Below are 72,089 nucleotides of genomic sequence, written 5' to 3'. Positions count from 1 at the left end.
ATAAGCAAGGTAGATGAAGGTGGTACCCCAGTATTAGTGGTACTAACATATATAGGCATGGTACATGAAGGTGGTACCCCAGTATTAGTGGTGTACCCCAGGTACTCACACATAGACATGGTGGTACCCCAGTATTAGGGCTACTTACACCTTGGCATGGTAGATGAAGGTGGTACCCCTGTATTAGCACTCACAAATAGGCATGGTAGATGAAGGTGGTATCCCTGTATTAGGAGTACCCCCAGGTATGGCAGACGGTGGTACCCCAGTATTTTTAGTGGTACCCCAGTATTAGCAGTACTCACACATAGGCATGGAAGATAAAGGTGGTACCCCAGTATTAGCACGGTATATGAAGGTGGTACCCCAGTATTAGTGCTAGTACCCCAGTATTTGTAGTGCTCAAACAAAGGCATGGTAGATAAAGGTGGTACCCCAGTATTAGGGGAGTACTCCAGGATTAGCGGTACTCACGCATTAGCATGGTAAATGAAGGTGGTATCCCAGTATTTGAAGTACTTATTCACGCAAAGGCATGGTAGATGAAGGTGGTACCCCAGTATTAGGAGCACCCCCAGGTATGGTAGATGAAGGTGGTACCCCAGTATTAGGAGCACCCCCAGGTATGGTAGATGAAGGTGGTACCCCAGTATTAGGAGCACCCCCAGGTATGTAGATGAAGGTGGTACCCCAGTATGAGTACTCACAAATAGGCATGGTAGATGAAGGTGGTACCCCAGTATTCAGTGCACCCCCAGGTATGGTAGATGATGATGGTACCCCAGTGTTAGGGGTGTACCTTAGCATTAGCGGTACTTACACATAGGCATGGTAGATGAGGGTGGTAACCCAGTATTAGTGGTACTTACACAGGCATGGTAGATGGTGGTGGTACCCCGGTATTAGGAGTACCCCAAGGTATGGTAGATGAAGGTGGTAGCCCAGTATTAGTAGTGTACCCTTGGTACTCACACATAGGCATGGTAGATGAAGGTGGTAACCTAGTATTAAGACGTACCCCAGGTACTCACACGTAGTTCACTTACGCACGGTAGATGAAGGTGGTACCCCAATATTAGGGGGAGTTTCCCCCAGGTGTGGTAGATGAAGGTGGTACCCCAGTATTAGCAGTATTAGGGGGTGTACCCTGGGTATGGTAGATGAAGGTGGTACCTAAGTATTAGGGGTGTACCCCTGGTATGGTAGATGACGGTGGTACCCCAGAATTAGGTGGTAGCCCAGTATTAGTAGTGTACCCTAGGTACTCAAACATGGGCATGGTAGATGAAGGTGGTAACTTAGTATTAAGACTTACCCCAGGTACTCACACATAGTACACTCACGCACGGTAGATGAATGTGGTACCCCAATATTAGGGGGAGTGTACCCCAGGTGTGGTAGATGAAGGTGTTATCCCAGTATTAGGGGGTGTACCCCGGTTATGGTAGATGAAAGGTGGTACCCAAGTATTAGGGGTGTACCCCTGGTATGGTAGATGAAGGTGGTACCCCAGTATTAGGAGTGTACCCCAGGTATGGTAGATGGTGGTACCCCAGTATTAGGGGTGTACCCCAGGTATGGTAGATGGTGGTACCCCAGTATTAGGGGTGTACCCCAGGTATGGTAAAGGTGGTACCCCAATACTAGGGGTGTACCCCAGGTACTCACACATAGGCATGGTAGATGAAGGTGGTACCCTAAAACTAGGGGTGTACCCCAGATACTCACACATAGGCATGGTAGATGAAGGTAGTACCCCAATATTAGGGGTGTACCCCAGGTATGGTAGATGAAGGTGGTACCCCAATATTAGGGGTGTACCCCAGGTACTCACACATAGGCATGGTAGATGAAGGTGCTACCCTAATACTAGGGGTGTACCCCAGGTACGCACACATAGGCATGGTAGATGAAGGTAGTACCCCAATATTAGGGGTGTACCCCAGGTATGGTAGATGAAGGTGGTACCCCAATATTAGGGGGAGTGTACCCCAGGTGTGGTAGATGAAGGTGGTATCCCAGTATTAGGGGGTGTACCCTGGTTATGGTAGATGAAAGGTGGTACCCAAGTATTAGGGGTGTACCCCTGGTATGGTAGATGAAGGTGGTATTCCAGAAATAGGGGTGTACCCCAGTTATGGTAGATGAAGGTGGTACCTAGTATTAGGGGTGTACCCGAGGTATGGTAGATGAAGGTGGTACCCCAGTATTAGGGGTGTACCCCAGATATGGTAGATGAAGGTGGTACCCCAGTATTAGGGGTGTACCCCAGGTATGGTAGATGGTGGTACCCCAGTATTAGGGTTTTACCCCAGGTATGGTAGATAAAAGGTGTTACCCCAATACTAGAGGTGTACCCCAGGTACTCACACAAAGGCATGGTAGATGAAGGTGGTACCCCAATACTACGGGTGTACCCCAGGTACTCACACAAAGGCATGGTAGATGAAGGTGGTACCCCAATACTAGGGGTGTACCCCGGGTACTCACACATAGGCATGGTAGATGAAGGTGGTACCCCAGTATTAGGGGTGTACCCCAGGTATAGTAGATGAAGGTGGTACCCCAATACTAGGGGGGTACCCCGGGTACTCACACATAGGCATGGTAGATGAAGGTGGTACCCCAATATTAGAGGTGTACCCCAGGTATAGTAGATGAAGGTGGTACCCCAATATTAAGGTTGTACCCCAGGTATAGTAGATGAAGGTGGTACCCCAGTATTAGGGGTGTACCCCAGGTATAGTAGATGAAGGTAGTACCCCAGTATTAAGGGGTGTACCCTAGGTATAGTAGATGAAGGTGGTACCCCAATATTAAGGTTGTACCCAGGTATAGTAGATGAAGGTGGTACCCCAGTATTAGGGGTGTACCCCAGGTATAGTAGATGAAGGTGGTACCCCAATACTAGGGGGGTACCCCGGGTACTCACACATAGGCATGGTAGATGAAGGTCCATCCTCGGGGTCTCTCCAGCACATTGTAGAGGAAATTCTGCAGTTTGCGGTAGAAGGCGTTCCTCTTGGGGGGTTTCCCGGTTCCATGGACGGTAGATCGGGGTTTGCTGCTGAGGATGCCGCTCCTCTTGCCGGTGTGATCGGATCCGTCGATGAGCAGAGCCCCGTCCCGGCTACATTCCGGGGGCCCCCCCGGGTCCAGCCCTACAAAGCCCACCTTCAGCTTCTTCTCCCCGGGGGGGCCGGGGTACACCCCCCCATTGCGGGATTTCTGCACCATCACCGGAGATCCGCCCGCTGGGGTGTCCGGACACACGATGAGAGGGCTCCGGGGGGGCTCATGGCACCGACTATGGGGGGCGATCAATGCAGCGGCTCAATGATCGCCGAATCTCTGCATTCCCTCCCAGGCTCCGCCCACGTACAGACACAGGACACGCCCACCGTCCCTTTAACTCTTCGCTGCTCCCCGATTGGCTGCTCATACAATGTATCCTGTCAGCTTCCTCCGGAGGATACAATGTATGTGTGTCACAATCCCATCGTACGATCATCTCATCCACCCAATCCATTTATAATCCATGCTACACCCATCGCAGGCCATATTCGCAACAGATTGTAAAATCTATTGATCGAGTGAAGGATTTTTCAATCGATAATGATCAATTTTGTGAAAATGATATTCACAATATTTGCACCAATCAAAAGATCGATGGCGTTTACCGCCACGCCAGAATTCCCGATTTTCCCATATATTTCCAGAACAATCGATTGGGTGTGATCAGTCGTTGCGTCTCGCGATATTAACCAGTTCCATTACGCCATTGGGATTGGTAAATCGTAAACCGATTGGATCTGAGCCTACGCGTTACAATCTGACCGTACAATCAACTTTACGATGGCCGCTTCATTTCATTTTTTTTTTATCTGATCGAATCTGAATCCGCAAATAGCCCTTCCAGCAGATTTAGACCCACTTTTGATCAAACTGAGACAAACGGCCAGGGCGAAAAGCGATCAATCGATCGGCAGCACTAAGATGATCCTGTCACGAATACGATCGTATTTTGTTCGATTGGATTTTTGGATGAATTGGTGGAAACAGAAATGCGATCAATAACTCATATCTTGGCTATCAATCAAAATCCACTTCCCCGTGTGTGGCATATTGAAAAAAAAAATAGTTTGCCGACTACCGATCGATTATGCCTGTCGGGAAGGGATCAATCAGAAAAGAAAGGGATCATTTATCAAAGTGTGTATGGCCACCATGAGGCTTACCAGTATTATGTATTATGAGGACGAACCCGATCTATCCAATCATTTGTATCCAATCAGGCAGGCCCTTGCACTGCATAATTGTTAGTAGATCTAAGGCTCACCATACATGTTACAATCTGACCATACAATCTCCATACAACCTACTTTAGATGTACCCGAACTATGGAATTATGCGGACCTACCTAATCTATCCAATCAATTTATATCCAGTAAGGCAGACCATTGCACTTCATAGGTGTTGGCAGATCTAAAGGTGATTGTTCATAATCATAACATGTGCATTGACCTTTAAAGAGATTGTACAACAAGATTGTAAAGTGTGTGCGATGAGCTTTAAGGTGGCCATATACTAAACAATCTGATGGTACAATCTCCTATCGATCTTCCGTTAACTATGTAGTGCATAAGCCCGTCTGATTGAATACAAACTGAATCGATTGTTTAAGCGTGTCCTCCAATTCCATAGTTTCGGTAAATGTAAAGAGATTGTACAATCGGATTGTATAGTGCATGGCTCAGTTAAACCCCTGGGGCGCACCCAGGCCCTTTACGAGGTTTAGGATGGCGGGAGATGGGGTTGGGTTTAGGATCATGTGACTGTGGTCACATGTTCGGAAAGCTCCCGAACGCAAGCAGCGATCACAAGCTTTCCAGTAACCAGGAGCGCGCAGGGCTGTATTCCAACAAAATCTCGCAAATATGCGGCCGCTAGGCGCCAAGGCCCACCCACCGAGAGGCGGCATATTAGCGTGAGGCCGGCGCCAATGGGTTAAGGGATCCAGACACATTACAACCTAATTGCAAGTTTTTGATCATTTTTATTTATTCGATGATTTGACAGATGTGATGCTCAATCAGATGCACCAGTTCATGCTGAAAGGAGGAGAGAGCAGAGTGACAAATTGGGGGCTTGTCCGGGATGGACAGGAAGTGAGCTGAATGATGTTGACTAGCAGACTGAGGCCATCTTGTGGCAGACATGAAGTACTGCAGGGTGGAGCTCTAGATTGAAAGTGGATATTACAATAAAATATGATTTATTTTTTTCTTGTATATTTCAATATTTTTTTTCTTGTTCTTTTTGGCTGAGTTTCTGCTTTTTTGGTTGATCGTGTGCAGGCAAGTCCGTTCATTCGGAAAGTCAGTCGAAAAGTTCGCCAGACGTAGTCCGTCAAAAAGTCCGCCCCTGTGTATGCGGCAGAATACAGTTATCAGTGCTAAAAAAATATGCACTGTCACTGTACTAATGACACTGACTTGGATAAGAGGTTAACATCAGGGGCAATCTAAGGGTTAACTGTGTGCCTAGCCAGTGTTTTAGTGTAGTGGGGGAGGTGCTTTTACTAGGGGAAGGCATAGATCTGTGTCCCTGCTTTGCAGGAACACAGGATTCATGCCTTCCTACTGAGAAAACAATGATCTGCCTTGTTTACATAGACAGACCGCTATTCTGTCTCTGTACCGAACAATCGGAAGGTGCTGGGAGGCATCAAGTCCGCGGTACCCACTGCTGAGCTCCCGCTGTGTGTGATCACAGTAAAACTGCGACGGGGCGGACCTGAACTGGTTAAAGGAGTAAAATAAGCAACGCTGCAATGATCACCTTTATTCCAGAGTTTCCCATGCAGTACTTTTTATTTCTGCCACTAGATGTCCCCCTCATGGCCAGCATCCTTCAACTAGCTTCCTCTAAGCCAGGGGTCTCCAAACATTCTAAACAAAGGGCCAGTTTATTGTTCCTCAGACTCTAGGAGGGCTGGACTTGGGCAAGTGGGAGTGAAAATTTTCCTGGCATCAGTGGGAGTAAACATGTGGTATTAGGGGAAGAAATAGTGCCCCATCGTTGGTGTCATACGGAGGAATAGTGCCCCATTAGTGGTGTCAGTGGGAGGAATAGTGCCCCATTAGTGGTGTCAGTGGGAGGAGTAGTGCCCCATTAGTGGTGTCAGTGGAGGAATAGTGCCCCATCATTGGTGTCAGTGGGCGAAATGGTGCTCCATTGTTGGAGTCAGATGGCAGAATAGTGTCTTGTATCAGTGGTAGGGAATAGTGCCCCAAGGGCCGGATAAAGGCAAGCAAAGGGCCGCAGTTTGGAGACCACTGCTCTAAGTCAAGGCCATCCTGGATCCTGCCTCCAGCTTGTGAATGGACAGTGAAAGGAGAAGCAGCAAAGTGAGGAGCTCCTCTCTCCGCCACTCTGCTCTCTCCTCCTATCGGCATGCTCCCTGGCTTTTTATACTGCTTCTTCCTCTCACACTCCAGCCCTGCTGTACACAAGCTAATACTAGGTCCAGGGCCCTGCTTGCATTTAAAAATAAAAATGAATTAATGATTCCAGATCTGCAATAATTTGTGTCTTTCATATCTGCCTGGAGATTAGCATTACCAATTTTCTTCTCTATCCCCGACCCAATAAAAGGTTTTGGTGTCCCATACAGTGATATCTGCAGGGCAGGAGTTGTCCGGGGGAAATAGTGGAGTTTGCAGTGTTCACATTGGCCGCTGTCCATTCAGCACCACGTCATTTCCATCTACATCTGGGCTGGAGTCCTATTAGAACATAGGAGAGACTGATGACTGCGCAGTGACCTCCTCCCCCCAGCGCTGACATGGGGCTGACCTCCAGGGGTCACTGTGCTGGGGACAATTTAGTGCCGTCATCAGTCTTGTGTTGTCATCTGAACACTTAGTAAAGCTCTTTTTGCAATTTGCAGCCATTTTTAAAGACATTCCATTTTGTAATGGGGCTCCCAGAGCATAGGGCCCTAAATGCTGATAGGACTCCACCGCTTCCATTTATGGGCTACCACTGTGTATCATAGGTAGTTACACCTTTAAAAATGGAGAGAGAGAGAGAGAGAGAGAGAGAGAGAGAGAGAGAGAGAGAGAGAGAGAGAGAGAGAGAGAGAGAGAGAGAGAGAGAGAGAGAGAGAGAGAGAGAGAGAGAGAGAGAGAGAGAGAGAGAGAGAGAGAGAGAGAGAGAGAGAGAGAGAGAGAGAGAGAGAGAGAGAGAGAGACACTATACTGTAGATATATATATATATGTACAATATAATGCCAAAAGTATTGGGGAACTTTAATGTCCTCCCAGTCTTAGTCCGTAGGGTTCAATATTGAGTTGGCCCACCCTTTGCAGCTATAACAGCTTCAACTCTTCTGGGAAGGCCGTCCACAAGGTTTAGGAGTGTGTCTATGGGAATGTTTGACCATTCTTCCAGAAGTGCATTTGTGAGGTCAGGCACTGATGTTGGATGAGAAGGTCTGGCTCACAGTCTCTGCTCTAATTCATCCCAAAGGTGTTCTATCGGGTTAAGGTGTTCCTCCACCCCAAACTCGCTCATCCATGTCTTTATGGACCTTGCTTTGTGCACTGGTGTGCAGTCATGTTGGAACAGGAAGGGGCCATCCCCAAACTGTTCCCACAAAGTTGGGAGCATGAAATTGTCCAAAATGTCTTGGTATGCTGACGCCTTAAGAGTTCCCTTCACTGGAACTAAGGGGCCAAGCCCAACCCCTGAAGAACAACCCCCACATCATAATCCCCCCTCCACCAAATGATTTGGACCAGTGCACAAAGCAAGGTCCATAAAGACATGGAAGAGTAAGTTTGGGGTGGAGGAACCTGACTGGCCTGCACATTTGGTGGAGGGGGGATTATGGTGGGGGGTTGTTTTTCAGGGGTTGGGCTTGGCCCCTTAGTTCCAGTATAGGGAACTCTTCAAGTGGTTGTATACCCTTTTTAATATTGTTCCCTACAGATAAGCCTATAATTAAGCCTATAATAAGACTTACCCGTAGGCAAAATGAATATCTCCTAAACTTGTACAGTTTAGGAGATATTCACTTAGCATGCAGTCGCTGACGTCAGTGGCGCATGCGCTATGAAGGTCCGGCTGAAGGTCCAGAAGACGCTGCTGGACCTTGCTGGAAAAAAGTTCGGGAGTGACGACATCGCAGCACCGGCCACTCGCAGTGCTGGAGCTGCGAACCTGGTAGAGACACGCCGAGGGGAAATGTCAGCTCCCTCGGCGGAGACCGGGATCAGCTGCCGACGCCTCGTTCTATGGTAAGTATTTCATAATGAGCTAGTATGCAGTGCATACTAGCTCATTATGTCTTTTGCCTTACAGGTTTTTTAAAAAAAAATTAATTTGTGCGGGTATACAACCGCTTTAAGGCGTCAGCATACCAAGACATTTTGGACAATTTCATGCTCCCAACTTTGTGGACAGTGCACAAAGCAAGGTCCATAAAGACATGGATGAGCAAGTTTGGGGTGGAGGAACTTGACTGGCCTGCACAGAGTCCTGACCTCAACCTGATAGATCACCATTGGGATGAATTAGAGCGGAGACTGTGAGCCAGACCTTCTGGTCCAACATCAGTGCCTGACCTCACAAATGTGCTTCTGGAAGAATGGTCAAACATTGCCATAGACACACTCCTAAACCTTGTGGACAACCTTCCCAGAAGAGATGAAGCTGTTATAGCTGCAAAGGGTGGGCCAACTCAATATTGAACCCTATGGACTAAGACTGGGATGCCATTAATACCAATACTTTTGTCAATATAGTGTATATATATTTATTTTTTTATTTTTTTAAGTCCTTTCTTGCGTGATGAGTGATCTTGATCTCCTGCAGCCTCTTTGTAACCACTTTATGTCAACATGTACTCCAGTGATGGTTGCACGGATATCTTCAAGGTGGGTTGAGTTTTGAAGGAGCTCTTTGCTGCCTCTATTAAGGTGACAACGCAGGAACACAATTGGGAGACAGTGACAGAGCGTTGTCACCCTATAGCAGGAAGTACCTGTACAGCAGGATCACCAGGCACTGCTTTATTGAAAGCGGCAGATTTTCCCAGAAATTAGAGACTTTGCTGTGACAGGTAATAGCCCTCCCTATGGGTCCCCTTCAATCCCCTTTTTGCTGGATGTGTTAAATATCAGACAGAACAGTGAAGTCACATCACCATTTATCAGCTGCACACATATGGGTTTTTCTATTTATGTCTATGAATGATTTAATAAAGTCATACGTAAACTGAGGCAATTCATGAACTACAAATCCCAAAATGGGGCTGATTTACTAAAATTAGCAGCCACAGACATGTCTGCAGCAGTGCCCCCCGGTGGTCAGTCTCTGAAATAGCAATGTAGAGTATTTGCCATCCATAAATATTGGGGTTGATTTACTAAAACTGGAGAGTGAAAGATCTGGTGCAACTCTGCATAAAAACCAATCAGCTTCCAGTTTTTTTTGGTCAAAGCCTAACTGAACAAACTGAAGTTAGAAGCTGATTGGTTTCTATGCACAGCTGCACCAGATTTTGCACTCTCCAGTTTTAGTAAATCAACCCCATAGTTCCTTGCACTACATTACTAGAAAATGAATAGAGGGAGCTGCTATGGGACCCAACCATTGTAGGCACCAGCTTATGTTACTTTCTGGTACCATAGCCATTCCTATGGGTCCCCATCAATACAGGTTTCCGTTAAAGAATGTTTGCATGTTACAGAGAATTAATTTGGAACTACCTAAATTTGTCTTCATATTAGCCCCCCCAAATCCTCCTTGCAGCAGCACTCAGCCTGGAATAGGGAGAGGCATCCCAATAAGCCAATCAGAGCTGCTGTGCTTTAAGTCAATAGTGTTAGTGTGCTTACAAGAGGAAAGTGGTGACCTCATCAGTTCTCTGCTATTTCACCTTGTCCAGTAAGTGATGAGGGGTAGGTTGGTGACCAAGCTATTTTGTCTAGCTGCAGTGGAGAGAGGTGATGTCACCAGCTCGGCTGTACTGCCTGGCAGGGGTGGCTGGATCACAGAACAGACTAAAGACAATTACAAATCCGAAGTTTCAGTAGGAGGCCCATCTCAGTAGTGACTTTTCCTATATCAGAAGACTCAGTAGGAGGTCCATCATAGCAGTGACTCCTCCTTTATCAGAAGGTTCAGTAGGTGTTCCATCACAGTAGTGACTTCTCCTTTATCAGAAGACTCAGTAGGAGGCCCATCTTAGTAGTGACTTTTCCTATATCAGAAGCCTCAGTAGGAGGTCCATCTCTGTAGTGACTTCTCCTTTCTCAGAAGACTCAGTAGGAGGTCCATCACAGCAGTGACTCCACTTTTATCAGAAGGTTCAGTAGGAAGTCCGTCACAGCAGTGACTCCTCCTTTATCAGAAGTTTCAGTAGGTGTTCCATCACAGTAGTGACTTCTCCTTTATCAGAAGACTCAGTAGGAGGCCCATCTTAGTAGTGACTTCTCCTTTCTCAGAAGACACAGTAGGAGGTCCATCACAGCAGTGACTCCTCCTTTATCAGAAGGTTCAGTAGGAAGTCCATCACAGCAGTGACTCCTCCTTTATCAGAAGACTCAGTAGGAGGCCCATCTCAGTAGTGACTTTTCCTATATCAGAAGACTCAGTAGGAGGTCCATCTCAGTAGTGACTTCTCCTTTCCTAAAAGACTCAGTAGGAGGTCCATCTCAGTAGTGATTTCTCCTTTCTCAGAAGGCTCAGTAGGAAGTCCATCACAGCAGTGACTCCTCCTTTATCGGAAGGTTCAGTAGGAGGTCCATCATAGCAGTGACTCCTCCTTTACAAGCAGACTCAGTAGGAGGTCCATCACAGTAGTGACTCCTCCTTTATCAGAAGTTTCAGTAGGTGTTCCATCTCAGTAGTGACTTCTCCTTTCTCAGAAGACTCAGTAGGAGGTCCATCACAGCAGTGACCCCTCCTTTACCAGCAGGCTCTGTAGGCGGTCCATCACAGCAGTGACTCTTACTTTATCAGGAGGTTCAGTAGGAGGTCCATCATAGCAGTGACTCCTCCTTTACAAGCAGACTCAGTAGGAGGTCCATCACAGTAGTGACTTCTCCTTTATCAGAAGACTCAGTAGGAGGCCCATCTCAGTAGTGACTTTTCCTATATCAGAAGCCTCAGTAGGAGGTCCATCTCTGTAGTGACTTCTCCTTTCTCAGAAGACTCAGTAGGAGGTCCATCACAGCAGTGACTCCACTTTTATCAGAAGGTTCAGTAGGAAGTCCGTCACAGCAGTGACTCCTCCTTTATCAGAAGTTTCAGTAGGTGTTCCATCACAGTAGTGACTTCTCCTTTATCAGAAGACTCAGTAGGAGGCCCATCTTAGTAGTGACTTCTCCTTTCTCAGAAGACACAGTAGGAGGTCCATCACAGCAGTGACTCCTCCTTTATCAGAAGGTTCAGTAGGAAGTCCATCACAGCAGTGACTCCTCCTTTATCAGAAGACTCAGTAGGAGGCCCATCTCAGTAGTGACTTTTCCTATATCAGAAGACTCAGTAGGAGGTCCATCTCAGTAGTGACTTCTCCTTTCCTAAAAGACTCAGTAGGAGGTCCATCTCAGTAGTGATTTCTCCTTTCTCAGAAGGCTCAGTAGGAAGTCCATCACAGCAGTGACTCCTCCTTTATCGGAAGGTTCAGTAGGAGGTGCATCATAGCAGTGACTCCTCCTTTACAAGCAGACTCAGTAGGAGGTCCATCACAGTAGTGACTCCTCCTTTATCAGAAGTTTCAGTAGGTGTTCCATCTCAGTAGTGACTTCTCCTTTCTCAGAAGACTCAGTAGGAGGTCCATCACAGCAGTGACCCCTCCTTTACCAGCAGGCTCTGTAGGCGGTCCATCACAGCAGTGACTCCTACTTTATCAGGAGGTTCAGTAGGAGGTCCATCACAGCAGTGACTCCTCCTCCTCCTTTATCAGAAGACTCAGTAGGAGGTACAACTCAGTAGTGACTTCTCTTTTCTCAGAAGACTCAGTAGAAGGTCCATCACAGGAGTGACTCCACTTTTATCAGAAGGTTCAGTAGGAAGTCCGTCACAGCAGTGACTCCTCCTTTATCGGAAGGTTCAGTAAAAGATTAATCACAGCAATAGCTCCTCCTTTATCAAAAGGCTCAGTAGGAGATTTCAATCAGAAAGAGGGAGCTGCAAAGCAAGCATTGTCTGCTGCGTTGTCCTTTTACCTAACCCATAGTGCTCAGAAATATTTTAACATGTGAAAGATTCCTGAGTCTTGTAAACACCCCGATTCTCTCAGCACAACTGAAATAGCTGAAAATGTAAAAAGGATACTACACCTCCATCTATTTCTTCAAAAGAAGAAAGTAAATTTGTATTTATTTGTTAAAAAAGGATAAACTATTTAGATTTTTATTTATAGTCCTGACCATAATAATAATTAAAGAAAAAAAAGATTTATAAATATAATATTAATTTCCTTTCATTTTAAGGGCCGTGCAACACTGCCCCTAGTGGCCATTCAAACAAAATAGCAGCCCCCCCCCCCCCCCCCACGCCCTTCCATTGACAATATTGTGCGATTATTCTCCTGTAGTGGGTTTTAGTGAGAACATCAATGGAATGGAGTCGAGTAATTTGTTTTATGTTAATAAGCAGCCAGTGAGATGTGTCTGCTGTTTCATTCCAGGCTCAGCCGCAGCCTTGCTCCCTCCCCACCTTGCAGGGATGGCATATATTAGTTGCAGCTCCCCAGAGACGTCCTTTAACAAGCTGAAACCAAAAAAAACTGTCTTGCAACAGACACTTAACGTGTTCATCATGGGAGGCAAAAGGCATTGGGCGCAGTTCATGCTTCAGTCGCCTGAGCCCTTCCTGCCGTATGGAGATTCTGACCCCGATGGCCCTGATGCTGTCTATCTTCTACACGCTAATTATAGGCACTATACTAACCCCCTATGTCTTATTATTCGGTCTTAGATATAGAACGTGTTACGTCCAAGTGCCTGCGTATAATTACTGGCCCCTATGAGTCATGGCGGATCAGATGGATACGGGCGAGGTACTGATGGATTGGCGTTGTGCACGTCGCTCCCAACATTTTTTGTCATTGATGTATTATGGAAGAAACCTGTTTTGGCACCTGAAATTCCCAGCCCGGTTTTGGCCCCGATAACGGCGGTGACGGCGTACTTTTATTTTTAATTTGTGGCGTGATTGGCTCAGAAACGAGAGCTGACGCTGCAATTTAGGGCTAAGATTGCCAGTTATGTTTAGATTTAAAGAGAACTGGTCATGGCCATGGTCATAGGCGTGCACAGCCCATTGCATTAGGGTGTGCACCCCAAAGCTCAAACACATATGCATGTGTGTGCATGTGTATATATACGGAAGGTGTCAGTAGGGCAATAGACGGTGTCAGTAGGGCAGTGGAAGGAGTCAGTAGTTTTTATTTTTATTATTTTATTTATTATTTTTTACAGTTTTATTATTTTTATTTTACTATTTTTTTAGAAGCCCCGTTAGGGGGCCTTGGTGAAATGTCAGGGCTCTAAATGGGGAATCTGCGCCACATGGGGTGATTAGGGTGTGCCCAGGCACACCTGGCACACCCTGTGCACACGCCTATGGCCATGGTCAAATCCCTTGTTTCCCTCAGATGCCCCAAAGATGAGATTTCATATATATATATCTATATATAGATATAGATATATCTATATATAGATATAGATATATCTATATATATCTATATCTATATATAGATATATCTATATCTATATATAGATATAGATATATATATCTATATCTATATATATAGATATATACCTACCTTTTCTCTTTAGGGTGTAGGGTGGTCACATGATACACAGGCTCCGTTTTGTCTTTTCTCTGGTGCCAAACAGTCCTCAATGATGGAGAGAGCAGTCCTGATCTGATGACGTCACCGTCGTTCTCTATGTCATTGTGCGGGGTGCGGTGGTGACGCCCCCCAAGGCGATGGGTTGGCCCATGACGCTCTGGGCAAAAAGTGGGTGGAATGGTCAGGGGTGTCAACCAGTTAGGAGTGAAGCTGGCCTTTTATTGGTATACTTGGCTGTAATTTGTTTACTATATACACTCACCTGTCACTTTATTAGCTACATCTGTTCAATTGCTTGCTAACACAAATTGCTAATCAGCCAATCACATAGTAGCAACTCAGTGCATTCAGGCATCTAGACGTGGTGAAGAGATGATCAGAGTTGATGGGAAGATGGATGGAGCCAAATACAGGGCAATCTTATGCCGCGTACACACAAAAGGACTTTTTTGAAAATTAAATAAAGATTTATAAAAAAAACACAAGCGGACTTGCCGGCTAAACTCCGTCGGCATTTCCGACGGAAAGATTTAGAACATGTTCTATATCTGAGTCCATCGGAAATGCCGACAGAAAAAGTCCGATGGGGCATACACACGGTCGGAATGTCCGATGAAAGGCTCCCATCGGACTTTTTCTGTCGGAAAGTCCAGCCGTGTGTACGTGGCATAAGAAGAAAAACTGTTAAGAGTCTGCAAAAGACTTGAGACCGGGGCGGAGGTTCACCTTCCAGCAGGACAACGACCCTAAACATACAGCCAGAGCTACAATGGAATGGTTTAGATCAAAGCATATTCATGTGTTAGAATGGCCCAGTCAAAGTCCAGACCTAAATTCAACTGAGAATCTGTGGCAAGACTTGAAAATTGCTGTTCACAGACGCTCTCCATCCAATCTGACAGAGCTTGAGATATTTTATAGAGAAGAATGAGCAAAAATGTCCCTCTCTAGATGTGCAAAGCTGGTAGAGACATCCCCAAAAAGACTTGCAGCTGTAATTGCAGTGAAAGGAGGTTCTACAAAGTATTGACTCAGGGGGGCGCCATACAAATGTACCCCACACTTTTCACAGATTTATTTGTAAAACAATTGAAAACCATTTATCATTTTCCTTCCACTTCACAATTATGTGCCACTTTGTGTTGGTCTATCACATAAAATCCCAATAAAATACATTTATGTTTCGGTTGTAAAATGACACAATTTGTAAAATTTCAAGGGGTATGAATACTTTTTTAAGGCACTGTATATATATATAAATACTGTATATAAACAGTATATACAATTATTTTATTTATTGTTATTAATTTATGATAATAAACTGCTTTTTTGTTATCCTTCTCTTTTATTTTTTATCGTCTCCAAAAATATTCCATACACATCTACTACTTAATAGCCCTGTAATCTATTTTTCAGGAAATCGTTCCTTACTGTGTTTCTCTGCCCTTCCTTGTATCGCCCTCCGTGAGCTCCCTGGCCTCTCCTTCTCCCCTTCACTTCGATTTGTTTGGAAGGAGCAGTGATTGCTAGTTGTGGTCGGTTGCGCTGCTCTATGCACACTACATATCCCATAGAGCAGGGATATGCAATTAGCGGACCTCCAGCTGTTGCAGAACTACAAGTCCCATGAGGCATTGCAAGACTCTGACAGCCACAAGCATGACACCCAGAGGCAGAGGTATGATGGGACTTGTAGTTTTGCAACAGCTGGAGGTCCGCTAATTGCAGATCTCAGCCATAGGGCATGGTCTATCCAAGGAGCAAGCAAGGGAGGGAGGCATACAGTGGGACCATGGAGACCGAACGTAGCCACCATCTAACAGGAAGTTGGATCCCAGCAGCAAAGAAAAAAAAAAAAGAAGAAGCCTGAGATCATGCTCACAGCACACGCTGTCTTCCAGCTCTGAAGTTAACCCAGCAGTAGGAATCACAGAGCCCTGCACCTAGGGTTGCCACCTTTTCTTTAAATCAAACCCGAACCCTTTAGTGGTGCATAGCAATGTTTTTTTTTTTGTAGTATAAACTATACGTATATTTTGCTATTAAATAACATTTCTAATCATACGAAGTTAATAACAAGAGTCCCCCTTTATATCAGAGTCCACAGAGTTCCCCTTTTACATCTGAACTCACAGAGTTCCCTTTCACTGTAAGGGGGGGGGGCTCTGCAGACTCTGATGTAAGGGAGAACTCTGGGGACTCTAACACAAGGGATGCTCTGGGAACCCTGATTTATGGGGGAACACTGAGAACTCTGATGTATGGAGAGGACTCTGATGTAAGGAGGAACACTGCGGCCTCTGGTGTAAAGGGGAAATCTGATGTAAGGGGTGCTCTGAGAACCCTGATTTACCTTAGTGCACTCACTCAGAGACAGGAGAGAGAAGGGGGGGAGACTTCAGTCACAGACAGAGATGGATGGATGGTGAGCTCACTCACCCCTTGGCAGTCAGCACCTCTCATCCAGATGTATCTGAGGCTGCTGGACTTCAAATTTCCCACCCCTACTTTCCTTTTGAAGAAAATATTACAGCGCAACCATGCAAAAAAGACATTTGCATGTGTGCGCTGTAATATTTTCTTCTACTGTATGGTCTTATGGCTGCACCATCTTTAATGCATTTTTTAGAGTGTGCCCCCCAAATATCTTGTTTGTATATTGTATGGATTCTGACCAAATCCTTTTGGGTGCGGAGCACCTCACTACATAACATAAGTACCTTTAATTAGTGTCCACTTGTGTCATGGGTGGAGACCTTATGATTCTCCCATTTAGAAGAGTGTATTGCTCTCATGGTTCAGAGATGCAGGTTCTCCCACTCCATGGATAGTGTAGGACCCACTGATTATGGGGTACTTTGTCGCAGTAAGTGGGCTTAGCACCACATAGCAATATGGTGTGACCAAATCCCCATGTTTTTTGATAATGTTTTTCTAGAAATGTTTAGGTGTTTTAAACTAGCCTTGCTTGAGGTAAATGTCTTTTTTGCATGTGTGCGCTGTAATATTTTCTTCTCCTGTATGGTCTTATGGCTGCACCATCTTTAATGCATTTTTTAGAGTGTGCCCCCCAAATATCTTGTTTGTACTTTCCTTTTGAGGCACAGTGCTGGGGATTGGAGTGTGGGCAGACACAGAGGGGTAGGGGTGGGAGGAAGAGGTGCAGATCGCTCCCTCTCTCCTCTCCCGTCTGTGTGGTTTTGGGGGGGGATTGTTAGTGCCGGCTTTGGGCAGCATGAAAGAGAGTGTAACAGACAACTGCAGCCAGCAACCCTGCTTGGAAGCCATAGTCCAGTCTGAATAATGTGTCCGGGCTTCAGGCAGTCTGAAACCCGGACACATGATTCCAAACCCAAACTGTCCGGGTGAATCCCGGACAGGTGGCAACCCTACCTGCAGGGCAAAGGGGCACAGCTCCCCCCTCACTGATACTCACTTTCTGTTGGTGCCCTGGGAAATACCCGGTACATTCAGGTATGGGGGAGCACGTGACTTTCTCCCAGGATGCCATGCACTGTCACACTGGGGGGGGAGGGGGCGAAGTAATTCATTGACTTGTATGTAAACCTACAAATATAATGGTAAAAAAAAAATTCTGACACTGCTACCTTTACACCATGCCTGTTTCTGGTTTTCAAAAGTACCGTAGCCCGTCACAGCCAGGAAACTGGCATTTTTGAAAGATAGCCTGCAATGGCAGCCCCCCCCCCCTTCTATTCTCATGAGTCTCTTGTCTTATTTCACATCACTGCATGCTGGGAATATGCGCAAAATCGCATGCGTTCCCCATATGTAGAGAAGTGCACTGAACTTTAGCAGCATTCTTAGGGCTCATTCACACCATAAGATGCTCCCGAACGCCTGCTTTTAAAATTGCTCGGCACCAAACTGCATGTGTTTTGGTGGCCGCCAAGGCACCTGCGTTCACTAGATGCATGGGGGAGGTACCATTAGGAATTAGTCTCGGTCCACATCTGTGCATGCGCGTTTTGCGCACGCAAGTTGCAGGTTGGGCAGCGCATTCACTTCAATGTGCTGCGAGAAACGCTGGGAGAGAAGTCCCTGACCCTGTTCTTTTAAATTGTGAATGGATGTGCGGGGGTGGCATTAAAAATAACCGGCATCCGCGCGGGTTTGCAGAAGAAAACGCACTTCTGTACGGTGCAGGAAAACGTGCGCTCCCGTGCCGCAACTGCTGTTAATGAGCCAACCAGCTAATGACCACCCCATAGCAGATTTACAGGGCGGCCGTATATACTGTATATACGTGATTCTGCACCTCCTGGTAGGGGGCGTGTGCACACCACAGGCGTGACGCTTTTGCTGTGATTAGTCACTGCAGAAGCTGATCGGCGGGTGCCGGCCAATGGATGTCCGCCGACACATCAAGGAGAGACACAGAACAGAGCTCTACCTATGTAAACAAGGCAGAGCTCTGTCCTGCCAGCGGGGATGCAATGGATTTTCTTTCCCTGCTAAACAGGGAATGAAATCCATCACATCCCTTAGGCTGCTTTCACACTGAAAGCGCCGGCCGTTAGCAGCACTTTACCGCTGTTTAAGTGGCGTTTTTGCGACACTTTTAGGCTGCTAGCGGGGCACTTTTAACCCCAAAAAAGGGGTTAAGAAGTCCTGTGTTGCGGCGCTTCCGAATCGCTTTTCAGGCACTTTGGAAGCGCTGCCCGTTCATTGCAATAGGCAGGGGTTCTGTATACAGCGCCCCCAAACCGCCCCAAAGATGCTGCTTGCAGGACTTTTCAGAATGTCCCACAAGCGCACCGCCCCGGTATGAAAGCACCCATTGTAATGAATGGGAGGCTTTACAGGCGCTATTTCTAGCACTAAAAGGCCTGAAAACTGCCTCAGTGTGAAAGGGGTCTTAGTGAAAGCAACACAAAAACACTGGTTAGGCACACATTTAACCCTTTGATCATCCCTGATGTTAATCCCCTTCCCTGCCAGTTTTATTAGTACAGTGACAGTGCATATTTTTTAGCACTGATAACTGCATTAGTGTCACTGGTTCCCAAAAAGTGTCAATTAGTGTCTGATTGCCCGCCGCAATGTCGCAGTCCCACTATGGGGGTTATTTACTAAAGGCAAATCCACTTTGCACTGCAAGTGCACTTGGAATTAAAGTCGCTGTAGATCTGAAGGGGACATGCAAGGAAAATAAAAAACAGCATTTTAGCTTGCAGATGATTGGATGATAAAATCAGCAGAGCTTCCCCTCATTTCAGATCTTCCCCTCAGATTTACAGCGACTGCACTTCCAAGTGCACTTTCAGGTGCACTTGCCGTGCACTTGTAGTGCAAAGTGGATTTGCCTTTTGTAAATAACCCCCAATAAGTCGCCATCATTACCAGTAAAAAATAAAAAAAAATTTAAATTTTCAGTATATCCCCTAAATTGTAAACGCTATAACTTTTGCGCAAACCAATCAATATACGCTTATTAGGATTTTTTTACCAAACATATGTAGCAGAATACATATTGGGGTTGATTTACTAAAGGCAAATAGACTGTGCACTCTGCCAGAGCAGTTGCTCCAGAGCTTAGTAAATGAGCAGAAGCTCTGCTGACTTCCATCATCCAATCATGTGCAAGCAAAAATGCTGTTTTTTTTTTTTTAATTTTCCTTGCACGTGATTGGGTAATCTTTCAAAATTGAAGCTTTACCTAATTTACTAAGTCCTAGAGCAACTGCACTTGCAGAGGGCACAGTCTATTTGCCTTTAGTAAATCAACCTCAATGTCCTAAATTTATAAAGCGATTTGATTTTTTTTTTTTTTTTTAATTCGGGATGTTTTTATAGCAGAAAGTAAAAAAATATTGTTTCTTTTTTTCAAAATTGTCGCTCTTTTTTTGGTTATAGTGCAAAAAATAAAAACCGCAGAGGTGATCAAATACCACCAAAAGAAAGCTCTATTTGTGGAAAAGAAATGACATCCATTGTATTTGGGTACAGTGCTGCATGACTGCGCAATTGTCAGTTAAAGTAACGCAGTGCCCCATCGCAAAAAATGGCCTGGTCATGAAGGGCGGAAGGGGGGGGGGTAATCCCTGGATCACACCGGTGCGATTTGTCAGTTGCCAGTGCGATTTGAAAGTTCCAAATCGCAAGTTGCACCCCCATGGTCGGCAATGGAACTGTTCAAATCGCAGAGACTTTGAAAAAGGTCCCTGCGCTAAATTTTTTTTTTTTTTTTTTCTGATTTCATTACGACTTGCATAGACTTTTGTTAAAGCGGAGTTTTTTTAACACTTTCCACCTAGATGATATTGTATCCATATTCATAACTATTTTATTACTTAATTTAAAGGGCACAATGCACCTTTGTTGAACAATTGGAGCACCATTTGTTGTATTTTCACTTCTAATAGAAATATTCGCCACCAGTCACAGTTTTATTCAACTTTTGAACACATACAGGTTGTAGAAGCAATTCTATAAGGACACTAGGCAATACATTCACTACAAAGAAGAAAACATCTTTTTGTCTCCATAAGGGCAGCGCCATACTACTCCTGCTTTTTTACCATAAAGCGGAGTTCCGCTTAAAAAAAAAAAAAAAACTAAATGTCAGCAGCTACAAATACTGCAGCTGCTGACTTTTAATAATTGGACACTTACCTGTCCCAGGGTCCAGCGATGCCGGGGAACGAAGCCCCGCTCATCTCCCCCTCCTCTCTGCGGAGCCGGCATTGTCAATGTTGGCGCACAGCCGGGCACGCACTGCGCATGCGCGAGCTGTGCGGCACGCCTTGACTTGCCGGGCAATCATCTGGGACCTGTGACGTGTCCCAGATGATTGCCGAGAGGGAGGGGGGGGGGTAGGTGATCGCCGAGGGTGCACCAGGAGGAAGTGGGAGCTGGATCCCTCTGAAAAGAGGGTATACGCTCCCCCCCCCCCAAAAAAAATAACATGCCAAATGTGTCATGTCAGGGGTTCACCTTCCCTTAAAGCGGAAGTTCCATTGTTGGGTGGAACTCCGCTCTAAATGAAGTTGCAAGCTGCAGTTAAAATTGGGAGGCACAAATTGCAGCGATCTGCGGCTTTAAAATTGCGCCGAAGTGGCGCGATTTCAAAGCTGCACTGGTGTGAACCAGGGCTAAATCATCCTGGAGGGCAATGGCACCCCGACGCCTCGGTTTGGCGCAGTGTGATATTAAAGAAAAGGGTCATGGACTTCTCGGCGTGTGCAGCCCCCCCCCCCCCCCCCCCCCCGGCGGGGCCCCTGACTTCATCCGTGTGCTAAAGTGCATTATTAATGAATTTCCTTTACTTAGGTTACCTGTGAGACAGCAGACAATGAATGCAGCTGCCAGCTCCACACCACTTAACGTGTCCTACTTTCCCCGAGCAGGCGATCGTATTCCCCCCCCCCACCCCCCGGCCGCTGCGGTAAGCGATCGCCCGCGCCTGCCACTCCCACCGCCAGGAGAAAGCCTCCTTCTCCCCCTCACCCTCCTTCCAGCATGGGATTGCCATGTCCCCAAGGCAGCCATCGACTCTCCTTAATGAAATACGCCATTGTAACCAACAGACCGGCCTTCTAGGCCAAGTGCCTTCAATGCAGAATACATTAAATATGCCGGCGTCGTATTTCTGGGCCGTTCGGCTGCAGGGCAGATAATATTTCGAAGGTGATTTTATGGTCTGTGCATGTCAAAGTAACCGCCTGTCACAAACCTGGGAAATTCTGAAAAAAAGATCTGGAAAACTGAACATACGCTATGTTGCCAAAAGTATTGGGACACCTGCCTTTACACACACATGAACTTTAATGGCATCCCAGTCTTAGCACGTAGGGTTCAATATTGAGTTGCAGCTATAACAGCTTCAACTCCTCTGGGAAGGCCGTCCACAAGGTTTAGGAGTGTGTCTATGGGAATGTTGGACCATTCTTCCAGAAGTGCATTTGTGAGGTCAGGCACTGATGTTGGACGAGAAGGTCTGGCTTGCAGTCTCGGATCTAATTCATCCCAAAGGTGTTCTATTGGGTTGAGGTCAGGACTCTGTGCAGGCCAGTCAAGTTCCTCCACCCCAAACTCGCTCATCCATGTCTTTATGGACCTTGCTTTGTGCACTGGTGTGCAGTCATGTTGGAACAGGAAGGGGCCGTCCCCAAACTGTTCCCACAAAGTTGGGAGCATAAAATTGTCCAAAATGTCTTGGTATGGTGACGCCTTAAGAGTTCCCTTCACTGGAACTAAGGGGCCAAACCCAACCCCTGAAAAACAACCCCCCACCAGGCAGGCCAGTCAAGTTCCTCCACCCCAAACTCGCTTCATGGACCTTGCTTTGTGCACTGATCCAAATCATTTGGTGGAGGGGGGATTATGGTGTGGGGTTGTTTTTCAAGGGTTGGGCTTGGCCCCTTAGTTCCAGTGAAGGGAACTCTTAAGGAGTCACCATACCAAGACATTTTGGACAATTTCATGCTCCCTACTTTGTGGGAAAAGTTTGGGGATGGACCCTTCCTGTTCCAACATGACTGGACACCAGTGCACAAAGCAAGGTCCATAAAGACATGGATGAGGGAGTTTGGGGTGGAGGAACTTGACTGGCCTGCACAGAGTCCTGACATCAACCTGATAGAACATCAGTCAGTGCCTGACCTCACAAATGTGCTTAGACTTAGGATTTATTTTGAGATGAAATGTTACGCTGACAAGAAATCAAATTCTTGTTGGTATTTGAGGCTTTAGGTACGAGCCCATGAGCATCTTATGGTAAATGTGGACGGGGGGACTAGTACCTCTAACAAAAAAATGAAGGGGCTTAGTACGTTCACCATCTATTTTAATAAACAATTGAAGGGAAACGAGACATTGTGTTCAGCAAATGCCTATTCTGAGTTATTTTTGCTGGGTTTATTTTTTTTTTTTGCAACGTTCACATTTTTACTTGCATGTTATTCTCTTGTTTTAAATATAATTGCAAATTGTAGATTAACCACTAGAAGGAGCAAACACTCAGTTTGCATATGTAGTAAGCAACTATGGCCTCCCCCTGAGTACCCACAAAATAGAACTACAAATTATACAAAGAAACATTTTTGACATACTAAAGCTGAATTCCAGGCAGATATTTAAAAAAGTACCATTATAAATAAATAAATATATATATATATATATATATATATATATATATATCTACCCTGTTTCCCCGAAAATAAGCCCTACCCTGAAAATAAGACCTACAAGGACTTTAACTAGGGCTTATTTGGGGGGTAGGGCTTATATTGCAGCCATCACCGACAATGACGCTGGGTCTTATTTTCGGGGAAACAGGGTATATAATGTGTCTTCATTTTTGGTATTTCCCTGTACAGTTAGAACTGGGAGAGCAAGAAGAACACCAGGGGACAGTGACAGACAAGTGCTAACAGCAGCTCCTTCACTGTCCACTTGCAAGGCTGGGGAGGTCACCAAACATTTGTACTCTAGAAGTGAAATAGCAGGTCACTGACCTAATCCCTGTACTACTTTGATCCGACTTTAATGCGAGTTGAGGTCCATGGACCTCAAGTTTACACAGGCATTCCCTGAATTTGCGGTAAAATATCGCCAAAATTGTGTAACTTTCAAGTCGCAGCAGTGGGAAAGGGCCCTTCATGTGACAACACTGAAGAAATGACACTTTGCTACAATGTAAAGTAGTGAGTGTACAGCTTGTATAACAGTGTAAATTTGCTGTCCCCTCAAAATAACTCAACACACAGCCATTAATGTCTAAACCGCTGGCAACAAAAGTGAGTACACCCCTAAGTGAAAATGTCCTAATTGGGCCCAAAGTGTCAATATTTTATGTGGCCACCATTATTTTCCAGCACTGCCTTAACCCTCTTGGGCATGGAGTTCACCAGAACTTCACAGGTTGCCACTGGAGTCCTCTTCCACTCCTCCATGACGACATCACAGAGCTGGTGGATATTAGAGACCTTGCGCTCCTCCACCTTCTGTTTGAGGATGCCCCACAGATGATCAATAGGGTTTAGGTCTGGAGACATGCTTGGCCAGTCCATCACCTTTACCCTCAGCTTCTTTAGCAAGGCAGTGGTCGTCTTGGAGGTGTGTTTGGGGTCCTTATCATGTTGGAATACTGCCCTGCGCCCCAGTCTCTGAAGGGAGGGGATCATGCTCTGCTTCAGTATGTCACAGTACATGTTGGCATTCATGGTTCCCTCAATGAACTGTAGCTCCCCAGTGCCGGCAACACTCATGCAGCCCCAGACCATGACACTCCCACCACCGTGCTTGACTGTAGGCAAGACACACTTGTCTTTGTACTCCTCACCTGGTTTTATGCCACACATGCTTGACACCATCTGAACCAAATACGTTTATCTTGGTCTCATCAGACCACAGGACATGGTTCCAGTAATCCATGTCCTTAGTCTGTTTGTCTTCAGCATACTGTTTGGGGACTTTCTTGTGCATCAACTTTAGAAGAGGCTTCCTTCTGGGACGACAACCATGCAGACCAATTTGATGCAGTGTGTGGCATATGGTCTGAGCACTGACAGGCTGACTCCCCACCCCTTCAACCTCTGCAGCAATGCAGGCAGCAATCATATGTCTATTTCCCAAAGACAACCTCTGGATATTACGCTGAGCACATGCACTTCTTTGGTGGACCATGGCGAGGCCTGTTCTGAGTGGAACCTGTCCTGTTAAACCGCTGTATGGTCTTGGCCACTGTGCTGCAGCTCAGTTTCAGGGTCTTGGCAATCTTCTTATAGCCTAGGCCAGTGATGGCGAACCTTGGCACCCCAGATTTTTTTGGAACTACATTTCCCATGATGCTCAAATACACTTCAGAATGCATGAGCATCATGGGAAATGTAGTTCCAAAACATCTGGGGTGCCAAGGTTCACCATTACTGGCCTAGGCCATCTTTATGTAGAGCAACAATTTTTTTTTTCAGATCCTCAGAGAGTTCTTTGTCATGAGGTGCCATGTGGAACTTCCAGTGACCAGTATGAGAGAGCGAGAGCGATAACACCAAATTTAACACACCTGCTCCCCATTCATACCTGAGACCTTGTAACACTAACGACTCACATGACATCGGGGAGGGAAAATGGCTAATTGGGTCCAGTTTGGAGATTTTCACTTAGGGGTGTACTCACTTTTGTTGCCAGCGGTTTAGACATTAATGGCTGTGTGTTGAGTTATTTTGAGGGGACAGAAAATTTACACTGTTATACAAGCTGTACACTCACTACTTTACATTGTAGCAAAGTGTCATTTCTTCAGTGTTGTCACATGAAAAGATAGAATAAAATATTTACAAAAATCTGAGGGGTGTACTTACTTTTGTGAAATAGTGTACTATTAAAAAAACAAACAGCAAAAAATGAGCCCTGGGCTCTGCTCGCCACATAGCGGTCACACAGAATCACTTGCGCTCACCCGTACGATGGCTGCAGACATGAAGGGTGGCCATCTCACCAATGTGCGCCCCTCTAGGCTTATGAGCCAGGAGAGCGTGAACATCATCCCCTCCAGCCATAATACGGAGAAAACCTCAAGTGACACTCTGCCTGTCGCCTGTGAATATCAGCAAGCTGGCTGACAACCAGAAGGCACTTGCTAGATGTTGTCAGCCTATCCTGCCTGGTAAGAGCCCCCCCGGCAGGACTCAGGAAAGAATCTCCTATGCAGGGACAGGACATGTCAGCTGCCTTGTATATTATTAGCTCTGTTCCTCCCCATCCCTGATTTTCTCCAAGGATCATTCCTGGAAGTAACAAGAGTTCCAGACTACAACAGTGAGATCTCCCGGACATCATTCCTTGCTCTGCTCCTGCACAGGCTTGGGGTCTTCACCTCCCTTTGTGTGTCCCACATCCTCTTGTTACATAAAATATGTAGCACCCTGGAGTTTAGGCAGGGCTGCTCCTCACAAATGTACTTGCCAGGAGTAGTCATCCTGGTTGATTGTTCGATATCTATTGATTTCTCCAAAAGGTGTCTGGATACTAGATATGATAAGGGCAATGCAAGGTCAGGTTATGGGTATATGGGGTATCTCAGCCAATGGGCAGGGGTTTTCTTAAATCCCTTGGCCTGCTGGGAGAACCTATATATTTGGGTGGAGTCAGGTGATCGGGGTTCTGTGCCACCTGGGCGGCTGTCTGGGTGGACATGCTTTGTATTGCCGGGCTGCTAGGCCAGAGTTTGGGCCTATCCCGGGCACATCTGGCTGCTAGGCTGTCTGAGGGCCTATTCAGAAGCAAGAGAGCAGCGCAGGGTTGGGATTGCGGCTTGCAGTCCAACCAGAAGTGACGGTTCTGCCGGCTGGAGAACCTGTAATGGTCGGAGGTAGAAGGGAAGCTGTCGCCAGTTAAGGGACCAACCACCTTATTACCAGGGACCACAGTGAGTTCTGAACCAAGTACTGGAGCAGGGGAGTACGGGGATGGTGAAGAATAGAGAAAATTCAGTGGATATCAAGCCAGGGACCCAACCAGCGGAGGTGACACTTGCAGAGCAGCCTTGTGTGTCAAGCCAGAGACCGAGCAGGCCAGTGGGGTGAAGCTTGAGAAGTATCTTGAGTGCCAAGCTAGGGACCCAGCAGAGAAGTGGGGGTGGCGCTTGTGGAAGATACTACAGTGAAGATTGGAGGAGCTCAAGGGAATCAGCGGCAGTGATTCAGTGGGTCTAGTAATAGATCGGGAGCTCAATGGGCTGAAGAATTACAAGGAGTGATTGTAGTGGAATAGAAAGGAGCTGTTATGTTTGTGTTAGGAACTGTTAAAGACTGTTGCCATAGAAGACAACATTCCTGCACATGTAGATGTGGCGCCTTGCTGGATAGCCTTTCCCTGCATGGATGTCCTCCTATTGAAGTCTCGGAATCTGCCAACTGATCTTGCAACTACCTAAGGGTGTCCTGGCCCTAACCCTCTCTCCCCCAAAAAAAAGATTGTTAAAGGAAATAAACTTTCTTTTGCATTCAAGAAGTATCTGGCACCCAATAACTTTAATAACTCTGCACCCACCATGCCTCACAACCCACCACATACGGAAAGATGTCAGTTATCTCTGGCCCTGGAGGTCCTCATTAGACCAAAGGAGGCCTGGGAAGGTGGGAACTCCTCATAATAGACACAGTAGGTGTACAGAACTGAGAACTCAGCACAGGGATGGTGGGAACCCCTCATAATGGGGTCAGCAGGTATACTGACCCAGAAACTTAGCACAGGGATGGTGGGAAACCCTCATAATGGGCACAGCAGGTGTACAGAGCCGGGAACTCAGTACAGAGATCTCACAAATAAAGTCCCCAAGACATTAAAGAGATGGTCTTCTAGCGTCCACCAAATACTGAAATATAATTTATGGGTGGGCTATCCATGTATTCATTGTCTCACCTGTAAAGAGGGATCTGTAAGTGCCTGTTGGATCCTGAAGAGAACACTTTGGAGTTTTATGGTTCACCTTCATTCAGGAGCTCCACCATGGAAGGTTTGCACAAGGGCATTGGAGGAGCAGTGTAGGTTGTACATGGTATTTAGAACAGCAGGTTCTATTTTTAATATACACATATACCCCACCATGTACTGCATCATCGCCCTGCTTTCTACTAATCCTGAAGGTGTCATATTTTGGCTGTTGAAGAAAAGCCGTGGTCCTATCTGCTGGAGACAGGGTCTCTTCTGCATCTTGACAATGACTTCTACCAGTAGAGAGTAAAGACCTGCCAGCGCTCAGGGCACATTCACATATGTGCACTGTATTAATGAGTCCCATGTTAACTTGTGTTACGTTATTACAGCTGATTGAAAATAATGAGTCCAATATTTTTATGTGTTCATAAATGTCTGACACAGATCAGCCCCTGCTGCAACCTCTCACCTTCTGACAGTCTAAACCCTGGGGGAGAAGAGACTGAGGAAATGCTGAATGCAGCAGACTGATGACATCAAATTCAGGGGCCCTTGAAGACGCAATATTGTGTGAAATGCTTCAGATGGAGCTTGCGTAGTGACGTCACATCGATGTTACAAATGGCAGCAATCAAAGTTGCAACGGCTCCGTTTTTTCATGCTTTTAATGGATGGTTCTGGATTTTATATTTGCTCTTATTGCTGTTCCATATTAGAGTAATTACTACACTATATGGAGTATGTTCTGTTTAATGCCTATGGTGTACACTGAGCAACCAACTGAGCACTGCCCCCTGGTGGATGTACTGTAAGTAAGATGTTCCAGTTTTCCTCAGACTGATGTCTGCAGTCACCATCATCATTTAAGCTTTTTTAAAACATTTTTTTAGAAATAATTATTATCATTTTTATTCACATGTTTCACTATGGTAATTTTTGACATTTAGTGCGCTGCAATTTATATATTCATATTCTAGATTGAAGGTGAAGTATATTGCCCTTTAATTGCCAGCAGCCTTTTAGATGAATAGCGCAGATTTCGTATTTTTTCTAATAATACAAATAAAATGGTAATAATAATAGTATTTATTATCATCATTAACTTCATCATCATAATAAAATCATTGTTTGATATTATTACTAATAATAATAATAATAATAATATTATTATCAAAAACATAATTTTATGATGATGATGACTATTATTATTACCATTTTATTTGTATTATTATTGTTATTAGTATTACCACCATTTACTGTTATTTATATATAATAATATATATTATTATTATGTTTTTATAATTTTTGGATTTTTTTCCCTATTTATAAACCAAACAAAGCAACTTGTCATTTATGGTCACCTTCCCTTTTCCAACATTTTTATTATTATTATTATTATTATTATTATTAATATTGTTAATAATAATAATACCAATACATTAGGATAATATTATTATTATTACCATTATTGGTAATATTAATAATAATATCAATAATAATTTTAAGGGTAATAAAAAACACTCAGCAGCAGCGTTTTCCTCTCCTCACCCCAGTGCAGTATGGGAGAATCTAGCTGCTTGCCATTGGCAACAGAATTCATTTTTCCTCCAGGCACCCCTTCCTTGTGGTTGAGCTCTGGCTGGTATTTTAGCTGCCTTGATGGTAGAAAAAATGAATTGTTGTCAAATTGTTGCCTAGAGATACATATAATATTTTTCTCTAGGCAAAGCCTTTAATTTTTTTAGTTTTGAATAAAGTGAGGAAGGGTTAGACCCTCTGGCAGGTTTTTAGACCCAGTCTTAGACCCCATTGGGGAGATTCACTGGGGATTTGTAGTAGTGACTAGTGCAAGCAAGAAATAAACCAAGAACGCAACATTCCAGAGTTGTCCCAGAACCAGAGGTGAGGGGAAATTTTTCCAAAGGTCTTTCTAAGTGAGGCATTCCCCAGTTTTGGAGATATTTCCTTTAACTTCCTGTTGCATCAATGGGACAGGAAATGAAGGGAAAGTTTTCCAATGGTACACTGCAATAAAATCCTGAGATATGAACCAGCTCTAAGACGAAAGAGACCATAAGGCCGATATTTCTCCCAAAAAAAAAAAAAAAAAAAAGTTGGCAGCCATTTTGTACTCTAAACCGATATAGACTGTAATACAATCTCATACCTCAGAAGAAACTCTAACGTAAAAAAAAAAAAGCAAGAGGAGGCCATTTTGTAAGGTAAACCATATTTTTGGGTGGTCTGCGTCCCCGTTTCCCATCTCTTCTTGTTTCACTGGACACTGTCACTAGTCACAAAGAAAACCAGGAGCCGTATTTAATGATGTTGAACCGGTTTTATTGGTAAAATGGACACTAGGGGGTCACACGGTGGGGCATGCTTTTCCTCTTGAAGAACTTCCATTGGACTTTAATCGTAAGCATCCAGTCGTTGACATATAGGCTTTTACAAGCACATGGGCTGGCGTGCGCCTCAAAGGTAAGGGGGCGGACCCTCTCGGAGGGGCAGGGCTTGTGAGCCAGGCGCAAGGGGCCTGCAGTTCATTTGCCAGCCTTCTGGGCCTTCTGGGCGGACTTGGTGACCTTTCCGGCACCTCCGCTTTTCTTCTCCACGCTCTTGATGACCCCAACAGCCACAGTCTGCCTCATGTCCCGTACGGCAAAACGCCCTGAAGGAGAGATTTTGGGAAGGAGCACTCAGGTAAAGCTAGAGATATTCACGCAAGAGAAAAATAATTTGTGCCTCTAATTTTGTAATCCAGACTTTTTATCCTTATAGTTCACATAATTGCTTTCATAGGTGGTGCCTTGGTTAGCAAAGTTATATAATGGCCCACATGGGTAGTGACTAGGTCAGCAAGGTCACATAATGAGCCACGTCGGTGGTGCCTAGATCAGCAATGTCACATAATGGTTCTTGCGGGTGGTGGCTAGTTTAGCAAGGTTACATAATGGACCTCACAGGTGGAGCATAGGTCTGCAAGGTCACATAATGGCAATTGTGGGTGGTGGCTAGGTCAGCAAGGTCACATAATGGCTCTTGTGAGTGATGCCTAGGTCAGAAAGGTCACATAAAACCCTTGTGGATGGTGCCTAGGTCAGCAAGGTCACATAATGACCCTCATGGGTGGGGCTCAAGTCAGCAAAGTCACATAATGGCTCTTGTGGGTGGTGGCTAGGTTAACAAGGTCACATAATACCCTTTAGGGGCCATACCTGGCTCAACAGGGTTATATGCATCTCATGGGTGTTGCCTAGGTCAGCAAGGTCACATTATGGCTCTTAAGGGTGGTCCTTAGGTCAGCACCTCGGGTTAGCTCACCTAAAAGCCTTATGGGTGGTGCCTAGGTCAGTGAGGTCACATAAAACTCTTGTGGATGGTGCCTAGGTCAGCAACATCACATAATGGCCCTCGTGGCTGGGGCCTAGGTTAGCAAAATCACACAATGGTTCTTGTGGGGGATGGCAAGGTCACATAACAAAATCACATAATGGCTCTTGTGGGTGATGGCAAGGTCACATAACAAGGACATAACATTTACATAATAGCCCTTATGTGTCTAGGTCAACAGGGTCACATTATGGGCCCCATGGGTGTTGCCCAGGTCAGTAAGGCCATATTATGGCCCTTAAGAGTGGTCCTTAGGTCAGCAGGGTCACATAAAAACTTTGTGGGCAGTGCCTAGGTCAGCAAGTTCAAATAATGGTTCTCGTGGCTGGGGCCTAGGTCAGCAAAGCCACATAATGGCTCATCTGAGTGGTGACAAGGTCACAAAATAACAAGATCACGTAATAGCCCTTATGAGTCATGTCTAGGTCAACAAGGTCACATTTTGGGCCTTGTGGGTGTTGCCTAGGTCAGTAATGTCACATTATGTCCTTTAGGGGTGGTCCCTAGGTTTCAAAGTCATATAAACACTTTGTGGATGGTGCCTAGGTGACAAAGGTCACATAATGGCCCTTGCAGGCAGTGCCTAGGTTGGCAATGTCACATAATGGCCCATATAGGTGTTGACTAGGTCAGTATGGCAGGACCATGCTCCAAAATATACAAAGCTGGGCTCCACCCATAATATTTAGTATGTTGAAAGTATATTAAAGAAAGTGTGACAGAGACTGTGGACATATTACAGGAGATGGTCAGAGGCTGGAAGTTCTGTAGGTGTAGATGCCGACTGGAGATGGACTGATACTGGAAACAGGTGACAGCTGAAAGATCTCTGCATGGTCCCTTTAAAAATCAATCCTCCCACTACTAATTGCTGGGGTCCATAGACAGCACAACAAGAACCTGACGGCTGCATGTGGCCTTCAGACAGCAGGTTTAGGTGTAGGGTCATCAGCCCTGGTTTTCCCTCTACTTTTATCAGATGATATAATTAGTTAGATTCCGCGCTTAGGAGTGAACTGGGCTGCTGCCTCCCCTAAAAAAACACCACTAGTAGAGCAAGCCATTTATAAATGTATACAAAGAGGTAAATGGCGCTGCCCATAAGCTGAAAAGCGGACCCTCAAAGGTGAGTCACACTTCACATCAATGTAATAAATGCAAGTGCTAGTATGACCAAAAAGTGTATATGTGTATCCAAGACAAGTGGCCAAAGTAATAGAAAAAACTCTAAAGTGCAGTATGCAATGACAAACTGATATAAACTCTAAAGTGCAAAGATTTCCAATTTTAGTGTATAGTACACCTATTGGTGCACTACAAGTGCAAAAATACCATGGAAATAATATATCCAAAATATAAATTTGTATTTTCAAATCATTTTTTTTTTTTTTTTTACATTTTTTTCGGATCATGGTATTTTTGCATTTGTAGTGCAATTACTTTTCTATTACTTTGGCCACTTGTCTTGGATACACGTATACACTTTTTGGTCATACTAGCACTTGCACTTATTACATTGATGTGAAGTGTGACTCACCTTTGAGGGTCCGCTTTTCAGCTGATGGGTAGCGCCATTTACCGCTTTGTATATATTTATTTTTATCAGATGATGTCATATGATGATGCCTTCTTAATATTCAGGCAAGAGCATAGAACTTGGGCTAAGGGACAGCACCTGACTCTGCAAGGGGTCAGAGACCCTTAAAGCCAGGGTATAACTCTTGGCCCAGATGTGGGAAGGTAACATTGCATAGACTAGGGTGCCTGGCTTTATGGTAAAAAGCTCTTGGTACCTTTTAGGCACAATATTAATATTTAGTAGCCATCACGGGCTTGCCATTCCAATAAAAATGTGGCCTATTGCCTGAACTGTGGTATTGGTGGCTACTCACCAAGTGGAGGGTACTGGGAGAAGCTCTCAACACACATGGGCTTCCCAGGAATCATCTCTACAATGGCTGCATCTCCGGACTTCAGGGCCTTGGGGTTGTCCTCCAGCTTCTTACCGGAACGACGGTCAATCTTCTCCTTCAGTTCTGCAAACTTGCAGGCAATGTGAGCAGTGTGGCAGTCAATGACAGGGGAGTATCCAGCGCTGATCTGACCTGGGTGGTTCAAGATGATCACCTGCATAGAAGGAAACCAGGAAAGCTGTAAGTGGGGCAGAAAAAAAGGGCAAAACAAGTGTTTGTTATTTTTTGGGTTCCTTTATAGCTTGTTATGGTTCTCCAGAAACCTTGGTAGATTATCTCCATTCCCAGAAACTTTTCACTAATGATCCAAGTCACTGTCATTAGATGAGGCTCTACTAGAGGGCATATGACACACTATTACTATGCTCTAAAACAGGGGTCTCAAAACGTTCAAATCAAAGGGCCAGTTTACTGCCCTTCAAACTTTAAGAGGGCTGGACTGTGGCCAATAGGAGTAGAAAATGCCTTGGCATTGGTGAGAGTAAACAATGCCAAATGCTTGGTGGTCAGTGGGAGTAAAAAAAAAATACATTATTGGTGTCAGTGGGAGGACTAGTGCCTCATAATTGATGTCAGTAGGAGAATTAGTTCCCCATCTTTGGTGTCAGCAGAAGGATAGTGTCCCATTGATGTTAATGGGAGAAATAGTGCCTCATATCAGTGGAAGGAATAGTGCCCCAATGACCAGATAAAGGCAAGCAGAGGGCAACATCCAGCCCACAGGCCACAGTTTGAATACCCTGCTCTACATAAGGGGTCACCATACTTTCTAAACAAAGGGCCAATTTACTGTCCTTCAAATGTCCTGGCATCCACAGGGAGTAAACAGTGCCCTATTTTTAATGTCAGTTGGAGGAATAGTGCTCCATTGTTGATGTTAACGACAGGAATTAGGCCCCATTGTTGGTGTCAGTGGATAGAATAGTGGCCCATGGGGTGACTAAAGGCAAGCAAAGGGCCACATCTGGCCCCCAGGCCACAGTTTGAAGACCACTATTTTAGAGCAATATAAGGAGGTATCACTTAGGCAACAACAACTTTGATTGGACTTCAGGCCAGATCTTAGCCAGTTCATGGTTCTTCTAGGTGTGTTGATGTGGGCACTAATGAGGATTTAATAGTGAAATAGTATGTGCCCCATTCCATACAAATCTCTTTTTGGAGGAATACACCAGAACGTTTTTTTTTTTCTTATTAGATGACTCAATAGCATGGTTTTCAAGCAGGTTTACAGACCTGAGAGGTGAACTGGGCAGCCTCCTGGGGAGGGTCAGCCTTGCTGTCCCCGCACACGTTGCCACGGCGGATGTCCTTCACGGACACGTTCTTGACATTGAAGCCAACGTTGTCGCCAGGCAGAGCCTCGCTGAGGGCCTCATGATGCATCTCCACAGACTTTACCTCAGTGGTGATGTTCACAGGGGCAAAGGTCACCACCATGCCGGGTTTCAAGATGCCAGTCTCTACTCGGCCCACGGGAACTGTGCCGATACCTGCAGAGCATAGGGAAACCTTCTCCAGCAAACAAAGAAATACTTACTAAGCAGGACTAACAGCAAGGAGCTTGAGTGTAAGTGAAACTAAATTTAGGGAACAGCTACATTACTAGCCTGCATGAGGATAAACCTTCTAAACCATTAAATGTCTGCATCCCTCCTCCCATGATTTTCTGCTGCTACCATCTGCTGCTGAGTAGTCACAAGACTATCCCAGAAGAGGATAAAAATCGCTTAATTGGCTAACACCTTTCGTGTAATTTACCATGTCTATCCATGTCTATAATGTCTTATTCGCACCTAGCCCAATTATTTTTTTTGCTATTTTTTAATAAAGACAGGAATGGTCAAATGCCCTGTTTCTTTTTTCAGTGTTTTGGTGTCTTGGGGGAGCTTCTCCTTTACCTCCTTTTCCATAGACACAACAGGAAGTGAAAGGAGAGGAAATCTTTCTAAAGTGAGGAGAAATTCCCCATGACAGTTATCACCGAACATGTGTCCCCATTGACAATGGTTACTGGGGCAAACCGAGATGGTGACTCTCAGTGGGAACCCAAGACAACAATGAAAATGAAATTTGGCATTCCAACCCTACCCTTCTTATTTGAAAATGTACAAATAATGTGCTACACATGTAATGGATCCACGTTTGGTGCTCCTCTACCTTGGATCACTCAAAGCCCATTGTTCCAAGAAAACAAGCAGCAAGGAAACCATTTGTGACTCTTTTTTCAAAAAAGGTTATATAATGGCCCTTGTTGCTGGGACCTAGGTCGCCAAACTCACATAATGGCTCCTGTGGGTGGTGGCAAGGTCACATAATCAGGTCACATAATAGCCCTCATGGGCCATGTCTAGGTAAACACAGTAACATTATGAGCCTCGTGGGTGTTGCCTAGGTCAACAATGTTACATTATGACCTTAAAGGGTGGTCCCTGGGTAGCAACAAAACATAGAGATGGTGAATCTCCCAATTGGGAACCCACGACAACAATGAAAACCAAAGTGGGATTCCAACCCTTCCCTTCTTTATCAAAAATGTACAAATAATGAGCTACAGAATCGAAAGGGAGTAGAACTAAGTGAATCAGTGATGAAGGATAATCTGTGTGACCTAGTAGCCAAGACGATTTGTAGTTTTTTTGAGTTGGAAAGGGCTAAAACTTGTCAGGTTTTGCAGGCATCCCAACAAGTGAGAGGCTATCGCTCCACAGTGTGTGGAATTCTCTATAAGTTGTCACCACAACAATAGTCCCCATTGGAAGATTTCCCTTCTATTTTTGTTCTGGTGACAATTCAAATTTTTGGATTTTCCTTCATTTTCAGTTTCAATGACAATGGCCACCAGGACAAATAGTGGGGGTGAATCTCCACAGCAAGAACACGGACTAAATATAGGTTCCAATTACTCACCAGTCTACAAAAACTACCAAAAAGTTCTTCATATGCACATCAAGAGGTCCCACCTCCATTTGGCATGTTTATCAAGCAAAGTTCAAACTCTGTAGGACACACTGGGGGTTATTCACTAAAGGCAAATCCACGTTGCACCACCTGTAGATTTTTGCTTGCACATGATTGGAAGATAAAATCAGCATAGCTTCCCCTCATTTAAAATCTTCCGCTCAGATCTACAGCGACTGCACTTCCAAGTGTACTTTCAGTGCACTTTCAAGTGCGGTTGCAGTGCAAAGTCGATCTGCCTTTAGTAAATCAACCCCATTGAAATCTGATTATATAATCTCCGTTGGATCCATCTAAAACTTAAGTTGTTCATTGGCCTGTCTGATTGGATACAACTAATTGGAATGCTTAGTTCGACCCTCACATGACATGGCTGTTAGTAAGATGATTGTTAGGTAAGCCCTCAAGTTATATAGTTGTTGATGTATCTAACGAACATTGTGCAAAGCTTGCAGAATCATATACTACTTAAAACAACCTGCCTTTTCCTGCCCTGAAGATGGTTAGATTGAGCTTCAATGTCTCACTACCCTCTGTTGCTTATAGCCACCCAAGTTCCAATATTTGTTTGCAGCAGATGTTTGGTTGAGCATTGTGAGAGATGCTATGCGGTTGAGCTCTCTCTTCTTGCATCACAGCTCTCCTGCTCTGCAATGAAGTTGCTTTAGTGCTACTTACCGCCAATCTTGTAGACATCTTGGAGGGGCAGTCTGAGAGGTTTGTCTGTGGGGCGAGTTGGGGGCAGGATTGTGTCCAGAGCCTCCAGAAGAGAAACTCCACTGGCGTTGCCTTCTTTCCTCTCCACCTTCCATCCCTTGAACCAAGGCATCTAAAGAACCAAGAGGCACATAAGAGACAACCCAAATGCAGAAACCAATCCAGGGATGAGAAATCCAATCAATGCATGCAACATACATTCTAAAAAGTTTCAGGTAATAGCAGTAACATTTCATTAGATAAATGTCTGGTCTTGGGGTGGTTGGTGAAGGATAGTATTGTAATTTTCTCTCAACTTTTTGGAAAAAAAGGAAAACCTAATACTAAGTTGGGTAGAGTAAGAAGAGTCTGAACCTTCTGTCAGGTTTTTCTTGCTGTCGGTGTTTTGTTGGGAATATTGTTCCTCACTTTATATCCTAGAGACATGCCAGAAGATAAGTGGAAATCTCTCCAAAGGGGACAGGAGATCAAAACATTGCCACCAGAGCAGGTGGGAGATTTCCCCCTACTCCCATTTCCAGTGATTTTTGGATTTTGGATTTATCTTCAGTTTCTGTCATGATGTTAAGAAATAAGGCAAAATCTCACCAACAAAGAAATAGGCAGAAATAACCAGCCAAAAGAAAAACTTGTTTTGTAACCAATTAAATAATGCAAAAATAACTCCCAACACCAAAAAAGTCCTAACCAAATTCTGACTTAGTAGGCCAAATGGGCACCCAGCATTGAAGTGAGATTCAGAATGGGGACATGCTCCAGCATTTAGGAAGTCAGTATGTGTACAGGATGTTCTCAGGTCTCCTACTGTGCTCTGTAGCGGAAGTTTGAACACAAAATTTACGTCCCATAACCTCATCGCTCTATCTTTGGTGGGATAGTCGCTTTTTTGGAAGCAAAGCCCCATTTCACCCCTCCCCCCTTTACATTTCATGTATAAATTGAGCACAAAATCTACTTATTTTGAACACCAAAATCCTTACACCACGTTAACATTTTGTGCAACCTTCAAATGGGCAAAAAGAGCACCAGTTGGTTTAATGGACCATTTTCTAAAGCATTCATTCCTTTTAGTCTGCGCATCCTTTGCCTAGTAATTTACACTAAAAAATGTCAATTCCCCTCGTAGTTTGGGCCAATAGGGAGTTGTAGAAGGATGGAGGGGATGTCCCTGCCCTATACTTTCTTAATATAAGTCAAGATTTCTTATTAAAGTACCCTGTGTTCTGAGTACCCAGGGCACTTTTGATGATAGGCAAAGATGTGAGCAAGCAACTAAGGGCACACAGACTACATACATTTAATAACAGGTTGTTAAGATCTGTTCCATCACTACTACTCGTCTGTAGTACCAATCAGCAGAATAGAGCTCATTAGCTCTGAAGGGTGCCAGTTGGAAACTGCCAATATGTGTCTGAGCCCAGCTGTTGCCCACTCTGATTTTGCCTCCTGAGATCTCCTTCTATCACATCGTTATTAAGGTTCTTTTGTATGGACCAGTGCTCTTCCAGTATAAAGTGGTCTTCAGCAGTGCCACCTTGGAAGTTGTGGTCTACAAAATGCCTTTCAGAAAAAACTCCATCATCCATCCTCTTCATCCTCTGGTGAAGAGCTGGTCCTCAATGTACTCCTCAATAATCTGCTTTATGGACGTGTCCTACTCCTGGCACTCCAGATGTCTCTCCAGTTTCAGTTCCTCTGTATGGACTGGTGCTCCTCCAGTATAAAGTGACATTTAGCAGTGGCACTTTGAATATCATGGTCTAGCAAATACCTTGTAGAAAACTCCATCCTCACCACCAGCGTCTCTGGTAAAGAGCTAGTCCTCAAGCTACTCCTCAATAATATGCTCTATGGATGTGTCCTACACCTGGGATTTCAGCTATCTCTTCAGTTCCAGTTCCTCTGTAAGGACTGGTGCCCCTTGAATCCAAAATGGTCTTCAGCAGTGCCACCTTGGAGATGAAGGTCTACAAAATGGCTTTTAAAAAACTGCATCCTCGACACCAGTGTCTCTGGTGAAGAGCTGGTACTCAAGATACTCCTCAATAACCTGTTTTATGGAGGTGTCCTACTCCTGGGACTCCAGGTGTCTCTCAGGTTCCAGGCTTACTTGGTCTTCCTGACCCTCTCTTACTTTCCTCCATTCTGTTCCACCAGCAGAGCCAGGAAGACAGACAGGCAGTGTCTACCTTTCCATCTCCTAATGGATGCCAGGCATACAATACTGACAACAGCTAACTTTAAAGTGAACCTGTTAGTACAACAAGCTAATGCTGACTTATCTCCAGATAACATCACCAGATATCTATTATCCCGATTCTTGCATGCTGAATAGATTGACTTAGGTAAAATCAGCCTGCCCATAGATGGTTCGAATCTCGACCGGTCCCAGATTCGAACTGTCTATGGCCGGCTTTAGACCTGGAACAACCAACACATTCAAAAGTTCAAACTCATCCTGGTCAGGGGCTTACAAAGTAGTGAAGCAAGGGCTCAGTTTGACAGCCAAGTCAGCAATGGCTGCTCCTATATTTCTTTCCCCACAGGTCCCCTTTAAATGATCTCAATCCTGATCATATGAAAATATTTATTCCCTAATGAATGTCCTAAGGTCTTATATGAGCCATTTATTTTTAATGCCTCTTTAATGTGTCTTTAGGTTCCTTTGCCCCTCGGGAGGTATACTGGCCCCGCCCACCCACTGGAAGAGCGATGTAAAGGCCTTGTTTGGATGGCAGAGGTTCTGCTTGTGCTGGCAAGCTGTCCTGGTCTTTTTATAACCGGCTTTATAAGATCCGATGTCCGCGGAATGTTCTCGAAGAGCCAGATTGACAGCAGTGATGAGTCAGGGCCCCGTATAACTAAATGAAGACATTGCGGGGGGGGGCAGGTGGCAGTGGCGCTTTTCAGCGCTAAGTGCAAGCTTGCTTTCCTCAAGATATTAGCACCTGCAAGTAGCACATTACACCATACACACCACTGATGCCGTGTACACACGATCGGAAATTCCGCCAGTAAAACTCCGATGAGAGCTTTTTGTCGGAAAATGCGACCGTGTGTATGCTCCATCGGTCTTTTGCTGGCGGAATTCCAGCCAGCAAAAGATTGAGAGCAGGTTCTCTATTTTTCGGTCGGGAAAAGTTCCTATCCGAAAATGCGATCGTCTGTACAAATTCCGACGCGCAAAATTCCTACGCATGCTCTGGAAAAATTCGACGCATGCTCGGAAGCACTGAACTTCATTTTCTTGGCTCGTCGTAGTGTTGTACGTCACAGCGTTCTTGACGGTCGAAAGTTCAGAGAACTTTTGTGTGACCATTTGTGTGCAAGGCAAGCCGATGGAAAATCCGCTCGTGCGTACGCGGCATTAGTCACGCGACCAGAAGGCAATGGCGTTCCATTGTCCGCGACCCAAAGCAAGCATCCGATACAAAAGATTATTAAAAGCTTAATTTTACAAAAAGTCTGTAGAGAAGAAAAATCTACATCAAGAGGAAGTGCAATCCTAAAGTGTAGCTTTCCCCAAAACACAACAAAAATTGACCCATGTACATTTTTTTGTTCAAAATGGATATAGTTAAAATATGTTATCAATGCCACCGTGCCAAAAACATATTATCATGCAGCTTGTGCAACCACCACAGAAGCTGGAACCGAGAACCGTCAAACAGTTTTGCTGCAATTTAGGGCTATTTCTAACATAAGCTGCCATAGATGGTTTACAGGAGGTGAAGGGTGAAATGTTTGACACTTGGCAGGCAGAGCGTGCCTCTAATGGAGTCCAAATGCAACATATTCCTCTTTGATTTGATTTCACCTTTGATAACAAAGTTCTCAAAGTACTAAAATAATATATATTACAATAGGAACACAATTCTGATTGGCTTATGCCCAATCTTGCTATGGTTGCAATGTTTAAGGCTGGGTTTACACCTAAACCAGCCGCGGATCGCACAGTAACGCTGTCCGTCCCTGTTCTCCGTTTCAGGGACGAATCAGGGCAGAATCTTTCCCTGAATTCGGCCCTTAAATGGAGGCAAAGACGCACAGTGCAGTGCGCTCCGCAGCTGCCCCGGAGACATGTGAACCGGCTCCACAGAGAGCCAGTCATACTCTCCTGCTATGCAAATTGGATGCGGGCAAACCCGCATCCAATTCGAATAGGTGTGAACCCAGCCTAATGGGTCAGTCCACCCAAAACTGGTATTTCAGTGTTTGGTGGATGCTGAAAAATTAATCCCCCTGACAGTTTCCTCTACCTCTCCGTGAGACCCCCAGGTCTACACATCTGTTCTCATTATGAGGGGTTCTCAACATCTCTGGGCTGAGCTCTCAGGTCTGTACACCTGCTGTGCCCATAATGAAGAGTTCCCACCATCCCTGTGCTGCGTTCCCAGGTTTGTACACCTGATTTGCCCATTATGAGGGGTTCCCTTTTATCCCTGTGCTGAATTCCCGAGTCTATACCCCTGATGTGTCCATTATGAGGGACTCCCACTATCCCTGTTCTGGGTTCCCAGGTCTGTACACCTGCTGTGTCCATTATGAGGGGTTCCCACCATCCCTGTGCTGAGTTTCCTCAGTCTGTACATCTGCTGTGCCCATTATGAGGAGTTTTCATCATCCCTGTGCTGAGTTCCTGGGTCTGTACACATGCTGTGCCCATAATGAGGGGTTATCACCATCCCCGCACTAAGGTCCCAGGTCTGTACACCTGCTGTTGATATGCAACCACAGTGACCCCATGCAGCCCTTGGAAGCACACTCCAGCTGTCTACCATAGAACTGCTAACAATATCCAGATGCTGTTCTATGGTGAGACTTCACTTACTTAGGTGTCACTTACATTTGGGGATGGTTCTAGCATGTTGTCCCCATGCCAACCAGAGATGGGCACAAAGGGCACGGTGGCCGGGTTGTAGCCAATCTTCTTGATGTAGGCGCTGACCTCCTTCACAATCTCATCATATCGCTTCTCGCTGTACGGTGGCTCGGTAGAGTCCATTTTATTGATGCCTACAATCAGCTGCTTCACACCCAGGGTGTACGCCAGCAGGGCATGCTCACGGGTTTGCCCGTTCTTGGAGATTCCAGCCTCAAACTCACCCACACCGGCTGCCACGATCAACACTGCGCAGTCCGCCTGCAGGGGGCAGGAAAGAGAGCGATTATCTATTGGACAGCTATCTATCCAACTATCCCACCCATCAATCAACCATCCATCCATTAATCCATTTATACACTCTTCTATCTATCTCTCCAATCTCTCCATCCATCTATATCTATCTATCTATCTATCTTTCTATCTATCTATCTATCTATCTATCTATCTATCTATCTATCTATCTATCTATCTATCTATCTATCATCCATCCATTTATACCCACGTTCTATCTATCCATCCAATCTCTCTCTCTCTCTCTCTCTCTCTCTCTCTCTCTCTCTCTCTCTCTCTCTCTCTCTCTCTCTCTCTCTCTCCCATCCATCAATCAACCATCTCATGGCCTGCTTCCTCATTGGCGGGGAGGAGATTTAGTGTGAAAATAGCGAATAGCAAAGAGAGCGATTATCTATTGGACAGATATCTATCCAACTATCCCACCCATAAATCAACCATCCATCTATTAATCCATTTATACACTCTTATATCTATCTCTCCAATCTCTCTCTCTCTCTCTTTCCTTCTATCTATCCCGTCCATCAATCAACCAACCATTCATCCATTTATACACCCTTCTATCTATCCATCCATCTATCTCTCCAATCTCTCCATCCTTCCCTATCTATCTATCTATCTATCTATCTATCTATCTATCTATCTATCTATCTATCTCCCATCCATCCATTATTCCAATCATCCATTTATACACCCTTCTTTCTATCCACCTATCTATCTATCTCTCCCTCCAATCTCTCCATCCTTTTTTTTCTTTCTTCCTTCTCATCTATCTCTCCACCAGCGCCAGTGGTGTTTTTTTTTCTCCCCTGCCCTCTGTTGTCACACAACTAGGTGGGATCGGGGCGCATTGCCCTGCGCCCTGAGCCCACCATTTTTGTAGCTTATTAGAGCCTCTGGCTCTAATCACGTGCTTCAAACAAAACATACCCCTGCCATTGGATTCCATAGTCCGGTGCCCTGTATGTAGATCAGGGGGCCAGACGCATAGATGGGGGGGGCCGCCACCACTGACCTCTCTCCCCCCCCCACCCCCTCTCTCTCTCTCTTTATCCATGCACCAATCCAACCCTCCATCCATCCATCCTCCTTCTCACCTGTGATGTTCCAGTAATCATGTTCTTGATGAAGTCGCGATGCCCGGGAGCGTCGATGATGGTGATGTAATATTTGGTGGTCTCAAACTTCCACAGAGAGATGTCGATGGTGATTCCTCTCTCCCGTTCTGCCTTCAGCTTGTCCAGAACCCAGGCGTACTTAAAGGAGCCCTTCCCCATCTGTCAGGAGAGGAGATCACACATTATAATGGGCTACACCCGGGGCAGACCCTTCCCTTACCTTGTGTCATATGTACACCTGTGTATGGCCGTCCTCCTCCAGCTTTATGATCTTTTATTCCATACAACTGTTTTGTGCCTTCACGATTCTCTACTACGAGTCAACCAGACATGGTCTGTCTGATTGAAAACAAAGTCTCTGCAGTCTTTAATGATGTGAAACACCCACAATATCACAGTCTACCAGCCAGCATGGGATCTCCACCACCAGGGCTTTATGTTTTCCATTCACTGATACAAAGCTGGACTTTGAACTGGAAGTAATGATGTGAATAAGTGATGTGGGCACATTAGATGAAGTATGGATTTAATAAGGTGTCTAATTTTAAGCAACAGAGAATGTTATATATGTGATTTTTTTTTTCTAAAGGTTTTATCATTCTGTTTTTCTGAACTTGAGCTCTATACAGTATGGCCAAATCCTGGACCCCTCTGTCAACTACATAACACTAAAGCAATAGAATTTGGTCCAGGGCCTGCCCCAGCCTGTGATTGGACAATGAAGGGGGAGCAGCACACTGCTTGGGTCATCCCTCTGAGCACTGAATGTGTGAGAGCGCTGACCTCCCTGTGCAGGACATTACAGGAGGAGGATGAAGACAGATTCACTTACCTAGGCTGGTTCTATGTAGGAATACAATTGGAGGTCCTAATTAATACATAACTACTGTATGTTATACCCTGTTTCTTTTTTGGGGAAACAGGGTAGTAGATGTAAGCACTAAATGAATGAGGCTAAAGCATTGTGAATCATAAAAAGTCACCCTTTTTTTATTCCCTTTGATGCCTTTCGGTGCTGCTGATCTCCTGCAGCCACTTTGCAGTCACTTCCTGCCCACGTGCACTCCAGAGACCGCTGAATGGCATTCCTCAGGGAGGATTTCCTGATGGTGACTACAGTGGAAAATGGCTGTGCAAAGTACAACCTGTTGTCTCCACTTGCAGCCCATGTAAGAGGGTGACAACAATCAGGAGGCAGGGACAGAGCGTTGTCACCCCATAGCTGGAAGTGCCTCAACAACGACCTTCATGGCAGGATCACCAGGGATTATTTTAAATCTGACCTCCGTTCTTCCCTTTAGTCTTGCATAGTTATATAGGCTCCTCTCCTTGACTGAAATGGCTTACTCTGATTTCACTGCACACTGCGAGCTTCTCACAATGTGCATTAGAAGCTCCAGCAAGTCAGAGCCTGCCTGATTTCCTGGTTGGAGGACATTCAGAATCAGCTACTGGCTCCTGCTGCTGTCAATCAAAGTCAGTGAGCCAATGAGGAGAGAGGGCAGGCGAGGCAGAGCCACGGCTCCGTGTCTGGATGGACACACAGAGCTGCGGCTCTGCTCGGGCGCCCCCCATAGTCACAGATCTAAAAAATTATTAAAAATGACATTACTATGTTAAAGCTGCTATGAGCTGATTGGACTGAGTAATGAGTGATTGAGTGGGGATGAGTGATTGGGTTTACATAGATGATTTATTATTATTAGTCTTTATGTATTAATATGTATTTATTATTCCTTATCATTTATTACTTAGGATAAGTGATTGGGTTTACATTATTTATTAAAATCAATGCGCACTGCGCTTGTGAAACCACAAATAATAATAATAATTAGTGCTGCTACTTAAATAATAATATAATATCAACCAAGTGAAAAAAAATCAATAAAAGAAAAAAACATATATATACATTTTCCACAGTAGCGCTCAAGAAAAGTTGATTGAACAAAAATTAAAATAGTGTCCAAAAATAATGTGTCAATGTCCGTAAATAATGTATCAATGTCCATAAATGAATAGTGAAAATCTATTACAATTCCACAGATATGAAAGGCAGTCCTCTTTGAGATGTGCAAAACATTCATGTGAATTAACACCAACTCCTCCACCACAGTGATAAACGGGAGATCAACCTCCTTAAGAAACACACTCACCAGATGCTGTTGCCATTCACTCTCGTGTTTGGCAAATAAGCTCAGGATTTAAATGGAAGAATCACTTGTAAACGCCACACTCCGCAGTAGTTTCTTGTTCAGCACCATCACTGCTATATCATACCTCTGGGCTGCATGCCACCAGATTAACCACTTAGGACGTACGGTATATCCCAAATGGTTAATCTGGTGGCATGCAGTCCAGGGGTATGATATGGCAGTGATGGTACTGAACAAGAAACTACTGCTGTGTACTGCACAGAACTTCTCATAAATAAGACAAGAGAACGGAGTGTGGCGTTTACAAGTGATTCTTCCATTTTAATCCTGAGCTTATTTGCCAAACATGAGAGTGAATGGCAACAGCATCCGGTGAGTCTGTTTCTTAAGTTGGTGGATCTCCCGTTTATCACTGTGGTGGAGGAGTTGGTGTTAATTCACATTAATATTTTGCACATCTCAAAGAGGACTGCTTTTCATATCTGTGAAATTGTAATAGATTTTCACTATTCATTTATGGACACTGGGGGTTATTTAGGAAAGGCAAATCCACTTTGCACTACAAGTGCAAATTACAAGTGCAAAGTGCACTTGAAATTGCACTGAAAGTGCACTTGGAAGTGCAGTCACTGTAGATCCGAGGGGGACATGCAAGGAGAATAAAAAACAGCATTTTAGCTTGCACATGATTGGATGATAAAATCAGCGGAGCTTCCCCTCATTTCAGATCTACCCCTCAGATTTACAGCGACTGCACTTCCAAGTGCACTTACAGTGCAATTTCAAGTGCACTTTGCACTTGTAGTTTGCACTTGTAGTGCAAAGTGGATTTGCCTTTCGTAAATAACCCCCATTGACACAGAGGGGTTGATTTACTAAAGGCAAATAGACTGTGCACTTTGCAAAGTGCAGTTGCCCTCTGCAAGTGCAGTTGCTTCAGAGCTTAGTAAATGAGGTAAGGCTTCACTTTGCAAAGAGTACCCAATCACGTGCAAGGAAAATTAAAAAAAACAGCATTTTTGCTTGCGTATGATTGGATGATGGAAGTCAGCAGAGCTTTTGCTCATTTACTAAGCTCTTGCAGAGTGCAGCTGCACTTTGCAAAGTGCACAGTCTTTTTGCCTTTAGTAAATCAACCCCATTATTTTTGGACACTTATTGATTATTTTTGGACACTATTTTAATTATTGTTCAGTCAACTTTTTTTGAGCGCTACTGTGGAAAAATTATATATATGTTTTTTCATTTATTGATAGATTATTTATTATTATCCTTTATGTATTAATATGTATTTTTTATTATTGTTATTATTTATAACTTGGGATGAGTGATTGGGATGAGTAATTTGGCTTACATAGATAAAAAAAAATATTATTTATGTATTGTTATTATTATTTCTTGGGATGAGTGATTAGGCATACATTATATATTATTATTATTTATTTATTATTATTCATTATTATTATTATTATTTACTTCGGATGAGTGACTGTGATGAGTGAATGGGAAGAGTGATTGGTCTTACATGGATTATTTATTATTATTATTATTATTATTATTATTATTATTATTTATTTAGGATAAGTGATTGGGCTTAAATAGATTATTGCAGTGTGTAATGATAGCTGCTATTCAACGTTTTTTATTTTTTATTCTTTATTGTAGTTTATTTTTTTTATAAATAATAGCGCAGGTTTTTTGTATCTAATAAGTATTTATTATTATTTATTACTTGGGATTAGTGATTGGCCTTACATAGATAATTTTTTTTATTTATGTATTACTATAATTTTTTTTATTATTTATTACTTGGGATGAGTGAATGGGAAGAGTGATTGGTCTTACATGGATTATTTATTATTATTATAATTATTATTATTCTTTATTTATTCATTTATGACTTGGGATGAGTGATTGGCCTTACATCGATTATTGCACTGTGGAATGATAGCTGCTCTTACACGTTTTTTATTTATTTTTTATCCTTTATGGTAGTTTAGTTTTTATAAATAATAGCGCAGACTTTTTTTGTACCTACCGTACTAGATTATTAATTATTATTGATGTAATATTAGTATTAATATTTATTACTTCGGATGAGTGATTGGCCTTACATAGATTATTTATTTGTTATATTTGTTTATTAATTTATGACTTGGGATGAGTGATTGGCCTTACATAGATTATTTATTTGTTATATTTGTTTATTAATTTATGACTTGGGATGAGTGATTGGCCTTACATAGATTATTTATTTGTTATATTTGTTTATTAATTTATGACTTGGGATGAGTGATTGGGCTTACATAGATTATTGGACTGTGGAATGATAGCGGCTCTTTCACAGTTTTTATTATTTGATTTTTTATTCTTTATGGTAGGTTATTTTTTATAAATAACAGAGCGGGGTGTTTGTACCTGATACATTATTTATTATGTATTACTTGGGATGAGTGACTGGGCTTACATAGATTATTTATTATTATTCATTATTATTGTTTTTTTTTTTTTATGTATTCTTTATTAATATTATTTACAATTTTATTACTCGAGATGTATCTAGAAATGCCACCTTTATGATCTCCAGCAGGCGATAGTTCATTTTATCACATACAGAGAACCCAGTGTGATCGGGGCCCTGAATGAGCCTATCGCCTGCGCCCGTGAACGGGTTAAGGTCACGATCCCCCCGGCGCAGTCTCGCATTTTCTAGCTGTGCGTAGCTGATAGGACAGTGTGCCCTCTGCAACGCACACAGCAAATGGAGCTTTCCAGCTCAGCTATAATTAAACCTGGCAAGCGGCAGCTCTCTCCGCGCCCTCCGCGCCCAGCTGCTGCTGTTGATCACTGCGGCCGGCGTGGATATCTATAGAACACAGCGCTCTCTGTGAGCTGTCGCCGCCATCTGCATCTCAGCCTCTCCTGGGCCTTCCGCTGAGTCAGTCCTCAGGATAAGAGGACGGCGAATGGCTGCCGTATACCATCCTGATTTAACCTTAATAATATATGACATCCTACTGCTATTAGGCTCAACCTCATAGCACAGGGTCCTTACAACTAGAAGGGTAAGGCTACGGAGCCGGCTGTCTAGGGTGTAGAACAAAATAGGGGCACAATATCACATTTTGGAAACGAATTGTAATGAAAGGTGACCGTGAGGTCTAGTTTTGTGGCTGACAGCCGAATCACATATTATCATTTTTTTGAGACTTTACTTCCTGTAATAAAGGCTGCTCACCATTGACCTCTCTCCTTGTGCAGGGCGACTGGTCTTGTCTCCGCCCCCCCTCCTGTAGTAGGTGCGGTCCTGTGGGCCCCTCCACAGCTCTACTCTCTGCATGCACAGCACCGTGATGACGTCAGTGCTACTTTTACAAGGTAATATCTGAGCTTGCCAAGGCATTCGGTGCATACAAACTGGATTTATATCATTTGTGCCTATCAGCCCCTGTTCACGTTGACTGTGGCTTTGAAATCGCACAATTTCAAAGCCCCATGTCAGTGTGACTCGGGTGCGACTTGGAAGACATCGGTGCGGCTTCACGCACAGTCTTATAGACCCCATATCTCTCCATAAAGAGGACCTGTCACGCACTATTCCCATTACAAGGGATGTTTACATTCCTTGTAATAGGAATAAAAGTGATCATAATTTTTTTTTAAAAAAAGGAAAGTATAAAAAAAAAATAAAATAAACAATAAAAAAAAAATAAATAATTAAAGCGGCCCATCCCCGCGAGCTTGCACGCAGAAGCGAACGCACACGTAAGTCGCGCCCGCATATATAAACAACGTTCAAACCACACATGTGAGGTATCACCACGAACAATAGAGCGGGAGCAATAATTCTAGCACTAGACCTCCTCTGTAACTCTAATCATGTAACCTGTAAAAAATTGTAAAGCTTCACCTATGGAGATTTTTAAGTACCGAAGTTTGGCGCCATTCCACGAGTGTGCACAATTTTAAAGCGTGACATGTTAGGTATCTATTTACTCGGCATAACATCATCTGTCACATTATACAAAAAATTTGGGCTAACTTTACTTTTTTTTTCTTATTCATGAAAATATTTTTTTTCCCAAAATAAAATCGTGTTTGAAAAATTACTGCGCAAATACCGTGTGATATAAAAAGTTGCAATGACCACCATTTTATTCCCTAGGGTGTCTGCTAAAAATAAAAAATATATATATCTATCTATATAAATATAGATAGATATATATATATATATATATATATAAATATATAGATAGATATATATATAATGTTTGGGGGTTCTGAGTACGTTTCTAGCAAAAAAATGATGATTTTTACATGTAGGAGAGGAGTGCTGGAATTTGCGCGGTATGGAAGTGGTTACTCTGCCTAACAACAAATTGCCCAATAAAAAAAAAAAAAAAAAAAAAGCAAAAAAATCCAAAATGCCTTAAAGAACACAGGAGAACGTGTCAAAAAACATGTGTGCAAGAACGCCAAATGCACCGCAGAAAGGGATCAAAAGCAAACAGCATAGGTGTAAACCAGGTCTTAAGGAATAAACTTAGTTGAAAGTTTGGCTTCAGCCCCTTCCTGTCCCTTTAAAAAACTGTGAACTCCCATGGGCGGGAAAGATCACTGATCACATGACCACTATCATTGGCTGTCACAGTGGCCAGATGATAGGGAGTCACTCCCACCATTAGTGGGGACGGAGAACAGGGCTTGGTCTCTGAGCTGGGAGTGTGTAGTGAGCACGGTCTCATAACAGAAACACCAGCTGTCCATGGATGCTTATGTGCGGCCTGTGGGGGGCCCTAGAGCCCACCTTTTTGCTGCCACACATATGTGTTACAACAGGTTAAGCGCACTTTAGGATGCCATAAAGGCTACTACAGCTTGCTGGATCAGGGCCCACAACTTCTCCTCCTCCCTTGCCCTCACCTCAGCGGCCTCCTTCTCGAATTTCTCTATCGTCCTCTTGTCGATGCCTCCACATTTGTAGATCAGGTGGCCGGTGGTGGTGGATTTGCCGGAGTCAACGTGGCCGATGACCACGATGTTAATGTGGGTCTTCTCTTTCCCCATCTTCCTGGGGGTGTTGCTGTGTAGCAGATGAGGGAATCTGGAGGAAAAGCAAACTCAGTTACCTTCTACATTACAATCGTCCATAATCCCCAACCAAGTTGTCCAGCCTGGAGGGGACGATAAACCGAACCTGTGTTTTCTAAGCCACACCGCTTGAAAAACTGGGGACAATTGAAAAAAATAGGTTAATGTATGCTCTTTCACACCTCCTGAGAACGTGTTGAACACCGTTGTGTAGGCCAGGGGGTTTCCAAACTACAGGCCAAACTAGGCCACTTCCAAGGACGCTGGTGAGGATTTTTTTTCGACTGAAAAGTTTGGAGACCCGGGGGTAGGCTGAAGCAATGATGGCTTGTGGCTCAAGTTCCAGTACTCTCGCCAAAGACCATTCGGGCACCATGCTGGTTCACGATGGCTGTCTCTACTTGAAAAATGGTCCTGTGACCTCTCAAGAAGAGATGTCCAAAGCAATTTCAGTATCCAATGACCATTAAAGACACCAACATACAATAAATGGGTAAGGAAATCAACTATCTGGCTTATAACTAATAGACTTGTTACTAACCCGAGCATTTCAAGATGACCATACGATGAACAAATTAAGTCAGATACAATAAAAAAAGCACACGAGAAGCAGTTGTTTTATGCGGGTTTTGACTTTTCTTGTGCAGGTCAAGGTAGGATAGGCCCATTCACACATTCTGAGCCTCCTTATTGGTCAGTGAGACGGCCAACATGTTAAATACCCAATGGGGTTGGTGGTGACCAAACTTGATCAAAGGGCCAAAATTGACCATCAGAACCGGGACAAGGGGTGGGCAGGAGGGGCGGCTTCCCTGGGCATTGTGGTATCGTGTCAGGTGGGGGGAAAGGGGCACGGCAAGGGGATTGGTGGGGGGAACTTGGGTTGGGAGGGGAAATTTGGGGGTTGGCAGGGCTTAAGACTTGCTCTAGAAGGGAAAAATTTGGAGGGGGGTTTGTTAGGAGTGGTGATTTGGAAGGATGCGCGTTAGGATGGGAGAAGAAGAGGGGAAATGTATTTGGGGGAGGGGGGGATTGTGCTAGTAGGGATGAGGATGGGGGGTGGGACTTGTGCTGAGAGGGGGGATTAGGAATTTTTGGGGGGGGTGTACTCGGAGGGGAAATTTAAGGGGTTTTCGAGGATATGTGCTAGAAGTGATTTTTTTTTGTGGGGGGGGGGGGGATTTGTGCTGGGGGATTTGGGGAGAGAGAGGATATGAGTTGGGGGGCAAGGATTTGTGCTTGGGGGGGGGGTAAATTATGCTTTTGATAGGTAAGCATGCAGATGTGTTATTCACAGGGAGGCAGGATCACCTGCTGGCTTCTTGTGTCTCTCAGGATCTCCACAATCATCATTACTGGATGTATCTAAATGCTGGCTGTGCCTGTTACTAGGCCTAGTGATGGTGTCACCTTCCCCCAGGTGGATTCCTGTCATGGTAACCAAAGCCAGACTCCTTTATTATGGCCTCGTGGGCTCAGATACAAATGAGGGTGATAGATAGAGATATGTAGAGAGAGACAGAGAGAGAGAGAGAGAGAGAGAGAGAGAGAGAGAGAGAGAGAGATAGTCATTACATATGCAGGCTCTGCTTCCCACTTGGTAATGCTAGACAACAAACAAAAAGAAGAGAGAGAGCAGGTAAATAAAGAAAAGAAAAGAAAAGAAAAGTAGAGATGGCAGCATATTTCCTCTATTACATATGCAGGCTGTGCTTCCTACTTGGTGAATTTTACATAATAGACTTAATGAGAGAGAGGTGGGAAGAGAAAAGATGAGAAGGTAAGGGAAGGAAAGGATAAGGAAAGGAAAGGAGAGGAGAGGAAAGTAGAGGAAAGGAAAGGAAAATAGGGAGGATATGGAGCAGCATATTTCCTCTATTACATATGCAGGCTGTTCTTGCTACCTGGTAATATTACATAATAGACTAAACGAAAGAGAGAGGGTGGGGGGTGGGGGAAACGAAAAGAAGAGAAGATATGGAACAGCCTATTTCCTCTATTACATATGCAGGCTGTGCTTGCTACTTGCTTCCTACTTGGTAATGCTAGACAATAGACTAAAAGAAAGAGAGAGAGAGGGGGGTAGAGAAAGAATGGGGGAAAGAAAAGAGGATATGGACAGCATACTTTCTCTATTACATATGTGGGCTGTGCTTCCTACTTGGTCATACTACACAATAGACTAAAAGAAAAAGAGAGAGGGGGAAGAAAAGAAAAGAAAAGAAAAAAAGGGAGTATATGGAACAGCCTATTACCTCTATTACATATGCAGGCTGTGCTTCCTACTTGATAATATTACATAATAGACTAAAATAGAGAGAGAGTGGTGGGAAGAGAAGAGAAGGACAGGAAAGGAAAGGAAATGAAAGGCAAGGAACGGATAGGATAAGGATAAGGATAAGGAAAGGAAAGGAAAGGAAAGGAAAGGAAAGGAAAGGAAAGGAAAGGAAAGGAAAGGAAAGGAAAGGATAAGGGTAGGATAAGGAAAGGAAAGGAAAGGAAAGGTAAGGATAAGGAAAGGGAAGGAAAGGAGAGGAGAGGAGAGGAGAGGAGAGGAGAGGAGAGGAAATGCAGGCTGTTCTTGCTTCTTGGTAATATTACATAATAGATTAAAAGAAGAAGAGAGGGTGGGGGGGGGGGGGGAGAAGGGAAGATATGAAAGAGCCTATTTCCTCTATTACATATGCAGGCTGTGCTTCCTACTTGCTTCCTACTTGGTAATGCTAGACAATAGACTAAAAGAAAGAGAGAGAGAGGTAGATAAAGAAAGGGGGAAAGGAAAGAAAAGAAAAGAGGATATGGACAGCGTACTTTCTCTATTACATATGCAACCTGTGCTTCCTACTTGGTCATACTACACAATAGACTAAAAGAAAGAGAGAGGGGAAGAGAAAAGAGGGAGAGAGAGAGGGGGAAAAAAGAAAAGTATAATAAGGAAGGGTATGGATATGGAACAGCCTATTTCCTCTATTACATATGCGGGCTATGCTTCCTACTTGGTCATACTACATAACAGACTAAAAGAAAGAGAGAGGGGGAAAAAAGAAAAGAAAATAAGGAAGGGTATGGATATGGAACAGCCTATTTCCTCTATTACATATGCGGACTGTGCTTCCTACTTGGTCATACACAATAGACTAAAATAAAGAGAGAGGGGGTAGAGAAAGAAAAGAAAAGAAGGGGATATGGAACAGCCTATTTCCTCTAGTACATATGCAAGCTTTGTTTCCTACTTGGTAATGCTACAAGATAGGCTAAAAGAAAGTAAGAGATGGGGTAGAAGAAAAAAGGAGAGAAAAAAAAGGGAGATATGGGAGAGCATATTTCCCTTATTACATATGCAGGCTCTGCTTACTACTTACAAAAGCTGAACAGTGACTGTGCTGCTTCTCTTACCCCTAACCCATAAAACCAAAGTATGTGGCCTACCCTGTAACTGAATTCAGTTTCAACAGTTGTTCAACTCTAAGACCCCTTTCTCACTGGGGTGCTTTTCAGGCACTTTAGTGCTAAAAATAATGCCTGTAAAGCACTTGAAAAGTGCCTCTCAAGCCACCCCAGTGTGAGACCCCGAGTGCTTTCACACTGGGGCAGTGTGCTTGCAGGAAGGGAAAAAAAAGTCCTGCAAGCAGCATCTTTGGGGCGGTGCGAGAGGGGTGCATACACCGCTCCCGCACCGCCCTCCCCATTGATATGAATGGGCAGCGCTGCCAAAATGGCTGCAAATCGCTTCAGCAGCACCGCAACATGGGCGCTATTAACCCTTTCTTTGGTTGCTTGCGGGGGTAAAAAGCGATCCGCTAGCGGCCGAAAAGCGCCGATATAACAGCGGTAAAGCACCGCCCCAGTGTTAAAGGAGCCTAAATATAAAAATTGCACATGATTGGATGATGGGATTTAGCAGAGTTTCTGCTCATTTACTAATCTCTGGAGCAACTGCACTTGCAGAGTGCACAGTCTATTTGCCTTTAGTAAATCAACCCCAATGACATAAAAAAAACAGGGTTATCATACTGCCAGGTAGTGATGGGGTTAAGCTCATTGACAGCACCATACTCTCATGGCAAGTATTGAACATTGACACCGCCATGGTCTGTGCCACCCCCAGGGTGCAAGCCGCCCCTCTTGGGCCATTGAATCATACACACCTGATCTCAGAGCTACAGATTGCAGCACAGGACTAATCACATGGGGTTTTAGTTAAATATCACATCACCCATTTGGTATGGTGAGAGGTGACCAGGCTTCTGCTAGACTGTGCGGACACTAACAATGCAGCACTGCCAAGACTCTACAGAAACCCGGGCTGTTGGGGGACTACAACCCCCAGCATTTCCAGCTCTCTGGGATTTATAGGAGACCTAAGGATGCTGGATATAGGAGTATTGATGTGCGGTTACTCAACGCCACCAATCAGAAAGCAGCAATCACTGTAATTGACAGATGAGAGTAGAGCAGTTGTTATGGGTTATGGAATTATCCAGAGAAGAACATCATGCAGACACCTTCATTGACCTTGCTGTATGGTTATTGTGCTGTCTGTCTGTTCCTTTTCTTTATTTATGAATAAGGCCTATAGATATTTAATAATAGAAGATAGTGATAGATGGCTGGATAGATAGATAGATAGATAGAGAGATAGATAGATAGATAGATAGATAGATAGATAGATAGATAGATAGATAGATAGATAGATAGATAGATAGATAGATAGATAGATAGATAGATAGATAGATTAGAGAGAGAGAGAGAGAGAGAGAGAGAGAGAGAGAGAGAGAGAGAGATAGTGTGTACATTAAAATATCTACAAATAGATACAAGGTTTAATATAGAAAAGTTACAAGTATACAATTATACACATAACACACACCGTTTTGAGGCACTTCTATCAATGAAAAAAAAGGATCTACACTACAGAGTCCTGGAGATATGGGGTTGCTATATACACATCGCCCTGTGTATGTCTATAGATCCTGCTCAGCTACAGACCAGCAGTACACCACAGACTCAATTCACACAGATTTCACATAAGAAGTGTCTTTATTTTAGCCATGTGACTGTCATTTTCAAACCTCATTGAACTTAACTGAAAATAACTGTCACTTTTTGAAACAAAGTATCCTTATCAAAGTGCATTTGCTTTGTGAATTTGGGGATCATAACCCCCTTCTTTTGTTTTTTTTTTCAGGGTCTGTCTTGTGCCCATTAATCTGAACCGTATCTGTTTATGTTATATCTTTGTTTCCCGTGTCTGTCTGTCCGCCTTAGTTCTTTGTATTTCCCATGTATCTGCTTGTTCTTTATCTCTCTGACCTGTGTCTGTTTGTCCACTGAATTCTATGTCTATCCTTGATTTTGTCTGTCTATCCAGTGTACCACTAAGCGCCTAATATCTGTGTGTCCATTGTATATCTTTACGTGTGTGTCCTCTGTCTGTCTGCCCTCTACATGCCTCCGTGCCTGGCCTATATATGCTCTGCACCAATCGCTATGCCTTGTCTGTTTGTCTACCCTGTCCCTCTGTCTGTCTATACCTTTATCCCATGTCTGTCTGTACCTGTGTCCAAAGTCTATCTGCCCTGTCCCTCTGTCTGTCTATACCTGTATCACAGGTCTGTCTGTCCTGTATCCCTCTGTCTGTCTCTACCTGTGTCCTAGGCTTGTCTGTCTATACCTGTGTCTTAAGTCTGTCTGTTCTTCTGTCTGCCTGTACCTGTATCTCAGGTCTGTCTGTCCTGCATATCTCTGTCTGTCTATACCTGTGTTCTAGGTCTGTCTGTATATACCTGTGTCCTAGGTCTGTCTGTCTATACCTGTGTCCTAGGTCTGTCTGTCTATACCTGTGTCCTAGGTCTGTCTGTCTATACCTGTGTCCTAGGTCTGTCTGTCCTGTATCTCTCTGTCTGTCTATACCTGTGTCCTAAGTCTATCTGTCTATACAGGTGTGTCCTAGGTCTATCTGTTCCACTGTCTGTCTATACCTGTGTCCTAGGTCTGTCTGTCTGTCTATACCTGTGTCCTAGGTCTGTCTGTCCCTCTGTCTGCCTATACCTGTGTCTCAGGTCTGTCTGTCCTGTATCCCTTTGTCTGTCTATACCTGTGTCCTAAGTCTATCTGTCTATACAGGTGTGTCCTAGGTCTATCTGGCCCTCTGTCTGTCTATACCTGTGTCCTAGGTCTGTCTGTCTATACCTGTGTCCTAGGTCTGTCTGTCTATACCTGTGTCCTAGGTCTGTCTGTCTATACCTGTGTCCTAGGTCTGTCTGTCTATACCTGTGTCCTAGGTCTGTCTGTCTATACCTGTGTCCTAGGTCTGTCTGTCTATACCTGTGTCCTATGTCTGTCTGCCCTGTCCCTCTGTCTTTCTACATACACCTGTGTCCTAGGTCTGTCTGTCTATACCTCTGTCCTATGTCTGTCTGTCCTGTCCCTCTGTCTGTCTATACCTGTGTCCTATGTCTGTCTGCCCTGTCCCTCTGTCTGTCTTTACCTGTGTCCTATGTCTGTCTGCCCTGTCCCTCTGTCTGTCTACATACACCTGTGTCCTAGGTCTGTCTGTCTATACTCGTGTCCTATGTCTGTCTGCCCTGTCCCTCTGTCTTTCTATATACACCTGTGTCCTAGGTCTGTCTGTCTATACCCGTGTCCTATGTCTGTCTGCCCTGTCCCTCTGTCTTTCTACATACACCTGTGTCCTAGGTCTGTCTGTCTATACCTGTGTCCTATGTCTGTCTGCCCTGTCCCTCTGTCTGTCTATACCTGTGTCCTATGTCTGTCTGCCCTGTCCCTCTGTCTGTCTATACCTGTGTCCTATGTCTGTCTGCCCTGTCCCTCTGTCTGTCTATACCTGTGTCCTATGTCTGTCTGCCCTGTCCCTCTGTCTGTCTTTACCTGTGTCCTATGTCTGTCTGCCCTGTCCCTTTGTCTGTCTACATACACCTGTGTCCTAGGTCTGTCTGTCTATACCCGTGTCCTATGTCTGTCTGTCCTGCCCCTCTGTCCTATGTCTGTCTGTCCTGTATCTCCCTGTCTGTCCTGTATACACTCTCATCCAGCCCCAGTGTAAAGCTAGCTGGCAGCACTCCTTGCTCTCTTCCCCCTCCCCTCCATCGGCTCCTGATGGATTTTACACTACGCCACAGATGAAATGTCCCTGTGGTGGCACACAGCAGCGGTCACACGACCCCAAATGCAGGTACACAGCAGCTCCATGTCCCTCTCCATAAACCCCAGTCATCTCACCAGCCCCTCCCTCTGTTTTGGGGTGCAAACAAAGCAGGAAAGTGAGGGGGGCCTGCAGAAATAATATAATGCAGAGTCAGGAACCTACAGATCAAGAAGAAGGGATGGATGGCAGAGGATGGGAAAGGATTTCCTGGAATTGGGGTGCAGAGTGGGGACAGGGAATGGGGGGCTTCATGACCTTACAGATTGAAGGATAAGGCGCGCTTGACAGAAAAGTAGCAGTGGCGAAAGATGGGGTGCATGGCGTGAGGAAAGGGAGGGGGTAAAGATTTGCCTGGCAGCGGTGTATGCAGCAGCGTCTGGAAGGGTATGCTTGGGGAGGGTGTGTGTGTGTGGGTTGGGGGGGTTGGCATTACCAGCAAAGAAAGAATAGGGTGGCATTGAGCAGGCACAGGAAAGGGGGTTCCTGGTAGAGAAGGGGTGCAGTCCGTGGCAAAAGGTACCTAAAATAGCAGGCAAAATCTGCCACTGAAAGGGTTAAAATGGGGGGGGGGGCATGAGACAGAGGAACTGGCAGAGGAAAGGGGAGCAGCATGGTATTGGGGGGGGGGGTGGCAGGGTATCAAGGCATAGAAGGGGCAGTAACAGAGTAAAGGATATAAAGGGTACTGGTAAAGAAAAGGGGAGCATGGTATAGAAGGGATGGCAGGGGAAAGGGTATAATAGCACTGAAAGGGGGTGTTAGCAGAAAGTATACTGGCATTGCGAGGGTACTGACAAGTAAGGGTTTACTGGCATAGATGGGGTACTAACAAGTAAGGGCATAGTGGCATTAAAAGGGTACTGACAAGTAAGGGTATACTGGCATTGAGAGGGTACTGACCACTGAAGTAAGAGTACACTGGCATAGAGGGGGTACTGACAAGTAAGTGTATACTGATATAGAAGGGGTACTGACAAGTAAGCGTATACTGGCATTGAGAGGGTACTGACAAGTAAGAGTATACTGACACCAAAGGGGCACTGGTGAAAGTAAGAGTATCCTAGGTAAGAGCAACACTGCATAGAAAGGGTGCAGGAAGAGGAAAGGGTATTATTGCATAGATTGGGTTCCAGCAAAGGAAAGGGGGTCAGGGCATAGAAGAGAAGAGGTAGAGAGAAGGGGATCTTCAGAGGGAGTGACAGAGGACAGGTTATTCTGGCACAGATGGGTGCAGGTCACAGAGGGGTACAAATCTGTGTTTGCACAGATGGGGGGTGGAGGTAAGGAGGACATGGCACAGAGGATTGAAGATCCTGGCACCTTTTCACAGAAGGGGTGTACTGAAAGGAGGGGGTGCAGGTAGATGGAACCTGGCACATGGGGATGCAGGCAAAGTAAAGGGGATCCTGGTACACAGGGGCGCGTAGAAAGAAGGGGACACTAGCACAGTGGGATAGTCAGGGGGAAAGGGACCTTGGTATTGAAGGGGTGCAAGCTGAGGGAAGGAGACCTTGTCACGGGGACAAGGAGAGGGAAGGGGACCCTGGCACAAAAAGGGTGCAGTCAAAGGGAGGGGGACCCTGTCATGGGAAGGAGGGGGGTCAGGCAGAGTGAAGACGACCATGGCATAGAGGTGCAGACAGGGATATAGGGGCACACTGGGGGGCAGGAAGGGGACCCTGGCATATTAGTGATGTGGGCACATGGAAGGGGCAGGCATAGGGAAGAAAACCCTGGCAAGGGGGACAGGCGAGGGAAAAGGGATCGTGGCATAGCAGGGGACAGGCAGGGGCATATTAGTGGTGCAGGCTGAGGGAAGAGGAGCAGACAGGGTGAAGGGAACCCTGGCACAAGGAGAGCAGGCAAAGGAAAAGAAGATCCTGGCACAAGAGGAGCAGGCAGGAAGAAGGGGACCCTGGCACATTGGGGCATGCAAGCAGAGGGTAGGAGACCCTGGCACGTTTTGGGGTAAGGAAGGGGACCCTGGCACATTTTGGGGCAGATGGGGGGAGAGGACCCTGGAACAGGGGAGCAGGCAGGGGGAAGAGGACACTGGCACATTTTGGGGCAGGCAGAGGGTAGATGACCCTGGTACATTTTGGGGCAGGCAAGGGGAAGGGGACCCTGGCAGATCTGGAGGCAGGAAGGGGGAAGGGGACCCTGGCAAATCTGGGGGCAGGCAGGGGAAAGGGGATCCTGGCACATTTTGGTGCAAGCAAGGGGAAGGGGATCCTGTCACATTTTGGGGCAAGCAGAGGGAAGGAGATCTTGGCACTGGAGTGCAGGCTGGGTTGAAGGGGATCTAGCAGATTTGGGGCAGGCAGGGAGGAAAGGGACACTGGCAGATCTGGGGACAGGCAGGGGAAAGGGGACCCTGGCACATTTTGGGGCAGGCAGGGGGAAGGGGATATTGGCACTGGAGTGCAGGCGGGGAGGAAGGGGACCCTGGCAGATGTGGGGTGCCAGCAGAGGGAAGGGGAACCTGGCAGATTTGGGGTTCAGGCAGAGGGAAGGCGACCCTGGCAGAGTTTGGGAAGGCAGGGGGGAGGGGTCCCTGGCAGATTTGGGGTGCAGGCAGAGGGAAGGGGACCCTAGCAGAATTGGGGTGCAGGCAGAGGGAAGGGGACCCTGTCAGACTTGGGGTGCAGGCAGGGGGAAGGGGACCCTGGCAGATTTGGGGGCAGATAGAGGGAAGGGGACCCTGTCAGATTTGGGGAAGGCAGGGGGGAGGGGACCCTGGCATATTTGGGGTGCAGGCAGATGGAAGGGGACCCTAGCAGATTTGGGGTGCAGGCAGAGGGAAGGGGACCCTGGCAGATTTGGGGTGTAGGCAGGGGGAAGGGGACCCTGGCAGATTTGGGGAAGGCAGCTCTTACCTGTGGCTGAGCTATCAGATAGCAGAGGCTGTCGGCTCTCGTTCAGCCAGTTTTATTTCTCCGGGTGGGGGTCCACCTATTGACGGCCCCGGCGCAATGCAGTCACCCCTGCAGCACAGCAATGCGGTACCGGGCTGACAGAGGAGGAGGAGGAGGAGGAGGAGGATGACATAAGAGGGAGGGATCAGCATCTCATTCCTGGGAACTCTCCTCCACACCGATCATCCTGTAACAATGTATCACATTTTCCCCCATATATATACATAGATATGATTGTCTATATGACGTCCAGTCCAGGGGCTGTGCATGCAATCATATCACTGTAAAGGACAGATCTGTGCCTTCTATGTATATATGACGTCACTGGACAACACAGGGGCTCAACCTATGTCTTCTGCATCTATGACGTCAATTCATAGCCTATTTGAAGTATAAACGATTTAAATGTACAGAGGAGGCTGGTTATGTGGGTCCACTGGAGCTATTACGTCATCATACAGCACAGAAGACTAAGCTGTGCTGTGTCTATTGTATCTGTGATGTCACTGCATAGAAGAGGCTAATTCGCCATGACGTCAGCACATAGAGAAGCCTATATTATCCACATCGGTGTGCACAGCCAATTCCATCTCAAAGCTCATATGTGTGTGTGCCTGTATATATATATATATATATATATATATATATATACTGATGGGGTCAGCAGAGAATGGTGTCAGTCCTTTTTACTTGTATTATTTTATTTTTTATTATTTTTTACAATTGTATTTATTTTATTACACATTTTTTTTAGGAGCCCCATTAGGGGGCTTTGGTGAAATATCAGAGGTTTAAACAAGGGGAATCTGCATCACACAGGGTGATTAGGGTGTGCCCAGGCACACCTGGCAGACCCTGTGCACACTACTATGACTATCCAGTAGAAAGTCTTGTGTAATATTTTATTTTTCTACATGATTTTCATAGCGCCAACAGTGTGCGCAGCACTTTACAACATATTATTATTATACAGGATTTATAATGCGCCAACATTTGGGCAGCGCTTTACAACATATTATTATTATACAAGATTTATGTAGCGCCAGCAGTTTGCACAGCGCTTTACAACATATTATTATTATTATACAGGATTTATATAGCGCCAACAGTTTGCGCAGCGCTTTACAACATATATATACTGTATATACGTATAACATCATTGTAGTGGAGTTATCTGTTCTTTCTTTGAGCCCAAATCTCACTTTCCGACACTACCTGTCCAATGGAGACCTTAAAGCTCTAAAATTTGTATCTTCCGCCGTCCTGATTTGTCGGGTTCACACCAGCCAATCTGACGCTGATTCTTTCCTGCCAGTTATTTTTTGACCTTCTATGTTTTCCAAAAAAGTGTCCCAACCTCTGAGCATACTGGCTGATGGAACCCGATTGGATGTCGTGGGTGACACAATAACACATTCCTGCTGTGCCCCAATAATGCCCATGGACATGCCTCTCTTCATTATTCATCTAGCCAACATAGATGACTTCGGCATGGCGCAGCATTTGTATGTGATGTGCTAATGTAGAGTCGAATAAATATGGTCTAAATACAAGAGTCGGGTGTATTCTTCACTGAATCTTTGTGTATTTCTTCCAGATCAGTGCAGCAATCCAGTGTGTGACTTTCCCTCTGTACAACAAAGACCGCTCACTGCTGCCCCCTCTCCTTCTGCAAGGAGACTGGTCTTGTCTCCGCCTCCTCCTATAGTTTTCTGTAGTGGGTGGAGCATGCCGGGTCCCTCCCACAGCTCTGCTCTTTGCACAAGCAATGTACAGCACAGTGATTGTGTCACCACTACATTTACAAGGTAATATCTGGGTTTGTAAAGGCAAAGTGGCTATGTATCCCCTGTGGCTATACAACAATAGAATGGACATTTGATTTTGTTTTTTTTTTGCCTGGAGTTCAGCTTAAAAGAATGGCTAAAGGCAAAACTTCTCTTTTTAGTTTTGAATGGAATATGGAATGATTTAAACCCCAGTCAGTTTTTTTTCTTTTTTTTTTTTTTTTTGCTGTTGGTGTCCCATTGGGGAGATTTCTCTTCACTTCCTGCCCTGTAGACAAGAGGTGGGAGGAAATCTCAGACACTTATCATCAGGACAGGGATCCTTATTGGAAGATTTTCCCTTTAATTCTGGTCAATTTGGGATTTTTGGCAATTGGTCAAAAAGCGAATCTCCCTAGTTGGGGACACAGTCACAAATAAAAACCTGCCAGGGGTCCTAATCCTTCACCACTCCATCCAAAAGTCAAAAATGAGTTTGGCTTCAGATACACTTTAAAGTAGAACTAAAGTTAAAACTTTTTTTTTTCTTTTCATTTTGGATAGAGTAAGGGAGGTTTAGAACCCCTGCAAGGCTTGTTTTTGCCATCTGTGTCCCATTAGGGTAATTTCCTTTCATTTCCTGTCCCATAGCCAAGAAGTGAGAGGAAATCCCTCCAAAGTGAAGGTATCCCTGGTAGTCACCAAAACTAGTGTCCCTATTGAAAGATTTTTCCTCTGCTCCTATCCTGGTGACTACCAAAAATTTGGGATTTTCTTTCACTTCCGCTCTCGATGATAATAGTTATCAGCAGCGGCGGCCGGTCCATAAGGGGCGCGGCCCCCCTAATCTCTATGCGCCGGCCTCTAATCTCCATGCGGGGCACCAGACACATAGTTTTCCATGAATTTTTTTTTTTTTTTTTTTTAAGTACAGTACATGATTAGAGCCAGAGGCTCTAATTGGCTTCAAAAAGGTTGGGCTTGGGGCGCAGAGCCTACCCACTTGTGACATTAGTGAATCAATATTCGCTATTGCCATCCTGCTTCTCCTCCCGGCCATTCAGGACAGGAAGCGGGTCCTAAGACCGGATTGGCCAGGCAGGAGAAGCGACTGGATTGGCCAGGGAGGAGAAGCTACCGGATTGACCAGGGAGGAGAAGCGACCGGATTGGCTGGGAGGAGACGTCAGGAAAGGCGCTGAAGCCGCCTGCGACTTGAATGGGGTAAGTGCGGGGATGGCGGGCTGGGGGGCAGGCTGGTGGCCGAGCGAGTGGGTAGCCATTTGGGAGGGGGGTGGGGGGTTTGTTTGCTCCACCCCTCCCAAAAAAATGGAGCACCAGCCACCACTGGTAATCAGATAGGGCGAATCCCTTTAATGGGGACACAGAAAGCAATAAAAAAAAAAAGTTCTAACCCCTCTTCACTATATCCAAAACTAAATAAAATGTTTTGCCTTTAGGTACTTTTGGATTCAACTGTAACAATTTGGTGGCTTATGGGATAAATAACAACCAATAAAAAGCATTATAAGTCAGCAGCAGCTGCATATGTAATTACCAAACATTAACACCTACAAAGAACATAAAAAGCGTTTTTTGACCAATAATGTACATTATAAAACAAATCACAGGCGGTCCATCACGTTCTCCTGTAGGTCTACAAATGGCAGAAGTGGTGGGACATCCCCTTTCATTGTAAGATATTTCAGAACCATGGAGAGCTGCTCTTTGTTACATCCTGACGGTATGAAATTATTTTATTATATGGAGCAGTTTGAGGTCAGCTCAGAGGACGCGAGGGCGCCCCCTCCTTGTGTTGTTCTGGATAAGCTGGTGCAGCGCCCTTCTGCAGTAGTGTGTTCTGTTAGGTAAATTTAGTTATCTCCCCTGTAATCAGTGGAGCAGGGGTTGACTATTTAGGTCTGCTCGGTGTCTCACAGGCTGCAGCTCTATTTACGCCCCCCTGTATTCTAGAGCAGGGCTTGACAAATCCCAGGCGCCTAGAAATTGATTCCTGGCGCCTGGGCTTTTGTCAGCCCAATCACTCTTGCAGGCAGGGGCATATTTACCATGAGGCAAACAAGGCGTTTGCCTGGGGCTGCATATTTCAGGGGGGCAGCGTCTGTACCGGGATGATGCCTGCAGGCATCACCCCAGTATTGTTTTTTTTTAGTCGGCTCTCTTGTAATAGCAATCGGAGTGGCTTACTAGCCGCTCGATTGCTATTACAAGCACCAGGAGGAAATGTCTTTGTCCCCCTCTCCCAATCCACGAGAAGAACCAAGCGACCTGCCAGCGCATCCTCCAGGTGGCAAGACAGCCAAGCAATGCCGGTGTTCGGTCAAAATAGCCAACGTCAAAATCTACAATTACATCACTTCTGGTTCGGCTGAGTCACAATCAGCTGGCGTCACGTCAACACTGCGCATGCGCAGATCGTCAGAGGTCGAGGAAAATTATAGAACACCGCCATGTTGGTACACCTGAAACATTTCTGATTCCCTGTCCTATTGGTAAACTCAGAACCAGCTGGTCTTCTTCTATAGTTCTATGAAAGAATCTTTGCTGACTGGCCTGCCATGTCATAATAAAATTCCAGTGAGCGGCCGCTGTTTATCCAACTTTACCAATAGGACGGGGAATCCAAAATATTTTAGGTGTATCAATATGGCGGTGTTTCTGATTCCCCATCCTGATGGTAAATTCGGGTAAACAGCGGCCGCTCACTGGAATTTTATTATAACATGGTGGCCTGTCAGCAAAGACCCTATCATAGAACTATAGAGGAAGACCAGCTGGTCCCAAGTTTACCAATAGGACGGGGAATCCGAAATGTTTTAGGTGTACCAACATGGCGGTGTTCTATCATTTTCCTCGACCTCCAACGATCTGCGCATGCGCGTGTTGACGTCACGCCAGCTGATCGTGACTCGGCTGCACTGGAAGTGATGTAATTGGCGATTTTGACCAGTTGGCTATTATGACAGAACACCGGGATCGGCTTTGATTGGCTGTTCATAACAGTAAAACCACAAGCAATGACATCACTTCTGGTTTAATCAGGAAACATTTGTGCCAGTTTTGAAAAATCTAAACTATTCAAAAATACAGATCTTGGTGTTTTGAATGCTTTTAAGTGCACAGAGGAGGGATTCAGGGTCTTATAAACCCCAGATCTCTCCTAAAAGAGTACCTGTCACTGCCTATTACTGTCACAAGGATGTTAACGTTCCTTGTAACCAGGGGCATTGCTAGGGGGTGGCTATTGGGGCTATAGCCCCGAATCTGGGGCCCATAGCCCCGAGTCTCTTGCTGCAGGGTCCCTGCCTAACCAGCGGGTTGCAGCTGCTGCGGCGGGCGGGCTGGCTGCATGAGAGTGGCTGGAGGAGAGGAGAGAAGCGAGTGGGCGGACAAGCAGAGATGACATCTCTCTCTGCCTCCTCCACATCAGCGCTCTTCACAGCCGGGCCTCTTCAATTTTGGAGCAAGGTGCGGCGAGCAGCAGAGAGATGACATCATCTCTCACTGCCCGTCACACATCAGCACTCTTCCACCCTCACAGCACGGTGGAGTGGAGGTCACGTGCTTCCTGTCATCATGGAGCTCCACTTTGCAGCCAGACCCCCTTTCTTCAATGTCGGAGGTGCAGCGGGGAGCAGCGAGATGACACCATCTCTCACTGCCCGCCCTGCATCACCGCTCTCCTGCTCTCACTAAATGGACCAGTGCTGTCAGCCTGCCACCAATGCAGCGTCAATGTACATTTGGTGGCACTGGCTGGCATGGCAAGTTACAATCCACATCAGGTGGCAAGTGACAATCTGCAAATGGTGGCAGGAGATGTGGCAATCTGCAAATTTAGCCAGGAGACATGGCAAGTGACAATCTGCAAATGGTGGCAGGTGACGTGGCAAGTGACAATCTGCAAATGGTGGCAAGAGATGTGGCAAGTGAAAATCTGCAAATGGTGGCAAGTGACAATCTTCAAATGGTAGCAGATGACGTGGCAATCTGCAAATGGTGGCAGGTGATGTGGCAAGTGGCAATCTGCAAATTGTGGCAGGTGACGTGGCAAGTGACAATCCACATCTGCTGCCAGGTGAAAGTGGCAAGTGACAATCCACATCTGGTGGCAGGTGACAGTGGCAAGTAACACGCTGCATCTGGTGGCAGGAGATGTGGTAAGTGACACGCCCAGGGCTCCCACTGATTCTGCAGTATGGTGAGTTGAACCACTTCATTATATATATAGAATGTAACAATAGAAATAATGCACTTTACTCACCCTGACACCATATCAACCATGGTGCCATGATGAGCGAAGCGCCAACACCAGCCATCGCCCGTGAAAAATTGCTTAGGTCTCCTATCAAACCCCCCCCCCGCGGGCATGCAAAAAGGTTGGTGACTGCTGCTATGGGCTCTAGCCACAGATCTTTTGCAGATCTAGCAATGCCCCTGCTTGTAACAGCAATAAAAGTGATTAAAAATAGTAAAAAATTGAAGGAACAGTGTAAAATAAATAAATAAAAAATTAATTAATTAATAATAATTTAAAAAAATTAAAGTGCCCCATCCTCCCACTCTCACACGCAAAGGTAAACGCGCTTGTCAGTCACACACGCAAGCAAGTAGCGATCGTCCCACACATGTGAGGTATCACAGCAAACGTCAGATCATGGGCCATAATTCTAGCCCCAGACTTCCTCTGTAAATCTAAAGTGGTAACCTGTAAAGGCTTTTAAAGCGTCACCTATGCATAATAAAATTAGGTCGTTTGTCGACATTGCACGGGCATGCGCAATTTTAAAGTGGCTGGGGTGGGACAATCAGTGCCCTGATTACAGTACAGCCCTAGCAGTGCCCATCAGTGACACCAATCAGTGCCTATTAGGGATGCCAGTCAGTGCTGCCTTTCAGTGCCTCCTCATCAGTGTTGCCCATCAGTGCCGATAAGTACCATCCATCAGCGCCCATCAGTGCCACCTATCAGTGCCCATCAGTGCTGCCTATCGGTGCTCATCAGTGCCACATATCAGTACTACCTATCAGTGCCCATCAGTGTGGCATATTATTGTCTGCTCATCAGTGCCACCTAATCAGTGCCCATCAGTGCAGCCTCTTCAGCGCTCATCCGCCAACTTTCCGCCAACAAATGTTTGCTAGCAGGTTCTCGAATTTTCCGCCAACAAAACTTTGTTGTCGGACTTTCCGATCGTGTGTACACAAGTCTGTCGCACAAAAGTTCACGTTCCCACGTTCGTAATTGTTGACCAACATTTGTGTGACCGTGTGTATGCAAGACAAGTTGGAGCTAACAACTTTCGAACAAAAATCCACGGCTTTGTTTTCGGAAAGTCCGATCATATGTACGGGGCATTAGAAAAACTTTTTTTATTTTTAATCTTTGGTCTTTTTTTGTTTGTTTTTTTAGCAAAAAATGTAAAAAAACAGCAGTGAATAAATACCACCAAAAGAAAGCTCTATTTGTGTGAAGCAAATAATAATTTTTTTTTTATGGGTACAGCATTGCATGACCACGCAATTGTCAGTCAAAGTGGGACAGCGCTGAAAGCTGAAAATTGACCTGGGCAGGAAAGGGGTGAAAGTGCCCAGTAGGCAAGTGGTTAAGTAAAAAAAAAAAAAAAAAAAGTTTTTTTATTTGTAAAAATTCAAGTTACATGCAGGCAAAATGTTGAAGCCCCACCCCACATATACATGTTACATATTGCCGTGTATTGCGCACAAACTGTCTCCTAACTTTTTAAGGGTGATTCATAGATTCACAGCAAATTTGTCAAGCCCTGTTTTCAAGGATTCTAGAATTATAGTGGGAGGAAGAACAGAGTAAGCAGCCTAAATATTTGTGGATCTCTAGCCAATCCCTGGGTAGGTGTGCCCAGAAGGTGGCAGAAAAGCTCATAAATAGACTGGGACTTGAGCCAGAGCAGTAGAGTTCCTGGGTCCAGTCGTGCTGGAGGAGACCCCTGTGTAGAGGCTCTGCTCCTGTTTGGGTCTGGAGAAGCTCACTGGAGAGAACCAGGAAGAAGTTGCAGGAGACGTGTTCAGCTATCCTATGGTGGTGTGAGTTCAGGCCAGGATAAGGGGTAGGCAGGAGGGGCATCTGCCCCGGGTGTAGAAAAGCAAGGGGGCAAAGAACAGATGCAGGGTGGTACACCCATTCTAAGGCATGTATTAACAGTAGGGGAGGAGGGTTCAATGCTGCATCCTTGCCCAGTCAGATGGACAACCCTGTCCTGGTACCAAGTTCATGTCTCCCTCACTGGAGAGGGCTGGGTGGATATCGGAAGAAGGCAAATGATGATCCTGTGGCCGTGTGAGTAACTGACCTCGGTGCTGAACGTTACGGTAGTTACTGTGTGCAGCTCTATTCTGGTCTTTTGGTCCTAGTTTCCTGCCAACAATAAATTCAGCTCAGCTCAGTGTAGCTCAGCAAGCTAGAGAAGAGTCCTCAAAGCGTTCAATCCTGGGGTATCCCATGTTCCCTTGCCCCATCCAAGTTCTATGTTCCCATAAAACCTTAAAAAAAACACCCCAAACTGTTTCTTTGAGCCATTGGAAGAATGAAGAAAATTCTACGCGCCTTCAACATTATAGAACAAGTCCTGCTGAATGCAATTAATATTATGAGCTATATCATGACCTGGATAAATCTGGTGAACCCTTCAGAATGTATTACATATGCAGGTTCAGCTTCCTGCTCAGTAGTGCTACACAATGGTCATGTTGACGGTTCTCATTTCTTCACAAAGATTGAATCCAATACAATAAAAATATGTGATTGCCACCTGATGCTTTTGGAAGCCACAGACTAAGGCTCGGTTCACACTGGGACGACTTGGGATCCGACTTGTCGCCCCTCAAGTCGCCCCAAGTCGCCCCAGAAAGAGATTCACATGACAGTGAATGGGAGCGTCTTAATAGACACTACTGAAGTCGCTCCGACTTCAGAGCGTACTCCCTGTACTACTTGGATCCGACTTGGTAGGCGACCTGTACCATAGAAATCAATGGAAGTCGCCTCCAAGTTGGATTGTCAAGCGACTTTGCAGGCAAAAAATTTCGTTTGCCCAGGCAAACCCCTCCCTCCCAGAGAGCTGATTGTCCTGTGATTGGCCACAGCCGAAGTCGCCTGTCCTGGAAGCGACTTGAAGTCGCGTTGTAATTTGCTAAAGTCGTGCTGAAGTCGCGCTGAAGTCGCGTTGAAGCCGCGTTGAAGTCGCCGTACAAAGTCGCGCTGAAATCGTGTTGCCCCTGTGTGAACCGAGCCTAAGTTTTGTCTTTTTTTTGTTTTGTTTTTTGACTTCAAAAGAAATATTTTTGAAAACAAAAACAATGATTTGACAAAAAAGGAAGAGTTCCAAGGTCTGAAGTGCACCAGAGATCACAACAAAGTCCTGGTAGTTGATGGAATTGGATGTGACTCGGAGATGCTGATGTGTCCTGTTGGGTCATGAGAAGTGTGACTCTTAATGACAGGTCCACTTTAAAGCCAGGCAGGCCGTGCATGATCAGGATTTTTGTCCTCCTCTGGTTCAACTGGGGATTGTGAGGACACATAATGAGTTTTATGGAGAATGAAGCAGAAGGACAAATGTCTTTCCCCAATTATGTAACAGGCTCACATGCTTATGTAATACTTCCGGATGGGTGGACAACAAAATCGAGCCTGACATGTTGTCTCTCTGCAGTCAGTGTGAAAGGTGCCATTGCTGACCTTCTTCTGAAAATGCTGATTGCCTGGCGTCAGGTGTCAATACGTTGTATTTAGCACTGACCAGGAACAAGTATGCAGCTTAGGAAATTTGAAGTGAGGTTCTGGTCTGTGTATGTTTTTCAGGTCAGAAGCTCTGGAATGCTAAAGCCATTATATCAGCAAGGAACTTGCATTTTCAGACATTGTCACAATGGGTGCTAGTCCACTCTCTCTTAACTATCGGGGAATAGAAGAGTGTGGAGTAGGGTGGGACAGGGCGAGGACAGTGCAGAATAGGGTAGGTCCATACAGGGAGTATGCAGAGTAGGGTGGGTTGGTGTGGGTACAGTGCAGAGTGTGATGAGTCAATGGGGGACAGTGTGCAGTAGGGTGGGTCAGTGTAAGGACAGTGTGGAGTAGGGTGGGTCAGTGTAAGGATGGTGTGGAGTAGGGTGGGTCCATATGCTGGGAGAGTGTAGAGTAGGGTGGGTCAGTGCGGGTACATCTTGGAGTAGGGTGGGTCAGTGCGGGGGGGCAGTGTGGAGTAGGGTGGGTCCATGCGGGGGCATAGTTGAGTAGGGTGGGTCATTGAGTTGATAGTGGAGAGTAAGGTGGGTTCAGTGGGGAGTAGGGTGGGTCAGTGCAGGGACAGTGTGGAATAGGAAGGGTCAGTGTTGGGACAGTGAGGAGTAGGGTGGGTCAGTGTAGAGACAGTGAAGAGTAGGGTGGGTCGGTGTGGGGATAGTGTGGAGTAGGGTGAGACATTGAGTTGATATTGTGGAGTAGGGTGGGTCATTGAATTTAAAGTGTGGAGTAGGGTGGATCAGTGTGAGGACAATAAGAAGTAGGGTGGGTTATGGAGGTGAAAATGGGGATTAGGGTGGGTCAATGCAGGGACAGAGCGAAGTGGGGTGTGTCAGTGCGGGTACAGTGAAGAGTAGGGTGGGTCATGGGGGGATAGTGTGGAGTAGGGTGGGTCATTGAGTTGATATTGTGAAGTAGGTGGGTTATGGAGGTGAAAATGTATAGTAGGGTGGGTCAGTGCAGGTACAGTGAACAGTAGGGTGGGTCGAGGGGAGAAAATGTGGAGTAGGGTGGGTCATTGAGTTCATATTGTGAACTAGGGTGGGTTATGGAGGTGAAAATGTATAGTAGGATAGGTCCATGCAGAGACAGTGTGGAGTAGGGTGGGATAGTGCAGGGGATAGTGCAGAGTGAGGGGGCAGTGTAAAGTAGGGCAGGTCAGTATGGGGACAGTGTGAAGTAAGGTGGGTCATTGTGGGGACAGTGTGGAGTAGGGTGGGTCATTGTGGGGATAGTGTGGAGTAGGTTGGGTCGGTGGAGTAGGGTGGGTCAGTGTGGGGACAGTGCAGAGTGAGGTAGGTCAGTGCAGAGTAGAGTGGATTAGTGTGGGGACAGTGTGGAATAGGGTGGGCCATTGTTGGGACAGGTGAAGCATTGTGGGTCAGTGCGGGACACAGCAGAGTGGGGTAGGTTGGTGCGGAGTAGTGCAGATTAGTGTGGAGTAGGTGTGGGTTACTGTGGGGACAGTGTGGAGTAGGGTGGGTCATTGAGTTGAAAGTGCAGAGTAGGGTGGATCAGTGTGAGGACAATAAGGAGTAGGGTGCATTTATGGAGGTGAAAATGTGGAGTAGGGTGGGCCCATGCGGAGGCAGCACACAGTAGGGTGGGTCATTGCTAGGAGAGTGCAGAGTAGGGTGGGTGAGTGCGGGGACATTATTGAGTAGAGTGGGTCCATGCGGAGGGTCAGTGTGAAGTAGAGTGGGTCAGTGTGGGTACAGTGGGGAGTAGGGTGGGTTGTGTGGGGAAAATGTGGTGTAGGGTAGGTCTGTGCAGTGACAGTGGGTCATTGTGGGGACAGTGTGGAGTAGGTTGGGTCATTGTGGGGACAGGTGGAGTAGGGTGGGTCAGTGGGAGGACTGTAAAGAGTGGGGTAGGTCAGTGTGGAGTAGAGCAAATCAGTGTTGGCGACAGTGTGGAGTAGGGTGGGTCATTGTGGGGACAGTGTGGAGTAGGGTGGGTCAGTGTGGGGACAGTGTAGAGTAGGGTGGGTCAGTGTGGGGACAGTGTGGAGTAGGATGGGTCAGTGTGAGGACAGTGTGGAGTAGAGTGGATCAGTGTGAGGACAGTGTGGAGTAGGGTGGGTCAGTGTGAGGGCAGTGTGGAGCAGGGTGGGTCAGTGTGAAGACAGTGTGGAGTAGGGTGGGTAAGTGTGAGGACAGTGAGTAGTGGGGTAGGTCAGTGTGAGGAGAGTGTGGATTAGGGTGGGTCAGTGTGAGGACAGTGTGGAGTAGGGTGGGTCAGTGTGAGGAAAGTGTAGAGTAGGGTGGGTCAGTGTGAGGACAATGTGGAGTAGGGTGGGTCAGTGTGGGGACAGTGAGTAGTAGGGTGGGTCAGTGTGAGTAAAGTGTGGAGTATGGTGGGTCAGTGTGAGGACAGTGTGGAGTAGGGTGGGTCAGTGTGAGGACAGTGTGGAGTAGGGTAGGTCAGTGTGAGGACAGTGTGGAGTAGGGTAGGTCAATGTGAGGACAGTGTGGAGTAGGGTGGGTCAGTGTGAGGACAGTGTGGAGTAGGGTAGGTCAGTGTGAGGACAGTGTGGAGTAGGGTGGTGAGGACAGTGTGGAATAGGGTGGATCAGTGTGA

General features: G+C 45.4%; 2 protein-coding genes across 2 annotated transcripts in view; both read right to left on the bottom strand.

Annotated features, from left to right (window-relative positions):
• LOC141114022 (potassium voltage-gated channel subfamily KQT member 2-like) overlaps positions 1-3,380 on the bottom strand; it is a gene marked incomplete at its 3' end in the record, with an annotated part of 59,952 nt that extends 56,572 nt beyond the window's left edge. The window contains 1 exon segment of the mRNA XM_073607445.1: positions 2,933-3,380. Within this exon segment, the coding sequence (XP_073463546.1) occupies positions 2,933-3,237 (305 nt within the window).
• Positions 3,381-29,596: 26,216 nt separating this feature from the next.
• On the bottom strand, positions 29,597-60,077 carry EEF1A2 (eukaryotic translation elongation factor 1 alpha 2). The gene is made up of 8 exons (XM_073607442.1): positions 59,905-60,077; positions 49,693-49,873; positions 42,596-42,775; positions 41,169-41,465; positions 36,284-36,434; positions 33,881-34,137; positions 32,564-32,798; positions 29,597-29,949 (listed from the first exon to the last, which is right to left on the bottom strand). The coding sequence occupies exons 2-8, from the start codon at positions 49,834-49,836 to the stop codon at positions 29,822-29,824; spliced, it is 1,392 nt and encodes a 463-aa protein (XP_073463543.1). The 5' UTR covers positions 49,837-49,873; positions 59,905-60,077; the 3' UTR covers positions 29,597-29,821.
• Positions 60,078-72,089: the final 12,012 nt, after the last annotated feature.

The sequence above is a fragment of the Aquarana catesbeiana genome, linkage group LG12, assembly GCF_042186555.1.
Source record: "Aquarana catesbeiana isolate 2022-GZ linkage group LG12, ASM4218655v1, whole genome shotgun sequence".
Taxonomy (NCBI): domain Eukaryota; kingdom Metazoa; phylum Chordata; class Amphibia; order Anura; family Ranidae; genus Aquarana; species Aquarana catesbeiana.
Note: the sequence above shows the minus strand (reverse complement) of the source record. Positions and strands in the feature narration are given on the sequence as shown.

What these genes read in the sequence shown, in the direction of transcription:
- EEF1A2 (XM_073607442.1), bottom strand. Translation starts at nt 49,836, where the DNA reads ATGGGGAAAGAGAAGACCCACATTAACATCGTGGTCATCGGCCACGTT. An exon ending in TGATTACTGGAACATCACAG is followed by an intron (nt 41,466 to 42,595) that starts GTGAGAAGGAGG and finishes TGCCCCCTGCAG; the next exon opens with GCGGACTGCGCAGTGTTGAT. An exon ending in CTGCCCAGTTCACCTCTCAG is followed by an intron (nt 32,799 to 33,880) that starts GTCTGTAAACCT and finishes CCTTCTATGCAG; the next exon opens with GTGATCATCTTGAACCACCC.